This window comes from Neltuma alba, unplaced genomic scaffold (assembly GCF_004799145.2).
Source record: "Neltuma alba isolate B1F8T4 unplaced genomic scaffold, ASM479914v2 tig00011424_pilon, whole genome shotgun sequence".
In the NCBI taxonomy this organism is placed as follows: Eukaryota; Viridiplantae; Streptophyta; class Magnoliopsida; order Fabales; family Fabaceae; genus Neltuma; species Neltuma alba.
In genome coordinates this window covers 334926-394973 of record NW_021636108.1, presented here as the reverse complement: position 1 = coordinate 394973, position 60048 = coordinate 334926, and the positions used below count along the sequence as shown (strand labels likewise).

Here is a 60048-nt window from a genome sequence, read left to right as displayed (position 1 = left end):
TCAAAATTTGAAATGAAATTAAGAAACATGAAATAGTCCCAACTTCCAATGAAGCTTAGAATCAAGTACCATATAAGATCTACATGAGACTCTTTCTAAGCTTGAATTTTCAGTAAAGAAAGAGAATTTTACATGTAATATTCTACACAGCAACAAAAACATCACTTCTATTTTCTGTACAGTGGTTCAGCTCTTGAACAGCTTAGTACCATACCTGTTTGTGTGAAATTACTATAATCTATTTGGCAAAGCTCATGATTACTGGTTGAGCCTGATTAACAAGAAAAGCACCTTCTCAAGAAGACAAAACTTACAGATAACATATATGTTCTTCTTCAAAAACTTGAAATCTCTGATCAGCTGACAGATCGAAGTTGAAGAAGTAGGAGCTCCCTTCAGTCCAAAATCGCAGCAAGAACATCTCACTCACTGTTTTGGGCTGCAAGGAACTCCCATTTCTGCAACTTCCATAATTCTGATGCAGAGCCACAAACTGACGATATATATGAGGAAGAAAGAGATCCAGAAGATCAAGGAGTGCAAGTTCAGAGGGTAAATGAGACTCCTTTATATATATGAACTCTACCTGCTTTGGTTCAATTAATGGAAAAGCAAACTTAGGTTTACTAGACCTCATGCATCTACCCCTAAAAGTTAAACTAATCCTTACTGTGAGTATGTGAGTAGTGAGACCAACAAAGTGCTTCCTTTTTGACAATCTTTGCTTTACTTGTCCCTCAAGAGAGATGTTATAGCCATAAAGGGGAGTCCCTAGGCAGGATATATAAACAGGCATAACTGGAAAATGGTTCATGACTCACAACTACTAAAGTAGGACATAAATGCTGTGAAAGCAACATTTGATGAAATATGGTAGAAAATACAAAGGGAAACTGATATTTTACCAAGAGTGTATGAGCTAACAAGAATTAACAACACTCTTAGAAAGGAATATAAATTACAAAATGCATAGGTTTGGCATTTTGTTTTCTTGTTCTCTTCTTCTGTTTGTGGTAGCAAGTGGTTATGGCTTTGCCCAATTATTAATTCCTGCTGATGCTGTGGTCCCTCTTCTGCAGAAATGATATCTTAATAGTGAGTGAGGCTTTCTAGGATTCTGGAAATCTCTCTGATTTGATCATCAAAGTTAAATGCTCACTTCTGTTTCCCATCAGGGGAATAGAGATGGGATTGAATTCCTACCATGATTCCTTTTTCAAACCCAGTGATAGGGAATGCATGTATCTGTCAAAGAGAATTCAAAGTTCCCAGAAAAGCAGGTAGGTATTCGGCTACAGATAAGTAATAAAACTCTTAAGAAATTCATGTTTGGTATTTGAAAATTGAAATACACATTTATATAGGGGTATCCTATATAATGTGAGAAAGTTTCAATTTTTGAAAAGTGAGTGCTAGCTTCGTGCCTTGGATTTCCATTGGTTGAGGTAATTGCAGATTCAGTGAGTTTGATTCCCATGGAGCACTGTCTTTTTTATGAGTTAGTGAGTGGGATTTATTAGGTGTGGGAAGTTTTAACTTTTTCAAAGAAGGCCTTTCGTTTGTATTCCATGACTGCAAAATTCCGTCACGTACAGAATAACTTGAGAATTTGAATCTGTTTATCTTCATATAGCTTTTTGGCTTTTGAATCTCTGCCTTTCTCTTTGGACTAGGCTCTTGAGCTTAAACTCTATGTTGCCAATACTTGTCCAAGAATTTGCTTTTCAGGATATATGGCTTTTTTTGTTAACATTAGCAAATTAGCTTTACTAATTTTTTTAATTCAAAACTTAGTTATACAGCTATTATATTAAGAATCGGAGATAGTATTATATATAAATTTATGGGATACTATTTAATCATAGAGTAAAAATTACTATATCTAATTCTTAATTTAAAATTTAATTGACTAATTTTAGAAAATTGAGGGAATTAAATAAATTACTTAAAATATTATATTTATTATTTTTCTTCAAACTAATTTGTTTGATTTATAAATTAATATATAATTTAACAATACACATAATTATTTTAAAAAAATTATGTAATATATGCTATAATTAGATAATTCTTTAGCTACTTTAATTTTCTTAAATTTATTAACTAAGTCTTATATTGAGACCTAGAGGCATTACATTAAAATTAAAAATTAGTTCAAAATTGACAGAGGAGTACCAGTTGAACAATGACATTCTCTGATTTTGGTCCAAAAAGTACTGACATTCTCTGTGTTCAGATTGTTTTGTGTTTTTTTTTTTGGCCAGTTTGTATTCAGATTTCTTATGCTTGATCTTAATTACAAATTATATCCTTAATCACGCTCAACCTAAAAAGTATTTGGATAGAATAAAATACATAGTTTTAAAAGTAATTTTACAGTATATAAAGTAAACATGTGGATGAATTTATCTCGATTTACAGAAAAATATTTTTAAAAAACAATTTTCTTGATCTCCAAATACCCCCTTAATTAGCTTCCATTATATCTAAAAAGGTGTTTGATAACATTGAAAATACTTTAAAAAAATGCTTCTATGCAAACCGAGATAAATTTTTTTTTTTCATATACTTAGTTTATTTATCATAAAATCATGATTTCATTTTCATCTCAACACAGGTGAAGAAATCCAAAGCCATGTTAGTTTTTTGTGCTGATCTCTTTTTCATATTCGGATATCCCCATCGCTAATGACTAATTCCATTAATTTATGGAATCTGGAAATATTGGACCTAAAATTAGATATCCCGGCAACTAATTTTCTTGTTCGTACTAATCCATTAATTAAACGTCCCTAATATACGCCACCATCTTTCTTTGCCAAACCCTTTCTTTTTGGATTTTTTTGGGTCAAATCTTCCTTTTTGAATTTGAGGGCCCAGAAATGCTCCAAATCACAATGTGTCGTTTAAAGGTTAGTCTAATTAATTAGTTAATGAGTTCACTCATGCAATTATGAGTTCAAATCTTATTGGCAATATCGTGACTTATTAATGGATGATCTGTAAGTACCTTTTTATCCTAAATTTAGTGAATTTCGGAACTTAACTCACCCAATTTTTAAAAAAAAAATTCAAAAAAGAAAATCAAGAGGACTGGAGAGAAAATTCTCTAGAAGTAGACATGAAAAAAAAAAAACAATACCTGTAAGTTAGGACTACTTCTGGTTCTTAATATAATAGTTAGTTGACTAATTTGAGTAAATTAAAAAAATTACTTAAGTTAATTATTTGTAATAAATATGTGTTGTCTTTCCTAAAATATTCTTACTAATCAAATATATTGGCTAGAACTATTATTATTACAAGGATTATTTTGAAAAGAATAAGTAAATATGAGAGACAATATGAATTGAGGTATTATATTTAAGATTAAAATAAAACTCAAACGAGATCTTATATTAAGGACTGGAGATTATATATTTTATATGAAAATTTGTTTAAATTTCGATGTCAAACCATTAAAAAAAATTAAATGAAAAATTACTCACATTTTGGATTGGCATGACGAACAGTTCCTCATTTATAGTAGTATATCACACAATGTCCCGTTCATCACGCTCAGTTGCTCAATTAGAATAAAACTATAAAGTATAAGCAAAGTGATGGCCTATGAGGCTAATGACAGAAGCAATTAGACAAAAATTAAAGGAAGATATAAAAAATTAATTTGTAGGTAGCTATAATTTATTTCAATTTTGAATTAAGTTCTTATAACTTATTTTGTTCAAATTGGACTATTATAATTTGGTCTGTTATAGTCATTCATCTTTGCGTGTAAAAATCATTAATTTTAATTTATAAAATTTCACGAATGTTACACGATTTAAAATTGAGATAAGTTATAAAGATTTTCAAGTACTTACAGGATAATTTTCCAACGTAAAGATCAGACACATGAAACGAAAAGGTATTGACAACATGCACATATCACCAAGCAATCTAGCAAGACACTTCAAAAGTGAAATTAAAAGGGAAAAAAATTGAACATCACCTACGTTTCTTAGACTTAAAATATACATGCTGGGTAGTAACTACAGGGAAGCAAAAGAATCCGCAGGTTGATAGCTTAGGAGAAGGAGGATCCCTGGACGGTGGCGCAACCTTGACCTTCCGGTAGTATATGGTTTCTCCGGTGGATTGGCTCCGGCGAACCAAATCCGCGGTGGCTCCAACACTTCTGGACTGCCTTAGATTTCTGGGTTCCACCACTTTTTGATGTTCATCATCGCCTCCATGATTAGCATTTGGTTGATGATTAGTGTCTCTAATAAACTCATCAGACACAGATTTGTTATTCCATACCATTCCCGAAGAGCCTGATCTTCTGTAGGATGTCACTGACCTCTTCAGCTCAGCCATTTTTCTGGGTTGAACTTGATATATGGTTGAAGGGTGATTCTAAAAAGGCCTTTTGGATCGTTTGGTTTTGTGAATGAGAAAGCGGCTTCACATAAATATAATTTACAAAAGGAATAAGAAATATAGGAAGGCAATTAATGGGGGAATTTATTGTGGGATTTTGGTGGGATAAATGCTGCAGATTCTTTGCAAATAAAGTGAAATGAAGTTATACTGGGAACTCATTAAATGACTGCTTTTAGGATGTGATGGGATTCAATGTCACTGTATTTAATTAGTTTTGTTTTTTATGAATTGATTCTTCGTATGAATTTTAGTGCTGAAATGTATATACATGAACCAGCCTTATTTGCGTTCAATGCAAATGAGGTACTCCTCGTTGTATTTGATGAATGTTGATCTGATAAGATTTCGACCATTTAACTCTGACTTAAATGGTACTAGGTTTATGATTTTTAAATAATAAATTTATTTGTGGTGAAAAAAATAATGAGAAGATTTTTTACTTTCAATTTTGTACCTATAGAAATAAATTAATTAAATTTAAACCATCGAATCTTAATGTTGAGGGTATATAAAAAATTCTAGGAAGTTCCTTCTTATTTTAAATACAATGCATAGACTAGTTTCCTGTATCTATCTCATTTATTAAAAAATTTTTCCCATGTCCTTCATTAAATATAAATTTATACTATGAGTGTTATCAAATGTTTGATAAAAATTCAAAATTAATTCGGGCATTTTGTAAAAAAGATTACACTTTTTGACATACTTGTGAAAATAATACTAGTTTTAACTAATTTTTTGGTCTTCATAAATCAGATATTTTTTATTATATGAACAAACCGAAATTATACCCAATCTCAAACGTGAGGTGATAATTTCACCAAAAGTTGGAGCAGTTATACCAAGGTTAATATTACCTCTGATACTAATTATAAAATTTTATTTGTACACTATAAATAAGGTTTTATAATTAAAACTGTAGGATTTCAACTGGCTTAAAATGATGTCATTTTTAGGGTCAAGTTAGCAACTTTCACTGTTATTATATTGAAAAGTGGGGCTCAGCCCTCCAAAAAACTTATTAAAAAAAAAAATGAAGTGGGGCAGAATCGCAAAGCAATATTGGAATTGGGAATTAGTAGTCTCATTCTGGTCAATTTACGTTAGGCTTTCTCAGTAGTTTAAGTTTGATTCATTAATTTTTTTTAAAAAAGTATAGTTTTAACCTTTTAATCATAAAATTTTTAGTTTTTTTTTTGTAATAATCTTGAAACTTAAATTTAATGTATAAATATTTAAAAATATTTTATTGACATTTGAGATTTTCATGTCATTATTTTCTTTTTCTTTTTTTTTATCGATTTTAGCCTTACAAGATTAAAAATATACTCTCCTTTCTTTACTTAAAGAATCAAAATGAAACATTATATAAAGTTAAAAAAATCTACAAGTATATTTTTGTTGTTTTTTATTATCTTATTTTCTCGTTGTTTACTTGCTCTTGTATTAAAAAGTAGTCTTTTTTTTTTTGCCAAAAAAATTTGCTGTCAAAGATTACTATTTTGGTCTTATTTATAAGTCACTTTTAACATATTTTACACAGATAAAAAAATAAATGTCATTAATTCTTATTTAAAATTTAACAGCTTTGTAATTTTATCATTATTTAATATACATTATAACTTATATAACTAAAGTCAATACAATAATAAATAAAAGATAAAATTGTACATTCATATAAAAATTTCTCTTAATATCCTATAAATAAGACTAAAAATATCTTCTCTTTGTTTTATAAATAAAACCGGACGAGTATATACTAGTATATAACGGTGCTGCTTATTTGGTGAAATGAAAAATAAAATGAGAATTATTATATCTTATATTCCAATTTTAATAATAGTAATGTTATTAATACTAGTTACTTTACTTTAGTATGAGTAGCAACATACAAAAGGATCCCATGTGATAAATATCATTCCGACGTGGAAAGCACAACAACAAAAAATGAAAAAAAATATTATCCCAGGCCACGTGGAGCGAGCTAGACACTTCCGCCACAGCATGCGAATAGGATAGTCTTGTTAACATTTGTTTTTGTATTTGTAACCGGCTTTGTACTTTATTATTTTAATAAAGCATCCCCTTTTCACTCGAAAAAAAAAAAGAGCACAACAACAAAAAATGAAAAAAAGGAAATGCTACGGGGCCTGCACGCACACAGAGTGTGAATGTGTGATACCGCTTCCACACATCTGGATGTCAATAATAATTTTTGGGCAGCGCCTCTTTGTTCAGCTGATTAGAATAGATTAGAATAGACATCCGAATTTCGAAACTGAGGCTGCTAATCCTTACTATAAATTTCAAATAATTAATTTATCAGTTATAAATAATAAATAATTAGTTAAAAAAATAATGAATATGTTAGAAGTATATTTTTGTTACCAAATATGTTCTTATAATGAATGAGAAAAAAGATTAAAAAATACGATAAGAGAGAAATAATTAAAGATTACATTAAAAAAATACAGGAGAGAGTAATTTTAAGTAAATTAAGTCACTTGTTTTCGATTTGAAAGCCTAATAAAGGTGCACATGTAATTGACCCTCCCTTAATATGACTGCTGGCCATGGCCAATAAAAAGAATTATTCCATAAAAATAATTTAAAACCAAGCTATGAAAAACAGTTTCATGTTTTTATTAAAAATAATTAAGGTATAAATCTACATATGAAGTATTTGTAAATGCAAACCATAATATTCAATTAGGTGCAAAAATGCACAGCCATTTATTTAAGCAAACATACTGTTACGTTTTAATGGTAAAACCCATGTCCGCTTATGCTTTAAGTTAACAAACATTTGCTTAAATTAACAATTATGACATTTTTGCACACTTTTGTAATGCACTTTTGCACCCAGTTGAACATTACAATACCAAGTGCACATTTGCACATATTTCATGAGTAGATTCACATTTTAACTATTAGAAGTATACTAGAAACTGCATCTAAAATTTCTTGAAAAACAGATGTTTCAAGAGTGGGTGGGGAGAGTAAGTTAAGCCCAGGAGGGAATATCTTTTATTGACAGCCACATGCTCAGGCCATGAACAACCGAATGGCCAACTACAAAAATTTTCAGAATTCAAAAAAGCCACTTCAGAACAATCATCATCATCATTTCTCTATCTATGGTATGCAGTTCAGGACTTATTCCATGTTTGAATTCATCCGCAGCCAGCTGTTTTTGTTAAGAAAATCACTTCATTCTACAAATTCTGTACCCACAGGTGCTCAGATCAGATGCTACAATCTCATATTTCTCAAAATTTGTAAACCATTTGCTCAGTGTATCCAAGCTCTTTGAGTATGCCAGAAACCTGCAGACAATCATCCATAAAGAGCACTAACTTAGATCTGGATTTTTGTGCCAATGACAAGCTACCCCAGTGGCACCACCAGTTGCTACGCTTGGATGAAGTCCCAAAAAAACTTAGATCCAGGACAACTAAAACGTGACAGTTTTATACCTCTCCTTGTGTCCAGTCTTTAGCCTTTTCGCCAGATACATGTTGCATCATGCCTGGGGGTCCACACACCTGATACATGCAGGAATAGGTCACATTAGTCGAAAATCTTTGAAACCACAACAATTCTAATGATAGCTTTTCCAAATAACAACAATAAATCAATGCCCGACCAGGAAATAGAATAACTGTAACTCATGTAAGAAAAGCATAACTTAATGATGTCCCAGAAAGATTCAAATAATCTCAAATCGTGTAATAAGTCGACGATTATCCTAAATCTTTAGGTGGCGATCAAGATTAGCTGCATAAGCCTTCTGAAGCTTGGAAAGCAGTATATTTGTCATGGCCCCTCAATTGGCTTTGAAGGGGCTCATAACAGGTCAACCAGAAGTTCCAGACATTCCATAGTAGGGATAGTTAAATATGCTCTAAACAATAAATATAAAAGAAAACATATTTTAATATCCTTGGAGATTCACATTGTTTCAATGTATGAAGAAAGGAACCAAAGCAAGTGCCAGATCTTATTTAGAATCTTTTTATGGATATGTTCATAACAGCTAAACTTACAAGGATAAGAGTATCATCGCCAGGAGCAGGTAAGCCTTTCTCAGCCATGTCCTCTGATATGTAACCTACGCCACCTCTCCAATTCTTCGTTGGATGATCTACAGTGTAGAATACCTGTAAATTTTGTCAACAAGATTACATTAATCCGATGATCAATGAGATTTGACTTTGGAGCATAAATAATTACTAGTTAGGAAATAACATTACCTTTAAGTTAGGATGGCTAGCTGCTAAAACATCAAGCTTTTGTTTGAGGAGGATGTCATCTGGAGAGATATTAGCATACAGCAATGATATCTGTAAAGGTAAAAGGCCACCATAAGTTCTGATTTTCTCACGTTTGTTAGATATAACAAAAGCAAAGAACTTGGCATGAAGAAAATGACCCAAAAGGAATATGGAAAATACGAGTCAATTTTCCAAAAAAGATTCAGAAAACTAAAATCTTTATCATAAAATATTTACTTCGCTAGAGACTACGAATATCGGTTAAATTTGTCTACAGGAGGCCCCAGAATGTGCTTATATTTTGGCTACAGTATCTCATAATTTGCCTTGAAATTTCTGGTCCTTTGACCAACGACCACCTTGCTGATGCCCTAAGACATATGTAACTGATGTACTGATATCGCTTTATAATTTATTTTTTTTAAATGATGTTTAGTTCCCAATCTAACTTCAGAAAATATTTGGGAAAAGCAGGCTGCATATCATATGGAAAGATGGAGTATGCGCAAATAAAGAGACCCATAACCTACCTGAGTTTTGTCGTCAGGATTCTTCAATATAGCTTCAATTACCTGAAGCATTGGAGTAATTCCTGTGCCTCCAGCAATCTGAGTGGCACAATAAAAAGCGGATTAATAAAGACCAAGTATGCATAGCTTGAGAATGTGTCATTGTCACCGGCTAGTATGGTTAAAATTCTATAATCAAATGCCAATCAACAAAAGAATGAGTAAATAGAAACAACAAAGTGCATTTTCGCCCCACAGGAAGGGGGGGGGGAGTGGAGGCCCCAGACATAGATAAGAGAATTGGATTATTGGAACAATAATAATTTTTAATGATGCATGTTGCAACGTTTAGAAAAGGGTTCTGGAAATTTGTGCACTGCAATATTGCAATGCCTTGTTCATATCATTATAAATTCTAAAATATCAAACAGTGCCCAAATAAAACAATAATGAACACCTTAATTCATTTTACCCCGTAATAATCCAAAAAACACAATTGTATCAAGCATTAATATATTACTCCTCACATACCACCCAGTCAAGCTAGTGATTTCATTTCACGTTCTTTCTCTAATTTAGTACGTAGTGAGGACAAGGAACAACAGTGGCAGGCAATTTTCATTGAAGAAACTTTACAAGTAGCATTCTACACCTTAGTTATTTGCATAATGACGAAGAAAATCATATCCTTCTTTAAAGAAAAGGGTTTAAGAAAATAAGAGGTGCAATGATTCGAGCTACAACATAGTGGCCATAGCATGCCATTCGAATTTAGACAGATCATAATTGTTGCATGGCAAGCACTGCACCGCATGCCATGACCTGCCACTAACAAGTACGAGTTGGACCCTCCACCAGATTCACAAACATGAAAAAAAAAAAAAAAACACTGCTGACTAATCTAAATCATGATAATCGATAGTTCAATTCTGAACCCCAGATTTCATCACCGCCAACGAATGCCATAATCAAGAGACTTACCATGCCAATATGCTTCTTCATGTTGGGCGTATATCGGAGCTTTTCAATGGGCCTGGAAAAAGCGATAACATTCACATATAAAGTTAAAGGCAGGAGAAGTATTCAGTCGATCTTTTAAGGCTCTTGCAAATGATATACCCTTTCACTTCAACCACATCGCCTGGTTTCAGGCTTGCAAAATGCTGACTCATTTTTCCTTCAGGGTACACCTGCAACAATTTGAAATATAAAGCATTCAAGCAGCTCTCTTAGTTGCGGACTATAATAAATAATAAGACATGAACTGTAACTCCCCTAATGAGTGACATACCTTGATCAACAAATCAAAGTATCCCTTAGATTCTGGATCTGATATAGGAGTATACCTGGAGTTTGAAACATAAATACCTTCTTAAATCAACCTCTATGAAAGGCCAATGACTAGCAAAGAAATTAAAGTATCTAAAACATGACATCCAAATTAAGAGCAAACTTTAGTACTTTATTCTTCTCAAACTTCTACTTCCATCCTTTCCCTCAACCAAATTAGACTATTACTGATTATGATAAAAAAAAAAAAAAAATTCCCTACATTGACATAGACTAAAATCAATTTTAGATTACATTGGAGCAACTAATTATAACAAGAATATTCCACCTTAGAAGGATACAAAATGAAAGAAAAGTAAAAATAAGTCATGCGTTGACTGTAAATCATAATAGCAAAGCTTCTTGTACTTTCTAGTTTGGTGCTTCCGTATTTGCCGACTGTGCCAGAGTTAACATCATGGAGAACTCTGCTCCTTGCTTTCTTACTTTCAGACGTTTTAACACCATCATATTACCCCCAAGTGCACCAAAAAGAATATAAAGAAAAAAGTGCCAACATACAACTAGCTCTCGTAATAAAAGGATAAAACCTTTACAGTCTACAAGGCAATACGTTACAAAGCATATTTATTGCTGTTCTATTTTCTGGTGCTAGTATAAGGCAAATCTTTGTTACATTCTGACAAGATAGTGTAAGGGGATGTGGTAATGGTGTAAAAATACACAGTTCAAAAATTAATTTTACGCTACAAGATTCAAAGAAGGACAATGAAATAATCACTTAGCAAAAACACTTACGGACGAATGACATATTTTGGTTTTCCTTCAGCATCTGGTCCCAATGGAGCCCTGCAATTTCAGGGATGATTTGAGGGCACAACACAGTGAAACATATTTTAAAATTCTACATTATATCGTAAAACCACATGAATTATAAACAGTAATAAACCGTGTAAGAATGCAAGAGGCAACATCCAAACCCAGCTTCTTATGGGGATCAAATGTAAACCTGAAATACAGAGGGGAGAGATGTTACGCTGAAATGAAAGGCAGGCAGCAGAATCACACGTAGAGAGGCATTTACATACATGAAAGTAATAGAATTATGAAAAAGCTTGCTTTCAATTTGCTATTTATAGCATACAATTCATAATAAAATCCAACATTGATTAATGATAAACAAATTAGTTATCCTCATACGGTCATACAGAATTACTGAGGAGCAACTAAAATAACAAAAATCTACAAAAGAAGTGTGATATGGACCAACGCTTCATGTTAACAGCATGTATAATGCTAAAAAGATTATGCTCAAGTTATATATTTTAGGCCTTTGCGTTTGCAATTTAGATTGAAATATTTTCCCTAATTACTTCTCTCAGGGAAATACTGATTTATATCCAACTTTCTCCAGAAAGACTGAACATCAACTTAAGCTGCATGTCATAAAGGATATGGTGACTCATCTGACCGACTGGATACAAGGAGGCACATTTCATATGGCTTACATCCTTTTAATTGAAAAGTGAGTGACACGAGTCAACAAAATCAGAGGAAATTAAAAAAAAAAAAAAGAGGCATCACCCTGAAAAATCAGATAGTGATCAATACATTTAACATCATTGACAAAAAAAAAATTCATAATTTGTGTTTGTCCTATACAGTATACCTGAATAACTTGGAATTGTGACTAACCCTGGCAGTGTCTTGCAACTTAAATTCGATCCATTTATCAGGAACCAAAGCTGAAATGATTAGAAGAAATCCTCAATCTTCCTAATGAAACACTTGAAATAAAACAAACTCAACTAACATGTGCCATAAACTAAGAACAATCATATAAAAAAGAGAAATATCTTTGTCACCATATTTGATTCAGAAACAAGCAGTTCCCACAATGTTTCTTGAGAATTGACTTTAGGACTCTAACTCCATGAATCATTATAATGATAAGTAATAACAATAAATAGTTCTTGTAGTAAATTTGTACCGATGATGGAAAGTGACAAATAATTATGTTCACCTACGCGGGTGCTTGAATGATACATGTTCACCTACAGAGGAACAGGATACTCACCAATATTTTGACTTTTCTCTTCTTTTATTTCATCCAAGTGAACCTACAGATGGACATGGCTTGAGTATTCTGGTCAGACAAGAACCGATACTAGAACAAAAAATTCAAATAAAATACTGCAAACAAGGGGCAGTTATTTCAGACAAACTACAAATTCAAGATGAAAAAAAAAATTCTGTTGCTGTCATTCAAAATATTTGGACCAAATATTAAGCATACATTTTTCATGACTATTAGACAACATTGTTCCAACTAATTAAATTCATCTCATTACCAGCACAATCCTAATCACATATGACATTACGGTTATCTTCCCGGAGTTTCTTTTTCCGTCATTTCGTTCTTGCCATATATCCCTCGGACATGGGGGACACTTGTTTTCATCCATCGAATGATCGTCCCAAGAGGTACGAGTGCAACAAACTACTTCAGATATGATAAGCTCTCTTCCGAGCCGCCAAGTCGCCAACAATCCGAAAATATACACCAAAAATAAGCAAGCGCAATTTCATCCATAGAAAACAACTCAAACCATGAGAATGACAATTTAAGTCGCATAATATATTTCACATTACACAGCAGCAAATCAGCTAGCAAGCAACTGCTGCACATCGCATTAGCGATCAGATGAGAAAAACAAAAGGGCAGGACATCATAAGAAATTACCAGGTTGGGTGAGGAATAATAGTACAAGTAGGAGAATCCACCGGTGATCGCCGCAACTGCACCAAAAGGAACCCGAAACTCACTATGACTGGATTTGGAATGGCCACCAAGAACATTGGTCAATGAAATCGGAGTGGCTCTTGCCAGCCTTCGGAAGAAAGCCGCCATTTTCAGTTTGCTGAGGCAAGAAACGAATCAGTGGAAAGAGGGCTCTAGCTCAAGACTCCAACTTTAGGGGACGCCAACTGTCTAAACAAGAAGAAGGGCCTCCCTTGTTTGGGGCGTTTGTTTGGGAAATGTCACTGTGCGTTGAATCTATTCGAGAATGTGATGGACGATGGGTCACATGTTTGGGTGATGCGATATTGGGCCAAGTCAAAGTGTATACCATTTCAATGGAGGAACTCTTGCAACCTGTCGCCCCATTGCGTAGTGTGAACGGACATGTCTTGATTTTCAGAATTTAGCCCAACTGGTGTTATTTCAGGATCTTGAACAATGAATAGCTGGTATTTAATGGAATATTTGGTTGGACAAAATTTTAAGTATAATTTTTAATTTTTAATAATAACATGACATGTAAATACTTTTGTAAGTCGTTGGCCAAAAAAAAAAAAGTAAATACTTTTGTAAGTTTAATTGCATCTTGTCCATCATAGAAACTGTGCAGTAAGGCTACACTGTAATGACTTATTTATTTGTTCTATAACTAATTCATTATTATTTAGATTGTATTTAAATCAAGAGGGACGTTTACATTGAAATTGAGACCAACAAGATGGCCAAGAAAAAGAAGAATAATAAATTAAGGAAAGAAACCATAGCAGTATAGTATCTCCATTATAAAATGACGATCTCTAGTTGTTGACTTTGTTGTCTCAGGGCATACCACTCGCCCTTATCACTTATCAGTACTAAATCTCAGGTTCAATCCCATATGTGATCTCTTGTAATTAAAAAAAAAATTACGATCTCTAGCTGAGAAGATGGTAAAGCAGAATGCAGAGTGTAACAAAATCTTTACAACAAATTGAAGAGAAGATATAACTAACGAATTTCAGCCAGTTCCACAAATTTTAGAGGAACCAGTAGGTTGTTGTCAACCGCAAGGAATACCAAAAGGTACATTTGGAAGGCCCAAGAGGAAATCAGACGATGGGCTATTGCATGAGGTCCTGGGACAAACATGGAAGCAAGTTCACCACTTTCTACGTTAAACCCTGCAGTTAAGCTCTGACTTTTTTCCACCCCCTTGCACATTTGTTCAACCTTTGACGCCGCAGTTCTTTGGGCTTTCTTGTACTCTGCCGCTGTCAATGCTTTTCTCACAGCTTCTCTACTGTACCACTGAGCATCTACCCATGCAAGTTGCAGATCCCATAATGGGGACAAAGAAAGAAAGAAAAACACTTGGTAAGATTGATACTGGGTAAGATTTCGACAGAGTTAATTGAAGAACTTAATAATGCACAAGGTACCTTCTAACTCTTTCTTGTCCACATTGATGTCAAGGGATTTTGCATATGCAAAGAATCCAACCATCAGCTGGCATGGCATGCTACTTGGTCCAACTAGGAACAAAGCCAATGCAGAATACATTATTAATTGACAGAAATAGGGAGAAACATATAATTTTAATTTTCTTAAGAAATGTACAAATAAGAGTATGCATAGTCATCCATTGTAACAGATTAAAAAATTGCTACTCTCACAGAGTCTCGGGCATTTTCAAGAAATTATCCAACCAGACAGGCTCCCAGTGACAGAAAGAAGAAAGAGTATCTCCCATCCCCACCCTTCGGCATGACAGAAACATCAAAGTTTGGAGTTAAATTAACTGCAAGACATGCAACTTAAGTAATACCAGGCCATGGCTGAGAGCTGTGATATACAACCTCTCCCACTTCAATGCCTGTTTCTTCCCATGTTTCTCTTCTCACGGCCTCCTCCAAACTTTCTCCAGGCTAAAATGCAACAAGAGGATATAGGCTTACAAATGTTGCCCCAAAAAAACAGGATTAGAACTGAAACAACTAGGAAATTATCCATGCATACAATTGATCCTCAAGCCAATGTAACCTGTTTTTAGTGACATCGCTTTTTCCTTCTTAGGAGAATATTGAACTTTCGACAGTTCAAAACCTAAAGTTTTTTGGTCAATCTGCACCCACAATGCTTACCAATTTAAAAAATGAAAAGAAATCCTAGAATTTCAGACGTTACAGAACAGAACTTCCTTAAATCTCAGACAGGAGACTGTCCTTTTTAATTTTTTGTTTTAATTATGGCCGTTTACAATGCCATTTGCTATTGTTGCACAGAAACTCCAATGATTTTACCTTCTATTTGGTCGGTTTAGATTTATAAATAAGAATAAGATATTGGTTAATCTTATAACATAAGACTTTGAATAATAGTCTGTAAGTTGATGAAGGCATCCACCTCTATGAAACCGGCTAAGCAGCTCCACATTCTTGGAACAAAACTTGATTTTCGACCCAAAAGGATGCAGTCATTCTCTCGGTCAATGACTAACATAATGACCACCTACATAAGATCACATGACCAGTGAAATCAGCAAAACACTCACCTCTATTGATTAATCACCACTTAGAACAATAGCAAACCGGGTCAACTCGTGGATATATTCTCTTTCCGCATGATTCGTTAGAACATTGCTTTCGCCTCCCAGCTTCTATAGTAACTGTTTTCTCTCCACAGTGTCCACAAAATTGAGATATATTATGCCATTCCAGCAGTGCCCTGGCCTGGACAAACCCATTAATTAGGGAGACGCCGACCACTACATGTTTCATGGACTAAAGTATGATAAAAATTGACAACGAAGAAAGCTATATAATTACAAGCCGCCTTTTTACGTGTTTAATATGCAAAACCAAGGAATCAGAGAATTCCACAAAGTGTGCAACTTCTAATCGTTTTTGGACTTAAAAAAAGATTATAATCACGTCTGATTTACTAATTATTGGAAAAGGGATGGAAAGAGCGTAACTTACATGACCAGCAATAGCCAAGTTTCCCATCGCTTGCAAGTCCGACCAATCGGAAGCAACCATGAGTGATCTCAACTCCACGAAACAGAAGTTCTTGCTTCCTAATTCAGCCAACAAGCCCCGCTCAGAAGAAACATCAATTGCCCAGTAAACGACATCGTCCTCTAAACACGAGCCCGCGTATACCAACGAGTCTCCACTCAATTGTCCACCAGAAGTTTCCAAGAGCACCTTGAGATCCCCCAAATTGACCCAACCCACATGCCAAATCTGCTGGGAATCCACGGAGTGAGCCGCCGAAGAAGAGGCTAAGGGTCTCCCATTTCTGAAAGGCAAGACCTTGAAACGTGGGGTGGATGAAGATTGAGTGGACACTGAAAGTTGAAATTTCAGGGATTCAAGAGCTGCGGTGGGTGAAAAGAGGTCGCTACGGTTGGAGGATCTGGATAATGGTGTATTGTCACTGTAGGCAGGAGTGTGCGAGTTGATGGACATGATGCCAAGGGAAGCCTTGTGTGATGAGAAAGCTCTGGATAGAGTAGTAGTATGAAGTGAAGTGGGAATTATGGAAGAGATGGTAGAGGATGAAGGCAATGGAAGAAGCTTTATCATCTTCTTGCATTGAGGCCTGTATTGAAGGAGGAAGAATGGAAGGTAACGGCCAGTGCCAGGGGTCGCTGAAGAATTATGTCATGAGTTAAGAGCGCCGATGACGACTTCATCGCTCACCTTCCTAATTGAGAACCTTGGCATTGGAACCGAAAAATCTTTCTATTGTCTTTTTTTTTTCCTCAAATTAAACCACAATCTCCTTTCAAATTTAAAAATCAAACGGGGATGGAAATAAAATTCGATAATGCCATTGGGTTCAGTTCACTGGACAACCGTTCAGTTTCTTCATATTCAATCATCAACATTTATAGCTCAAAAGGAATAACTGTGTATTTTTTTTATTTTAATATTTTAGAGTTTTTTTTTCCACTATTTTTCACATATTTTTTAAACAAATATAAATTAAATTAAATTATTAATGACTCATAGTAATACAACCTAGTAAATTTTTGAATTATATTTAGAAAAATATGTGCTTCTTATTTTTTACATTTCATAATTCAAGGATAGTATAAATTGTAATTGTTGAAATTTTTACATTTTACAATGATGGATATCAAAGGCTAAGTTGCTCTCTCTTTTTGTCAGAAGAGGTGTTCTCTTAGTTGCACACATATGGATGTGAGGATGTCTCTTTAACGAATTTTGGTATAATTTTTTTCACAGCCTGGATGTTAATTCTAATCTGTAAAACACATTCTCTTAAATTGCAGCTTTGCATTTCAAGTAGTAACACGCAATCAATACAGAAAGCATTTATGTTTGAAAGGAATGCATCTAGAAGTAGAAAAATTAACGACTTTACACCATTTGAATAATCATACGTTGATGTATAAAATAGAAATAGAATAAACATAATTTGATCAGAACCTACCCCGCCCACAAAACTTGGAGAATTATCTCAATGCCATCAAGAATCCAATAGACCCTTTGAACCAAAAAAAAAAAAAACTTTATAAACCACTGTGACAGAAAGAAGAAAACAAATAAACCTATGAAGTGATCACCAAGCATGAGTGACCCCATCTTATCAAAATTTCATGGAAAGCAAACTTTCCAAGACCCAAACTCCAGCTATCCAACTAAGCTACCTTGGCAATGGAAAGTCATCGAGCCAATCACCATAAATTCGATTGACCTTCTTGTTTATTTTCCACTTCAACAAATTCTTCTTTTTCTGCTCCTCCTCCTTTGAATCAAGTATACTTACAGCATTGATAGGAGACACATCATTTACAGGAATTGATGCAGCCCCAATAGCTTCTATTTCACTGCGTACACCAGGCACTTGTAACTCTGAATTGATATTGAGAGAATGCAATATCAGAAGTCAATTGATAGCAAAATAAACAGTATTATTTGGTAAGTTTTCACCTCAAATTCAAAACCAACTATTTACTGAAGTAAAAGAAAAGGCATCTCATATCTGATTATTAAGAGTGATGCTTATAGATGATGTCCTAATCATATCATAAGTATGAAAGCACAAGTTAGAAATCTATGAGAAAATACCGAAGGTCAATCACAAATGCAATTTACCATACTAACAAACCTCACCAAATAAGAAAATTTCAACATCAAATGCAATGGCTTTATGGAGGCAGGGCGGAGAGAGGTAAGATTTGTTACATCAAAAATTGCCGCAAACATCATAAAAGACAACAAGAGAATGCATATTCATGAACATAATTATCTTGTTTTAGCTTTCCCATTGTCCAGGGAACAAACAGAATGGACACTGCACTCACATATCATGTATTGACATATATGAGCTTCAATGCATTCACCAAAAAGTCTAGGATGTATAGACTCAAACACGAACACAAAACATTCCGGTGCAATTTAAAATGTACTGCTAATTATTTAAAGCTTCACAAGTAATTTAAAGACTCAAACCACTAGAATGACAATTTAAAATGTCAAAGGTTCAAAGATGGGTTGACAATGACATTTGAAGATTCACATGTAATTTAAAATATACCACTAATTCTTTAAAGAATCAAATATTTAACAAATGTTAGTATCAAATATCAGATGTAATTTAAGGTATCACTGAAAATTTAAAAGGACAAAGACTATCTTTTTGAAGAGTAAGATATTAATGTTTTACTCAAAAAGTTAAGGGATAGGATCACAGATATGAATGCAGAAAGCCAGGTATAATTCAAAACATCACTGAAAGTCCAATGCGCCAAAGATCCCTTTCTAAAGGATAGATGTCAATACCTTTGCGCAAAAGGAAAGAATATATGGACATAAACATGAACACATTTTTTATTAAAAAAAAAAAGGTGACAATATCAGTAACCTTAATAATGACCAGCAAGACTAGGACATAATCAAACAAACAAGAAAATGGAATTGTATGTATAATTTTAAAGTGCCTCTGCATCAACACTAACCTGCTTGTCCATGGGCAAAATGACATTTATCACCGAAAGGGCACTGTCCTGTTGTCTCCCACTTGCTACATAACTTAGTCTTCCAGAAAGGAGCCTTCCCATTTGTTCTGAAACCATCAGACCCAGTGGTGACAGTCTTATTATTGTCTGGATTACTAGGGCCATTCAAGTGCGACTTTGGAGATCCATTAGCTACAAGGCTTATAGCTGAGCTCTCCCTGCACCTCCCTGCATCATCCCTGAACTTGGACGGGTCTTCATGAAGAAAGTTGCACCTTTCACCATAAGGGCATTCCTCGCCATTGTAGTACTTCTTACACAGCTTCATCTTATGTATGATTTTCTGGTCATCGTCCCAATTTCCTGATGACCGTTCTTCATCGCGTAAACCAATAAGTTCTTGCCAATTTGGAGGTGGCTGCCTCATGTCCTCATTGCCATGAGCGAAATTGCAATTCTCGCCATTCCTACAGGTACCCATTCGGAATTTCGCACACAAGCGAGTCTTAAAAAAAATGTGGCTCGTTCCTCCTCTATTTGTTGGAGGATTTTGTGGGTGGTGCATTCTGGAATTCATGGGCGGCGGGAAGGGCGAGGGATCAAAGTGACTGCTTTCAGATGTCCTGGGCCTCTTGAACGGAGGAAGTTGATCAAATGTGGAATGTGAATCGAATAGTTCGTTGTTGATGGGGAATTGCGGCCACCTTCCATTGGAATCGTCATCCGCCGCAAATGGTAGTGGCGATAGCATGAAGGCAGAGTGGTGATCAGGAAAACTCATAGCAAAATTCTCAGAGATGAGATTGATCCGATGAAATAAAAGATGACAAAATGTACTCAATTCATACAACCCTTCCGAGACTGGATCCCATGGTAGAAGAGCCTGTAATGCTGAGTGGATTCAATAACTATAGCAGCTTCAAGAAATTGATGTGTTTTGAAGGAATGAATGATCAAAAGGACTACTTAATCACAAGACCAAATACGGGCTGACGCCTAATTCTCAGGGATTAAATCATAGAATCAAAAGATTATAAGGAAAACCAAGATTATGTACGGAATCGAACTGGAGATTGAATCAAACAGGTGGCTGGGAAGTTTGGAAATTTTCAGCCTTTAATCACCAATTTAGGATTAGGAGTCCAAAGACTCAAAGCCTGTATTCCCTCCTAGAGAATAAAAAGAATGTTTGGAGGCAAGAGCAAGGTTTTAGAGTTTTATACCAAAAAGAAGTCAAAACCCTAGCCGCCTGTCACAAAACCTAAATGCAAAAGGAACAATGAATCAGCTCACAGAGATGAGTCCCACAAAAAGCCGTTAGGATTCTGGAACCTTTAATCACGCAGGAATCACCCAATAACAAGATAATTACAGTAAAATCATTATCATTAATAAATGTGAATTTCTTCTTTTGGCCAACGATTAAATGGGAAACCAAATTGCCAATATAGTTACTACTTCATCACATTTGGAACGTGTCCAAAGTATATTCATAGTGATATCTAAAAAAAAAAAAATACTTCAATCTATATTTCTCCACCTGTTAGTGATTAAATTTGAGACAATAAATAGAGCATAAGTTGAAATGTTTTTTAATCAATTAATAAAGCGTGCTTTCAAAATTATTAAAAAAATAAAAAAGAATTACAGTGAGTGACGTCTCAAATAAAATTCAATCATATATAAGTTCTAATCACTTGTAAATATTAAAATTTTTATCATATAAATATCATAGAATAAAAAACCTGACTGAATCTGCAAGTTCAACTAAGAAATCGATCAACCAGTCAGTAGTCTAGTTTGATTTAGGCATTAAATCGGTCAAGAGTTGAACTAGTATCAAACCGGTTAAACCAATGTGAATCGATAAAAACTGGTGATGAATCATTTTGACTTATTATATTGTTATTAGTTTTATTTTTTCTCACTCAACTCCTAATATCTTAGTTACTATAGATTTGAATGAATTTTAGTGATGATTTTGGTATCAATAATTATTAACTATAATTATTGATGAATTGTAAAGATCAAAATTCTCAATGTTGTTGTACTTTGTTATTGTCACAATCAAATTATTATTATATTTCCTTATACTTTGTTATTAATGATTATTAATGTTATTGTATTTTATTATTTTCAATTAAATTATGTTATTTTAATATGACTAGTTTGATTCCAAGTTGACTCCAATCCGACCAATTAATCTTGAACCACTACCTCAACTGGTTTAGTATACAGCCGGTTTTTTTTTCCTTAATAAATAGAGAAGTTGACTTATAAATAGAATTTTTTTAAGAAAATATGAATTTTATTATTTGGGATTTGACTTTAATTTCAAAAAAAATAAATGAATTATCAACATCAATTATCTTTTATTAATAAATTAAAATGTGATGTTTATAGTAAATTAATAAACCAGTCAGCTAATTCTTCAATTGAAACGACTAATTCTATTAATGATACAACTGAGTTGGTTATTAAATGCTCTAATGCCTCGTGTTACATTTTGCATCAGTAGTAATAGTAATACTAATCAACCAAATGAAATCTCAAACCGTCTCTTTGATCCTTGCAAAAAAATATAAGCCGTCCTGTACTTTTAATTTGGTGCCTTGGATTTGCATCTGTAGGATTCTCTAAGTTAACTTCTTTATTTGCAGTATTGAGATCAATAACATGTTGGATGTTAGTGATCTACATTATTTTGTGATCTTTCTTCTTGCTTCTAGTTCTGTTAACTTAGTAGGTTATCATTTTAGACATATAATTAAAAAAAAATGAATGAACCATGCAAAATATTCTCTCTTGAGTTTGGACCACATAGTGGAAGTTGTTCAATTATATAGATGTTAGGCATCCATCAACACACTCATGTGCGTGCACTCTCTTTCTTGCACACACCCACATTAGCATGTATTCATAAGCCATTGATTTATTAGAAGACCCAGCAAAAAAAAAAATTACAAAATTGAAAAAAGTTCCTAGTGCCAAAACATAGTTTTGCTTCTAACACCAGGCCAGCGGAGAAACAATTAATCTTGTATTGTTTGCAGGGGTAATATATGTGAACCGTTTGTAATATGGGTCTTCTGAAATTCTTTCAATTTTCACGGCCTGAAATACAAGTCATAAATGTGTCAGGAGATAATTGACATTGAAAAACACTTGCTAGTAAGTAATATCATTTTTAGGACTCAACTTTCTTTTTTCTTTTTGATACCATCAATAGTAAGTGGACTTTTCTTACCATAATCATTTGGTGTTATTGCACCTGAAGCATTCTTCCCTGCAAGCATAGTTATGCGCCCCACAGCTGTTACATTACAGGAAAACAAAGGACAAGAGAACTCACATTAGGCTAAGGTGTAATACAAGTATATATATGCACTTGTAAGCTAGGCTGATGAAGTTGCATCTCCCTGGTCAGTCACTTGATTTATAATCAAATAGTCTAACTTAACCTCTGAGTCACCATGTGGATGAAAAGGAGCAGACATAATTAAAATCAGTTTTCATCTGCTCCAGATGAACTCAGTTAAATGGAACTGTTATGCTTCTATGGAGTTCATTTTCAATGCTGAAGATTATTAGCCAAATGAATGAAAATACTGAAGATAACTCTAATACCACTAAGCTAAACCTCATTGACCATAGATGTGAGTTTCTTCATAATATGAGGTCATTCTGTCAAGATGTAACCAAATTCATGTTCTTTCTTGGCCTTTCATGATGCAACTATGGAATTAATGAAGCCTGGGAAAGTTACACTAAAGCAGTGAAGATGCTATTTTTAGCGCTAAAAGCAGTGCAAAACCTCAGAAAATTGTGAACTGACCTAGAGCACATCCAATCACCAGGCTTCCACCCTGGTGGGGGCAAGCTACTACCAAGTCCATATCCATCAGAGCCAGCATTGTCATCTTTGAAAGCAGCACATCTATAGCATTTTGATCGGCTTGCATAGTTGTGAGCTCCACAGTTCTCAGCACTGCAAAACCAGTCTCCCGGCATTAATGCTTCACTGTTCTTATTGTTCCCACAGCTTGATGCCTCGGTACCTCCAAACTTGGGGTACCCACAACGTTGGCATGCATCTCTCCTCTTAAAATTAACATGCTGGCAAACACCACACAGCCAATCACGTCCGGTGTAGCTCATCTTTGTCAATATGCTCCTTCTAGATCTCTACATCAATAGGGATATATATGAGCTATTAAGCACAGTAATTTCTAGATGAATGAAGAAAAATTGGATATCTATGTTTACCTTAAGAATACTGATGAATAACGGTAGGAGCAACTCAGCAATGTTTTGACAGATGTTTGTAGAGAAGTAGTTCAGAGAAAGCAGGTAAGTTGCTGTGATAAAATTTGCTGCTAGAGTTGGGAGGCTTTATATACTGATTGTAGTTGAGACTTGGGACACGGATGTCTCTTTCTGTTCCCTGGTGGTCTAATTATTCTAGCGAGATCTGTTCCCTGGTCATCTAGAGAGAGTGTCTTCTGAAAATGGGGTTCCAGAAGCAGAAATATCTGAAAGATAGAGATACTGAGAAATGGTGGGATTGGAAGTGGAATCTTCTATTAGGTGGGAAATTATAGTGCATATGTACACGCACTATCTTTCCATCTAAATCCCACCTCTTGTGCCTTTCTTTAAGTGATTCCTGTGCATTATTGCAGAAGAACATATCCAGGGTAAGAGACGCGGTCATTGACTTGAACAATATCAAAAATCCCCTGATGAACCAGAGGCAAATAAACCTTCACTAGGCAGAATTTTGCAGCCCAACTATGTGGTGTATCTGCAGTTGAAGTTTGAGACTTTGAAAGTGAAAAAATTTATGGAGAATCAATTCCACGTCTCATTCTCGTGCATTTTCATATCCAACTTGTATTTTGCCCCCTCGCTTTGTTTGGATCACTTTATAGCAATAATTGAAATGCCATTCGAAGATTCACACCCATTAGCTAGCTAGCAATCTGTTAGCTTCTTTTTACGGCTTGTGGTGAGCGTGTTGAAATTCTAGTGTGACATGAACAAAACTTGTATGAACTCCAACACTGTGACATGTGTGCTTATATTGTTCATAGGATTATGCTCCGTAAGATTCCTCACGTGTATCATGGCCTGCCACATCTTCAGATCATTCTTTAAGACACTCAACAAACTGCATGTAAGCTAAGCAAACTTCCTCTTATTGCTTTACTTTGTGTCTGTTCTCTGTCTCTCTCCATCTCTGTTTTTTCCCCCCTCCTCAAGTAAAGTATTTGGCAGAAAAAATTCTTAGATTTGAGGCGACGCGGCGAGCCAACGCTGAACAGAATGAATGTGAACCTAGTCACTCTATCTTTCAAAAAAGTTATATATACTATGGAATCCAAATCCTTTGGACCTCCAATTGGAATTCATATGAAAGAGTGGGGGAAACTTGTGAATATAAGGCCTTAACCCCTCCCAAAAGATAAGATGCCTCTTTGGTGTCTTCCTTTTGTCCCTAAAGAGATGCTTAACTTCTTAAAGGACATGGTTTAGATAATACTAATGGAGTCATCCTTGAATACTAAGTTCTAAAGAAAATACTTTAACTGGCTCAAGTATGTTATATTAAATTCTGGAAAAAAGAAAACCCATAATGCATTTTGGAATTTTGGATATACCTAGGCTAGCTGTCATGTTTATACCCCTTGGCATGAGCTCAAGTGAGAAAGTAGGAATTGGCACAGTTGCAGATCACATACAGATCGCCCAGAACATACTGACTGCATTACAATGATTCATGAAACTCAGTGAGCCAACGAGAGACCCACCTTTTGCTGACGTGGCGTAGAATAGTCAAATCCCGCATTGACATATCATTGCTTGCGTCTCGACCCTTGGTTTGATAAGAAGGAATCCGGATCATCCATTTTTCTCACCAAACAGACAAGATGAATATTCGGCACATGATAACTAAATAGAGATGAAATAAAAACCTCAGACAGTCCACTACACTATATTCTCTGTTTTTTTTTTATTTGTGATTATTCTTCTCTAAAGGAGGCCTAGCTTCTCACTTTAATAATACTTGGAGAATCCACATCTTGTGGGCTTTCCTAATGGATTTTTGAATATTCAGTTTTCATTGAACAGGCTTCATAACTTCCGTTAGGTTACCTCCAACTCCCAAGATGTTCAATCAAATACAGCTTACTCAGCTCTTCCATTCACATCTCTGCAAAACTGTATTTTGGCTTTGCAATCAAAATAGAAGACTATTTTTTTTTTTTTGACCAAGAAATAGAAGACTATTTTTACTCCCCCCCCCCCTCTCTCTTGAATGAAAAACTGTATACTACTAAGAGTCTGAACAAAAAATTACACAGCCTAGCTACCTCTCTACTTTCATCAACTCCCACCTCCTAGTAAAAAAAAAAAAAAGGCTGTTGATCAAAATATCTTTTTTAATTTATGTAGAATTGTTTGACTTCGTATATTATTATAACCACAAAATTCACTGGAATAAAGGGAAAATGAAATTGCTTCTACTCATATGCCGGCGGACTCATTATCAAATACTCCCTTCACTCTCGCATAATATAGAACGTTACATGATATAGAACCTAGTTGGTCAGTGTAATTTGCATATAGGATCGATCTGCCTTGCCTCCCTCATTTAATATGTTTTCCCCACATACTCATGGATTTCCTCCCTCGTTTAATATGTTTTCCCCACATACTCATGGATTTCGCAGTTTTTCTAACTTTTTTAATCTCCCTATTTAGTACTATCATTAAAAAAAGTGAGTATTTTAAAAAAGATGACACAAATAAACAATATAATTTTTTTTTTTTTTTTGCAAATTAGAATAGTTTATAAAAATGCAATTGCCTTATCGGTTTCCTTTTTCCAAATGCATCTTGTTTAAGGATAATCTGCAGGACTAAGATGGTTCATAAGCGGAAAGTCTTGCTGATGCAATTACTTTCTAACCTTACTTCGACTCTTTAGAGGATTAACATTTGCAGAAAGGAAAATCAAATGGTTTGAGAATTCATTCATTAAAGCTGATCATGCCCACAGCTGGGGTTACATATATATATATATATATATATATATATTATACATACCACTGATCCCGCCGCAACCAGATTCACACATAGTGTATGGGATTTACGTTTGGATTTCTCTAATAGCCCAATGAAGAGCAAGAACCAGATTCAAAAACCCAAGTCACCCACTTGAATTAAATTCATGCTTCGAAGTTGGTGGGTTGCTTGAAGGAGTTCTTTCTCGCAGTTTTCAAAACGGTCTTGTCTGCAACTATGAAATATGCAGCTCCAGCCGCTGCACTCAAACCAATCATATATATATATATATATATATATATATATATATATAGAGTTAGATGACCAAAAAACTAGGTAATTATAATGAGAGTATATATAGTAATCATTTGGGATTGTTAATGAGTTATAATGCTAACCTGTGGAAATTATGAGAGCTTGAGCAGTGTGATTCAGATTGGCTCTAGCCCAAGGCAGCATCCTAACACTAGCCAGCTGCATGTCAAACATGAATGTTTAGATTAGAATTATCAGATTATCTCAGAAACCCAAATCTCTATTGGAACTCATAGATTGATTCAAGAAAACTAAAGTTGCAGAAAATGCTTACAGTTGGAATGGCCGTGGCAACAGTGGCATACACAGCTGCTTTGGCTCCCGCTATCACACCCTCTGTTTACACATTAGACAACAAGATAAGTTCGAGATCGTTTTCCAGAAAATCCGTTTGAATTTCTCAGTGATCGATATTATCGCAGCAGATATGTCTCCGGTCCAAAACTTATCAGAATGAGCCAAAATATGAGCATTGTACAGAAGAAAAAGACGAGGATGGCGGAGAAATGATAGTGCAATGGCTTCTCTGGGTTTAATTAAAGAGTGCAAGGAAGAGATAAGGATGAAGAGAAAGGAAAGATTACCATGAGAACAGCGCTTTGCCATGGCCAGCTTTTGATCAAGCGAAGCCATGCTGGTCCTCTCAAGAGGAGAATTAGCAGAAACATTTGCCTTCGACATGTTCAAGAACACAGATTTTAGGGGCGAGCAACAAATGAGACTGGTAAGACGAGAAGCTTTGGACGCTGAGAAGAGTAGATTTAGGCTAGATATTTATAATGAAAGCCCTTCAAGAAATCTGAGGAGTTGGTAAAAAAAAGAAGAAAAAAGAAAAGGTCCCTTCAATGGGGGTTAGGAGTTGATGGTTTTCTTCCAAATTCCACCGTCTGGGACATTTGTTTTTGCTTATTGTGGTCGCTAGTTTGCATCGTACAGTCCCCAAAAGAAGCACTTTTTTCTCCGGAGGGTTTGATTTGATTTTTGGGCACGCAAATTTTTAATGCATGAAGGGCAATAGAGTACTTTGAGGCTCTGTACCAAGCACCAGGTGTTGGTGTTGCAACGGCGGATTCTGTCATAATAATAGAGGAGGAAGAAAACCAGGGGCAGAACGCAAACATGGGACACCGACGTTATCCCCTCGTATCATTCAAATTCTGACACCATCACAAAACGCCATAGATATTGGGTTTTTTTTAAAAATTATTATATTATATATCAATTTATAAATAAAATAAATTAACTCTAAAAAATTAAAGTAATTTATTAAAATTTTTAATTAATTATAAAAATTAGTATTGGAAAAAGGAGAATCTCATTTAAAAAAGGTTTAAAATGATTAAATCCCAAAGAAGAAAATTTAAAAAAAAAATTATTTGTAAATTTAGTTTTTTCAAAATAAAATAAAGTATTGTAACTAAAGCTGATGTAATGGGATTCTCGCATCGGAAAAAAATATGTTTATTTTTGAAATAGAGGAGAGTGGACTGAGAGAGCGAGTAAAGTGAGGATTAATTAAGAGAAAGGTTGAAAGAACAAGTCAGTGGTTTTGCGAAGAGTGAAAAGGAAGAAACAACATGAATCATAAAACCATGGGATCTGTTTGTCACATCATAACACGTGCACTGCTCCCATTTTTTTAAATTAAAGAAAACATCTTTTTAAGTACCTTTTGCTTTAAAGATTCGTGGAATTTTATTCACTTATCTCATATTACCCGTAATCCCTCCATTTTTCTTAATTTTAAAGATATCAATTACTTTTTCGTGTAAAATAGATAATTTTGTGTTTCAAAAATTATAAAAGTATTTTGTACTATTTATATCAGTACTCATTGACAAATACCAAACTGAGGTGTTTGCACCAAACATGTGCAAATTTTATAATATGTAAGCAAATATTTACTTTCTCCTGTTTTAATTATTAAACTTCATTTATAGTTTATAAGCGAAATCTTATAAATAAAACTGAAAATAATATTAATTAATATCTGGCCTGATAATATGTTCATTTTTTCTTAGACTCATGATACTATAAGCCTCTTCGGCATCCTGGTTGTTCAACATATAAGCGTGAGCGTGTGGGAAAAAAACAAAAAAGAGTTAGAAGAGACATGAGCATGTCAACTTTCCCAAATTATGGTCTGTTTGATAATTTTAACTTACGTCGCATCAATATCAATAAGACAGGAAAAAAAAAACCCGAGAAAAGAAATATGGGCTTTGATAAAATGCCCCTAGTCCTCGCTAACGTCAAAATCCAATATCTTTAAAATTGGCTTGGTTCCTAAATTTCAATTTTAAAATATTTTTAGGTCCTAAAGAAAATCTTTTAAATGACTCAACCATGCAATACTACCTCCGATCCTTAATATAAAATCCTATTTGACTTTTATTTTGATCCTAAATATAAGACCTCAATCCATTTTGTCTCTCATATTTATACATTTTTTTCAAAATAACCCTTCTAACAATGATAGTTCTAATTAATACACTTGATTAGTAAGGATATTTTAGAAAAGACAATGTTTATTTAGGACAAATAACTAACTCAACTTACTTCCTTAATCTCTTCAAATCAGTCAACTGGCTCTTATAATTAGGACCGGAGGTAGTATTAAATAGTGAAAAATATTCATAATGCAATTTGGATATATATATTTAGGGGGTGTTTGGGTAGAAACTAAAAGATAGTTTTAAAAGTATTTGTACGGTATATGAAGTAAATATGTGAAGAAGTTTGCTTTGTTTTATAAAAAAATACTTCTAAAAAATGTTTTTGGGTGCTTCTAAATGTTTAGGTAGAAACAAAATCACGGTTTTAAAAATATTTTTACTGTATAAAATAAATATATAAAAGAGTTTATATTAATTTATGAAAAAAAATTTCTGACAAGTGTTTTTGAATTATCGAACACTTTTTTGGACTCCAACCGTCATATGCCTCTCGGCAAGTTGGCATGAGCTCAGGTGAAAACGTAGGAACTGGCCCACTTGTGGACTCATCAACCTCCGCAGGCCTATATGACTAGGATGGACTTCGGCCAAAAAATTAATAGTCCTTGGGGCTTGGGGGACGCACCTTTTGCTTACTTGGCCGAAAATGGTCAAATTTTAACCACCCTAAACTTTAATAAGGGACCATTCAGATCTTATTTAGATAATTTAGATTTAATTTTTTTATTTATTTAAAATATTTATTTTAATAAGTATAAAATTTAAAATAAAAATAATTTTTTATTATTATTATTTATTTAAAAATAATTAATTAAAAATTTTAAATTTATAACGTTCAAATTAGACTTGAAAGATATTGATTTAATGATTTTAAAATACCCATCAAAGTATCAAATCTAGTTCCAAATTTTTCCTCCAAAAAAGTAGCCTTTTGATTTTCCTTAAGGATTTTTGAATATATTCACTTATCATTGAAACAGGGTTCATCATAACTTCAGTTAAAATACTACTTACACAGCTCCTTCATTTACATTTGATCTGCAAAACTGTATTTTGGCTTTGCAAGCTTACTAAGGGGTGTTTGGATATAACCAAATCATGGTTTGGAAAATAGCTTCTGGAGAATAGATTATGGGGAGACTAGATTTTTTGAAGAATAGATTTTGTGAAAAAGTGATTCTAAAAAGTGAGAGTGTTTGGATAGTTATTACCAGAAGCACTTTTTACATGTATAAATTACTAAAAAAAGACATAAATTAATATGATAATTATAGAAAAAATATATTTTATGATATATTTTAATTTGAAGGAATAAAATTGTTAATAATATATTTTTTATTAACATAATTAATAATACATAAGATAATATAATTAATAAATAATTAATATGTATATATATTTATAAGATATAAGATTAAATATATTTATAAAAATATATATTTATAAAAAAAACAACAAGATACATATCTTATAGGCTCTCACACTCTCCCTTTTTTTTCCAAAAGCAAAACTTTTTTGCTTTTCCCAAAACCATGGTTTTGACTCAAAACCATGGTTTTGGTTTTTTTAAGGGTGTTTGGGTGATTTTTTCCCAAACCATGGTTAGGATCCCCAAACCATGGTTTGGGTTGGAACCCAAACACCCCTAAAAGGCTACTTTTGCCTTTCTCTTTTAAAATAAAGAAAACAGATAGAATTGTGCTTTGATTCCGTGTATTGATATAACCGCAAAATTCATTTCAATGCAGAAAACATGAAATTTACTTCCAGACTCACCTGTGATATTCACAATCACATACCTTAAGTTCATGTTCTAAATACATACGGACAGACACATTATCAATTCTAATTTATAAAAATGCCAGTGGCCTTCAGTTTTTGGTTTTTTTGTAACGTACAGATGGTTCTTAAGCGGCAAATGTTTTATTTAAGGAAGACATGTTGTCTTATTAAGAAGAGGATCTGGCTTGTCATAAAAAGTTCATCCTCTTAATTAAGAGAAGTTTAACTTGTCCATGAGAAACCCCTTTTAATTTTACCATTTTTTGGATAGTTTTTGCTCATGCAATCACTATTTTGGAACCATACTAAATCTCTTTAAAGGATTACAAATAACATCTGCAGAAAGGAAAAGAGAATGATTCGAATTCATTCATATAATTAGCTGATGATAACAACTACTGCTAGCCAGTCTTATAGATAAGATATATATATCTTCGATAGATATGCCGCCATCAAAATGCAGTCCATCTTATTTATAAGTACATACTTGATGGGATTTACATTCACGTTTGAATATTTCTCAGAACAAGAACCCTAGGTTCAAAATAATAATCCAAGCCACCCAGTTCGTTAAATTCATGCTTCGAAGTTGGTGGGTTGCTTGAAGGAGTTCTTCCTCGCAGTTTTCAAAACGGTCTTGTCTGCAACTATGAAATATGCAGCTCCAGCCGCTGCACTCAAAGCACGATAATATACAGAGTTAGATGACCAAGTAATTATAATGAGAGTATATATAGCAATCATTTGGGATGGTTAATGAGTAATAACGCTAACCTGTGGAAATTATGAGAGCTTGAGCAGTGTGATTCAGATTGGCTCTTGCCCAAGGCAGCATCCTTACACTAGCCAGCTGCATATTAAACATCACTATTTAGGTCAGGATTCTGAATATATATATCAGAAACAAATATCTATTTGAACTGATAGATTGATTCCAGAGAAGTGAAGAATAGCAGAAAGTGCTTACAGTTGGTATGGCTGTGGCAACAGCGGCTAACGCAGCTGCCTTGGCTCCGGCTATCACACCCTCTGTTTACACATTTAGACAAGAAGATAAGTTCGGGATCGTTTTCCAGTAAATCTGTTTGATGAGTTTCTATAATGATTGCAATTATCACAGAAGACATGTCTGTGGTCCAAAACTTAATCAGAGAATCAGCCAAACTATGATGAGTAAGGTACAGAAGAAAAGGCCAAGGGATGGCGAAGAAATTTAAGTGATAACTTAGAGACGATGGAGAAAGCAAAGAATACCATGAGAACATCGCTTTGCCATGGCCAGCTTTTGATCAAGCGCGGCCATACTGGTCCTCTCAAGAGGAGAATTAGCAGAGACATTTGTCTTCGACATGTTCAAAACAACACAAGTTTTTGTGAGCGATGAAATGAGACTGGTAATACGAGAGGTTTTGATGATGAGAAGAGGGGATGCAGGCTTGATATTTATAACGAAAGCCCTTCAGAGATCTCTGAGGAATTGGATAACGAAAGAAGTAAAGTCCCCTCATTGGGGTTAGGAGTTGATGGTTTTCTTCCAAATTCCACCGTCTTGAGTCATCTGTTTTTGCTTATTGTGGTCGCTCACTTGCATCGTACGGCCCCCAAAAAAGCAAGCACTTTTTTGGTTCTCCGGAGGTTTTGATTTTTGAGGATGCAAATTTCAATGCACGAAGGGCAAGAGAGTACTTTCAGACTCTGTAGAGAGGCACCAGGTGCTGGCGTTGAAATGGCAGATTCTGTAATAATAATAAAGTAGGAAGGAAACAAGGGGCAAACCAGAGACATAATATTGGATTTTTTGTAGTGGGATTTTGCTGAATCAGGGAAAACCCCCCCCCCGGGGGGCAAGTATAGGAGAGTGGACCGTGGAGTAAAGTGCGGTTTAATTAGTTGAATTAATGAGAGGAAGAAGAGAACGACAGAAAGAAGAGGCCAGTGGTTTCAGTGAGAGAAAGGAAAGTACGAAACAAAGAAGATGATAAAATAAAACCATGGGTTGTGGAGGTCAGACTCAGACGGTGACTGTGCAGGGCGCAGAGTGCAACGCATTACCTAAAACTTTAAGAAATATTATTAAATAAATGAACAGAAGGAAACATTTGGTATCTTCAGGTGCATTGGATCCCGTCGCCCCACACCACATGTGCTCAAATTTTTTTGAGGAGATATTAAATTATAGCCTTCAAATAATTAATTTGTTTTTAATAAAATCAGTTAAAAATAATAAATAATTTAAAAATATTTTTTTGTTTTTCAATATACTCTTATAACAAATAAAAAGTAAAAAAATAGAAAAATATGATGAAAAAGAGAAAGTGCGGCAAGAGATATGAGAATGTGGAGGCTTGGATTTTTTGTGATTATCTCGTATTATTTATAATTTGTTAGTAATATAATTTATCTATAAACTCAGTAAATCTCTAGATATTTTCTAAAAATATTTTTATCCTCTTGTTAAAATTAAAAGTATTATACAAATTTATAATAATAAATGATAATTTTACGCTGCTTAGTGCTTACTATTTCTAGCAGCATTTTACTCAAGGATATATCAAATTGAGGTGTAGAATTTGCATAATATAAGTATATGTAAATATTTATTAATATATTTTTATCATGATATCAATTAGCACTTTTTTTTTTCCCTAGACTGATGAGACTGTAAACCTCTTTGGCATCATTTGGTTAGGGGAAAAATGAGGGGTGGGGAGGTTGTAAGGTGAGACATCCACATCAGCATGGCACCTTCCCCAAAAAAAAAAAAAAACAAGGAGCACTTTTATAATTTTTACTTATGCAGCATCAGCGTGAATAATAAATTTAGACATGTTTGGTTCACCCTTGAGAAGCCAAAATTGTTCCTAAAATTATCTTAATAGATAACAGTTGTTCGGGTAAAATTTTTTTTTTTCCTTTTATGAACTATGAAGTCTACTTGCCATGCCATTTAAAAGCTTATCTGCCAAAAGCTAGCTTAAATTCGTACTTTGGAAAATTTAACATTGACGTTTCAACACCTTTTAGTTACTTTTCACCCTTTAAAGTAGGTTAGTATGTGTAATTAATAATTGGGACAAAACATAAGGATCGTTAGAATATTTTATTCTTGGAAAAAAAATTTTTCCTTTAATCCCTGTGGTGGCGACGTGGGTCGGGTCATGAGCCGTTTGAATTATCCATTCGTTAGGAAAAAACACGATCTATGCTTTGGGTCATTCAGAGATATATTCATTTTGACGGAAGCCCAACCGAATGGCAACGGTTCAGATCTCATCAATGCAAATGTATGGCTGATATCCCTTTTCTATGAAGGCCCAAGGACACGTACCAATTTTAAGTGTATCATCAAACTGCTCCCAACTGTTGGCCCAAAAAAAGGAAAAAAGAAAAATCAAACTGCCCCCAACGCTGCCTCAGTGCTTGAGGTGTTAAATATTGTGATTTTGCCAATATGAACGGAGTTTAGCGAAAGTGATTAATCACTTACAACATGATAAATTAATATTTAAATTTTTATTAAGAGAAATATTTATATTTAGTACTCGATAATAACTTAGTATTACTTCAAAGAGGATTATATATATGTGTAGTAAAAAAAATAGTGATTTTTTAAATAATGATAAATTTAGCAAAGGATTTAATATTTTGACTTCTCATGACAAATAATATTTTCTTCAAAAGTACACCACTCGGAGGAGGATTTTCGTAGTGCTTTTTATAAAGCAACACGTTAATTATTTATTACAATTTTCTCGTTTGATCTCTATTTAATGTTGACATAGAAAAGTAAGTAAGAATTTTTTTCTAAATACTTAATATAGGTAAAAAAATTTTAAAAAACTTATATGAATTAAATATTTTGGGAATTTATATGTTGTAATAAGAGTATGATAGTTGCTGTGAAAATCACACGGATTCTGAGATTTGGATGTGAATGAATAATTACTAATCACAAAACCCCATGTGGTATCTTTGGTAGGCACCAATAGCTTAATCATAGTCCTACTACACTTACTTATCATTTCTGGGATTCAGAGATTTGATACATAAATAAATGCCAATGAACACGCTTCGTCTTTATTCACATGCCCACACATTATGAGTTACTAATCTGCTTTCATTACATCCGATTATTACAATATCTTTGTTAAATCATAAACCTCATAATTATCCACACTTCCTTTCTATTCCTACACATACGTACGTCCCAAGTTATTAAATTAAGATGTCAACTAGGGCAAGAAAAAGCTGTTCAGAATCTCCTAACTTCTGAACCGATTGGATTTAATTAATAAAAAAAGTATGTGGCCTGAAAATTCATAAAACTATTTTTTCTGAGACACACATGTCAGTAACTAACACTCTTTAGTGCTCAATAGTCAATATAAGAACTTGTTAATATGTTTCATAACATAACATGTTCCTGTTTAAAAAATAATCTATGATTAATTATAAAACTTTTTAACTAATTAATCAAATTAATCTAAGTAACCATTTTTATTGAGGGTAATTTTAATATTTTACAACATAACTAATTTGACTAATATATGTAAAGTTGTAATTCAGTATTTATAATAAGAATCGAAAAGAGTGGACATGAGATGTATATCAGGATATGTTAGTTTAACATTGTTACTAACTCAAGATATTGAGACAAGTGGTAGGCGTTCTAGTTTTTTAAACAAGTGGTTGGAGGTTTGATTGGCATTTTTTCCTCAAAAAAAAAAAATCCCATGGTTAAAATAAAAATTTAATTTAACGACTGATACTGATATATAACAAGTTGTATAACTATCAAATCAAACTTTTCTATCTAATAAAATAAATTTTAAATAAGAAACAAGATATAGTTTTCAATTCACTGAGAGCTACCCAGAAATGGACCAACCTTGTTTACTTCAAGTCATTTTCTTGCTGGGCCTTTGGGCCCCACAGAAAACCCATAAAAAATATTTATTTTTGGAAATAACAGGGGGGAAAAAAACCGCAAATTTTGAATTTGCAGGAGAAGGACAAATTGCAATGGAGTAGTATTTATTGGAAAGAGAATATGGGAAAGAATCCACTCGAAGGGAACTCAATGGGGAGAGAGCAAATAATTGGAGATACTGAGAATATGGGTTTTATATGTGAGAAGTGAATGTGGCTTCAAGTCACTCATTCATTCTCAGATATTATTATTATTATTATTATTATTATTATTATTATTATTATTATTATTAACTACACATCCCTGTGAGTGTAATAAATTAATAATAATATGCACGCCCAGGAAAAATAAATTAATATGGTTAATTATTTATTATTATGAGAATAGTTAACGATCCTACCAAACATAGATGAGATGTTTCAACTAACAATGAGAGGGGTGCTCAATTCAATTCATTCATTCGAATAAACAAAACAACAAACAAAAGCCCCAAATCATGTTCCTTTAGTTGCCTTGCAATCATGTGATTCTTTACCTTTCTCCCTCAAAATTCTCAAAGCACATCATCTTCTTCACCTTACCAGCTTCTTTTTGCTTCACCTTGCAATAACAGCAATTCTCTTCAAATAATTCAACGCTTTTTATTCTAATACTACCCTTGGCTCCTAATTATAAAAGTTAGTTGATTAATTTAAGAAGATTAAGAAAATAAGTTAAGTTAGTTATTTATCTTAAATAAGCGTTATATTTCCTAAAATATTCTTACTAATAAAGCATATTGGTTAGAATTACCATTGTTAGGAAAACTATTTTGAAAAAAATGTATAAATATGAGAGACAAAATGGATTGAGGTCTTATATATAGGACCAAAATAAAAATCAAATAATGTCTTATATTAAGGATCAGAGTACTACTTATTTAGGACAAATAATTAATTCAACTTATTTCCTTAATCTCCTCAAACTAGTCAACTAGCTCTTATAATTAGGACCGGAAGTAATATAATGTTTTAAATTCGAGTTTTGTATGTGAAAAAAGATACCGGCGAGAAAACTTGACACCTATATGTAGTCTGATTTGATCTAGATTAGTTTAAGTGTTTGTTTGTAGTGGCGGTATTCAAAAATTGTGATAGTAAAAAACAGCTTTTCAATCATAATTTATTGCATATGAAATACACATGTGAAGAAAGTTTTATCTCAACTTATATAAATATACTTATAAACCACTCTAAACAAGTTTTAAGCTTCGCTTAGTCAGCTTATTAATACCAACGCGCAATATATGAAAAAAATATGTAATGCTTATTATGGTTGTACGGAGCATTATTAATCAACCACAATTTTTTTAATTATTTATCTCTTCAAAAAATATTTTAAAAAATACTTTTTATTGATTAAAAAAAGAGAATCCCACAAAAAATTTTTTGAAGTTACTAAATCTCAATCTTAAATCAAATTTAATCCCAACAATTCAATAGATTTTAACAATACCGAGCTATTTGTACATAATGATATATTTTTGTAAGAATTGCTTATTCACAATTTAGTAATTTCTAGTTTCTTTGTGCAAGATTTTATTGATAAGATTGTAATTTTATTTGATTTGTTTATTTATTTGTTTTTGAATTTGATCATATGGAGGATTTCCAAGTGGGAATGAGCAATCCTTATCCGGGCTGTCCCTTTCGTGATATTGGACGCCCTCGCGTGCTTCTGCAACCTGATATTCTGACCAAACCAATATTCCATCCTTCCCCCATACCAATATCTCCCATTTTAGCTTTTCACCTTATTCAAATTTACTCACAACCAAATATCCAATTTTTGGATTCACTCAGTTGACTTTTGTTAATCTCATTATTCCTCTTCTCTAGGAGTTCAAAATACACTCTATACACTCTTAATCAGTCCATAATCAAATCATCCCCCCTTCATCTCCCAAGTCAATTGCCATGTTTGGTGACATTGCTGAAATCTGAGCAATTTTTTCAGGAATTAATCATCAATTTACTCGTCTCGTAGCTCCCACACAAGACACTAGATTTTCATATATATTCCATCCTATCCTAAATATGAAACTCGTTAAAGGATTTGTTATATTTGCACACATGCACTCTTGAGCCCCACTTTCACGCGCACACAGTCACTTATAAGCCCCACTTTCCCTATGAAACTTCTTCATATGGGACTCATGACAATGAGTGAGGACCCTAGCACCTAGCACCTACACTCTACAAGTCAATGAAAGCACCGATAATCAATACTATTAATATGAGCTAAACTAGTTTATTAGGTAGGAAAACCTCTTAAATTTATAAAACCCATTTCTTAGATGAGATTTTCGTATATGAAACTTATAACAATATTTCTGTAAAGCTAATGGCTTTGTAGCCTAGTAAATGGCATTACGGATTCAATCTTACTTGTAATCGCAAACTGTAAGTAGCCGCCCTTTATTTTTTTTAAAGCAAAAAAAAAACAAAGCAATATCTCTTGAGAAAAAGATTGTTAGCAGTATATGAGAGTGATAACTTCTATTGTTGAGTCTGACTTTTTATTATACTGTTGACTCTAGAACCCTCACAGTCTCAATTAAGTATGAGTGTGACTCACATACTCGCATTGTACGCATATATAGTACATGCACACCTCACTTCATCAGAAGAATCCTCTGTCTTTTATTCTAAACACACTTGAAGATTTTTTAAAGACAAGGGGAAAGAGAGAAAGTGATCTGAGTACTTGACTATTTGGAATACACATGCGTTTTACAGCTCATTTCATGTTTAAAGAACTGAATGAGAGGGCATGATAAAAGCTGGTGGATGGTGCTTTAATTTGCTCACCCCATTAATGCCTCATGAGAGTGAAGATCTAAGTGGTGATCATGCTGTATCTTCCTTTTTAATCTTTTTTTCCCTTCTCTTTTTGGTAACATATGACAAAAAGTTACAATCTTGAGGGACAGATCAGAGAATGAGGTTCAAATTAGAAACCCTCCCCCTTTATTCACAACAAATTCATTAACATCTCAGTTAAAAGATGTTTCTTGTATATACACATTCTCATTCTTTATTCTCTATTGCTCTGATTTGTATAATGACTCTGAGTTTACACTTACTTTCTCCTTTATCAATCATGCAATATAAGTGCAGAAACACTGTTCTTTTGGAAAGAAGAGATTGCCCCTGGTTTTTAAAACTTTTTATTTTTTACTGGGTAAGTTCAAGAGATAAGGATTTTTCAAATACCTAAGGAGTGTTCATTGTTATTCGGGCTGGCATGGAAGGAGGTACCAGAACTATGGGATGTCATATCCTTATGCACAGTACTTGTTTGATTTATTGAATCTATGAAGTAAGAAAATGACTCATCCTTCTCTTTTATTGGTTTTCCTTTGTATTTTTTTGTTAATATCTGAAATGTTTTTACACTTCATTTCAGAATGGCCCACACACACAACCTACACTCTCTCCTTTTGCTCCCTTCTCTTGCCTCATCATTACTGTTTACCAACACAATTCCCGAATCTCTCTCTCCATTTGATTAGTCAACTAATTCCCAGATCACAGTAGAGCTGTTTATGTATATTTCTCACATCCCTATATGAATCTATAGGGGTAAATCATAACCCTCAAATCAGCATTTGGAATCTTTACTCTTTACTACATGAAGCATGAAGATAAGGACCATAATGCACACACTTAACATTTCACCAAAGAGAATTGAAAAAAGGGGAACACAGAAAGCATTTCTTTTGTATCTTTCCTTCGTTCGGTGAAAAGGACATATGAATGCGCAGATATGAAAAGAACCATATGAGAAAAAGTATAAAATACCGTAAAGTATTATTAAAATAAAGCCTCCCCTTTCTTTCTCCTTCCATTCTTTTTTCCTTTCTTCTGCAATTTCCTTATCGATGAGGAGTGTAATTATTGTGATCACATGACTTCATGAACTTTCATGAGAACCACATTAGGACAATTATGGGATACCTCCTCTTTACAACTACAAATGCCACAACTACTAATTGTTTATTGGTAAAGGCATGACAATACAAGAATAATGACTAAATAAACAAAGTAAATTCAATGTATAGTGCCTTGGTCACATATTAATTTTCTAATAATTTCTCTCATTAGTACGGAAAAAAGGGTGCTGAACAGAACCCTTAATTTCTTTCTTCACAAACACTTATTTGCAAACTTTTCTTTTTTTCGGGAAGAGGGCCTAAACTATTTACATTTTACAGTTAGAAGTAGTCAAAATGATGAGAAATCTGATAGGGTTGATCTCTATCTTTCTTGCTTAGTTTTGGTAACAAAACTCTGCTACTTCTAATCTTGTTCATATCAGCAGGAACCTCAGGAGGTTTGATTGATCTAATCAGAGCCCAATTGACACCTTTGAAGAATTCATGCCTCTTGATTTCAACAGAACCCATGCAACTTCCAATTCTCTTCTTGGGATTCTTCACCAATAGTTTGCTTATCAGGTCTTGAACTCTCACCATCTCTTCATACTCCTTGCTGCTGCTAGCTGCAATTCTGGGAAAAGCCAATGGCTGCTTCAGGATGTTTATGAGTGTTTTCCCATTGTTCTCACCTTTGAAAGGTGTTCTTCCGTATAACATCTCATACAAGAACACCCCAAAAGTCCACCAATCCACTGCACTTCCATGGCCTTGCCCTGATATCACTTCTGGTGCTAAGTACTCATGAGTCCCTACAAATGACATAGACTTGGCATTTATAGGCTCTGCCACTAGCTCAGGCTCATCATCATCTTCATCATCAATGTCGTCTTCTTCATCTTGTTTTTGTTCCTGTTGTTTTTGGACTCCAGCATTTTCTCTTATGATTGTTGTGACTCTACTTTCTCTCTTGCTCTTGCTGCGAAACGATGCTGATGAGAAACAAGATTGCATGGGGGTAGCGCAGGCAGGAGACGTTGATGATGATGAAGAGCTCCTTGGAATGCTTTTGAAACTGGATTTACTTCTCAGCAGCTTAGGAACGACGTCGCATTTGAGAGATAGATCAAAATCAGAGAGCATAATATGCCCATCCTCCCTCACCAGCACATTCTCTGGCTTCAAATCTCTATAAACTATGCCCATCATGTGAAGATACTCCAAACCTAACAGTGTCTCAGCCGCATAAAACCTGCGATTTTTTTTTTTTTTTTTGTATAAAAAGCACTTCATCAAACTTTGCATAAACTCAGAGAAAAGCTTATAGAAAAAAGAAGAATATTCACATTTTTGCCTTGAGATATCTGTTAGTCTCTATATCTGTCACTTGGTATATGACTACGTTAGTTAAGCTCAATTTGTATGAGACCAAACTGCAAATTTACTTGGGTAAAAATAGACTTACTTGGTCGATTGAATGCTAAATCTTTTCCCTGGCTGACGCTGGCGAGAAGCATACAAATCGCCGCCAGGACAAAACTCCATGACCAGGCAAGAGTAATGAGAAGCCTCAAACTCAGCATATAAAGTGGGCAAAAACGGGTGATCAAGCATGCCCAGGATCTCCTTCTCCATCATAGCTCTCTGCAACTTGTTTCTCACAGAAAGCGCTTCTCTGTCGACCACTTTCATGGCGTAGAGACTCTGCTTCGACCCCGCAACGAGGGGGTTCCTAATCTGACAGAGGTAGACGTTGCCGATGTCGCCGCCGCCGAGTCGCCGGAGAAGGCGGAAGTGGTGGAGGCCTAGTTGGCCGTTACTGTCGCGGCGAAGGCGGGACATAGCCTCCCATGCTGCTTGGTTAGCCTTGTGAGGCTTCTTGGCGTGGGAACCGTGGAACAGAGAGGAAGTGGTGGTGTCTGTGGTGGTAGTGGAACAAACGGAGACGGAGCTGCTACGGCGGCGGCTGCTGAAGCTGAGGTTGGTCATCCAGCTCCGGCTGGATTCCGGCGGAGTGGTGAGAGAGGAACAGCTACTATCATAATCGCATTCGTCTCTGGCTATGGCCTTGGTGGTGGCCATTGGAGATTGTGGGCTTCGCAGCTGATGTGTATGAGGGCTTCGTCCATATATATGCGTCTGTATATATATTATATACAGTTTAAGGCTTTTGTGGGTGTAGAGACGAAGGGAGCACATGGAGCGTTGAAAGGTATGACGTGGGAGCAAAAATTTAACAATTTTTTTAAAAATTTTTTTACAAGCGGATATTTATTTAAAAGGTTAAGGGTATTTTCGCTTCTTTTTTACCTGGGGGATATTTTTGCTTTGAAACTATTCATGAAGAAGCTCTCAGTATCTTTTCCGATTTTTTGTGTATCAGTGTTGTCTTAAAAAATACTCCATTTCTAAATATAAAATCTTTATACACACTAGTATAAAAATTTTATATTTAGAACCGAAAGAATATTAAAAAATACGTAACGTAATTTTACCCATTCAAAAAATTAATGTTGACGGTTGACATTAGATATAAAATATTTTTGAGACAGAAACATTTTTAACTCTTATTTAGATATAATATATTTGGCTATTTGCATGATCAATGTCACCTAATCACGTAAAGTTGAAATAGTTTGTAATATAAATGGTAAGATATAGTTTGTAATATGAATTGTATTACAAACTATTACTATATTTTATAGTTAGAACTCGAGGTAGTACATAATACTACTTCTGATCCTAATTATAAGAGCTAGTTGACTAATTTGAAGAGATTAAGGAAATAAGTTGAGTTAGTTATTTGTCATAAATAGGTATTATCTTTCGTAAAATGTTCTTATTAATCAAGTGTATTGACTAGAACTATCATTGTTACAAGGGCTATTTTGAAAAAAAAATATATAAAATGAGAGACAAAGTGGATTGGAGTCCTATATTTAGAATCAAAATAAAAGTCAAACAGGATCTTATATTAAGGACCGGAAGTAGTAAGATTTTTTATGCAGGCACATACAAATATATTTTTGATATTTTATGAGTTGTTACTAATACTTACTTCTTGTATCAGAAACTGCATAAAATACTTGTTGGAGGAAAAAAGAAACTGTGTTTTTTGGCCTGGAAAAAAGAAACTGTATAAATCCTTGAAGAAATTTATTTGGTCAAAAGAAAAATAGAAGAAGCGTATGGTCTGTAAATGTTCAATGATTACACGAATACTGAATACGTAATTATAAAAAAGAAAAAAAAGAGAAAAACAATGATGGCAAAGACTAAAGACTCATACTTGAAGGAAGTCGTTGAATTCGAACCTTTACTTATGATAAGGGGGAAAACACTAGGGAAAAAAATGAATGTGAGATTATTAATATTTAATATAATAAATATAACATGATGTCCTTAAAATATTTCTATAATAATGTATTATATATATCAGTTTATAAGTTAAATTAATTGATTTGAAAGAAAAAATATAAGCAAGACAACTAAATGGCAAAACTCAGTTTGTAAATATGAAATTTTGGGGCCTATCTGTGTTTAATTTTTTTCTTTAGTCGAAGCTATGGATAATTTTCTCTAATTTGTATAGACAAGGGAACGTGCCACATCATAGACCAGCGAAGCAGAGCCATTGGTATTGAGGGAGAGGAATTAAAAAAGAGATTAGAGAATAATTAAGGAGAGGATTATGTGGATGGAAGGGAAGAGAGGATAGAAATGAATATATGTATAAGAAATAATAGGGCTGAAGGGAGAACAGAAAGGCATATGAAAACAGGAAGGAATGAATGGAGTGGTGGAAAGAGGGAATAAAAGAATTTTAAGGAATTGGGGGGAAGGGAAGGGAAGGGAGTATAATAAAATGAGACCACAAAAGTGGTCACAGTCCCACAACAAAGTCACTTTTGCTGGTCTTGTTCTCAAGCATGCTCCCCTTGCTGACGAACCCACTATCCCTTGTTCTCCCATTTTTAATCTAAACAAATCTCCCTAATATCATCCCTGTTTTATATACATCTTTTAATTTTATCATTGCAAGATTCTCTCAATTTGCTCCCAATAAATACACACACATGTACTGATATTGTGCGTTAGAAAAATTTTACTCTTGTATAACATATTAAACTCTAATTAATAAATTAGTAAGCCTGTTTATTGAGCAGTTTAATCACTCGTTCAGAATTGCGATAAGATTTTTGAAAAGAAGTTTTTCAATTATGATTTATAAAATTAGATAAGTATGTGTAGAAAATTTTGTCTCGACTTATGTAAAAATGTTTATAAACATTTATCACAAGTAGGTACAAATGGGTTGACTAAATTTTATATTGTAATTGCACAAACAATTGCTGCTACAATTGCAAATTCTTCTAAATGTATTCTTAAACTCCTATATTCGCAAGTATTTTAGATTAATTTTTCAGAGGATCTTCAATTATCATTATCATTATTTTATTTTTCTTACTATTTTGCTCAAGTTTAATTATTATTTTTAGTTGGTTATGAACATGGGACTTTTAATGTATTTCTTATTTTTATCAAAAGTAAAAATACTACTGTACAATTATACTTCTCCGATCCCTAATATAAGACCTATTTAACTAATTTGATTAGATTAAAGAAGTTAGGTAAGTTAATTAATTATACAAAATATGACATATTTTTTCTAAAATACTATAATCATATTTCTTAATATCATTCATCTCTCTTTTGTTTGATTACAGTTGAAAGAGTATCTATAAGAGTAATACAGGAAAAATTAATAAATATGAGAAAAAAGTCTTATATTTAAGATCAAAATTAACTTAAAAATTAGGTTTTATATTAAGTACCGGAAGAATATTTGTGTGTAAGAATCCGTGTGTGTTCACGATAGCAATTGGTTGATGAAAAAGGGCATCACACGTTAATTAAACCAAACTATTGTGGTCTGAATCACATGGGCATCATTCTCTCCACACAAACATTTTTTTCCCAATTTATGCGACAATAACGCCAAATTTATATTCGGAAAAATTGATTAAAATTATATGTTTGAAAATCTTATTAGTCAGAAAAACCTAAAACTTGGCATATGGAACTCATTTCCAGCTCATATAACTCTTCGCCTGCATGCAGTATGTCTTCAAATATATGACTTTTGTTTTGAACACTTCTAAACATAGTTAAAAATAAGTTGCACATCGTTAAAAAGAGCGCTGCACCCTTCGAAGACGAGACACACCAGACCCCATGGCTAAATATTCTTTCGGTTCTAAACGTAAGACATTTTATACATACTAATATAAGAGTTTTATATTTAGGATCGGAGGAGTAAATTTTTTTAAACCGATACTTGTAACCAAATTTTGTTTTATATTTTGTGATCTTGATATAAATAATAGGAAGGAAATTTGAAAACTTGTAGATGGCTAGGTGTGGTCAATTTTGAAGAACAGGGAGTTAATAATTTGAGGAAAAAAAGGTGTGGAATCACGAACAACCCGTGGACTACTTTAATTTCAGCACCTCACAATCGAAATCCAGCCTTTTTGTTGGAGGCTCTGTGTCTCTCATAATGAGAAATCCAGTGGCAGCGGAGTCTTATTTATGATTTTCTCGTTATGCATGTGAACCCAACCCCACTGGGCCGGGTCCGTGGATTGGGCCCATGCTTCCCCCCACCTCTTTCCCGCCTTACGCTTTTTTCTGGAGTAATTTATGCCTTTTTTTTTTTTGGCCAACGGAGTAATTTACGCCTTACACAATTACATCCTCACCCTTCCAATGATTTATCATTTCATTCTAGTTTTTTTTTTTATCAGGAATCTTTTCATTCTAGTTAGAGAGAGGTATTATAGGAGACATAGTTTTTATTTTAAATTATGTAATTATATGCAATTAAAATTGTTGTAATAAAAATTTTGTAGCCTTGACTTTATTACAACTTAAAAGTGGGGCCTATTTAGGGAGTGTGTTTTGATTTTAAGTGTAAGACTTTAATCTATTTTATCTCTTATATTTATGTTTTTTAAAACTAATTTATCCAATTTAAAAATTAATATATAATCTAAAATTACATAGAATTATTTGGAGGAGATTAGGTCTTTTTCTTACTGCCAACGGAAGGAGATAAGATTATTTGGTAGCAAAGGCGAAAACTTTTGCACTCTAAGAAAAGGAAAAATTCTTGATCAGATAAAAAAAAAAATCACTCTTTTACACTAAGGATTAAGGATTGGATGAGTAATTTCCAGTTCAGACTTGAAAATATTATTGAATCAGATCTTGTTTCCCATCAACTTAAGTCCAATCACTCACAGATGAATTAAAATGCATTTCTTATAGATTCGAATTTCTCGGCACCGATAAGCCATCAATTATCAACCAACACTGGCGATGTTCTTGTAATTTGATAGAAAAAGAACCACGTTTTATTGACTGATCTGGGGCTGAAAACAGAAAAGAAAGAACACCGCAAAGACTTCAAAGAAGAAAACTCAAGAATTATACCAGAAGGCTCATAAATCACCATTCACGTGTAAGGTTTAAAATACGCACAGAATCTCCTCTTTATTTTTAGAGACATACAAAAAACACATTGGAGACAGCCACAATCACTGGCATCTCAGTTTTGAAGTTGTACTACCAAGCGGTCCATACCCCATACAAATCTTTAGCTCCTACAGCAATATTAATAATGAATTTGCAGGAGGTGGATGAAATGAGAAGAGCAGATCGAGAGGGCCAAACAAATTCAACATATCGCAGCAGAAATTCCACTGCATCAATAATGTGCAGTGTCGACAGAACAAAACATGGCCAATCTGACAAACCCTGCAGGACAACGTATCAAACAACAAAGGGAACAAAAGTTAAATTGAACAAATTTGTGGAGCTTATATCAAATGAAAAGTTCACTTTATATAAAACTGGGAAGCATAAAATTCAGGGAAAATTGGACAAGTGCAGGAGAGCAGATCATCACGAGCGGCCCCTGTCTACTGGGTCCGAAGACACCTTTTTTGTTTCCATATTCCATATGTTCATGTTGTATGCTGGTTTCCATCACATCAATATCAAAAGAGACGTCACTTGGTAATTTTAGTCCACAGACAATCCAAATTAAAATTTCAGGATAGGCTCGAGATCGAGAAGTTGTGTTTTGTAAGCATATGCTCCATTGCTTCAGTCATTCATATTTATATGTATATAAGACCAAAACGAACTGACCTTAAATTTGCAAGACAACATCCACTTAACGTTTGAAAACAATAATTTAGAAAATCATGTGAGGATTGTCAAAAATTAGTGCAAACTTCTACTGCACGTGACTTTCATGCTTGGGGTTCCTTATTTATTTATTTATCTCATTTGTTTATTTAAGTTTTACTGAGTAAAAAAAAAAACGTGAGGCTTGTTCGCGTAAGTTTCTTATTTTCTAGCTTTATTAGTTTCTTTTTATTTAGCTATATTTTGAATAATGGGGATACTAGATATCTGGTAGTTAGAGAATTATGTGGGAGTGGGCTTGTTATTCATATTATAAAGATCTTGATGTAATCTTTGAAAAAGCAGAAAGTATTCTCCAAGATAATATCCAGTTTTATTATTTTATTTCCTCCTTCGTTTGTTTTAAGGATTTATTTAGTAGCATCCCAAGGAATTTTCTTTGCAGTTTGCAGACCAATTATGATTATAGATAGTTCCGCCTTAGAAAGTCAGAAAGCCTCCAGAGCAGCGAGTCAATGAGCCAAACCAGTCCTTAAAAGGGATTGTCAGTATTCCCTTCGATCAAACTTAAATGGATTACATCGAGGAGGCATACTCAGATTCAACATGTCATTAATATGACAGGGTATCTTAACCTTTAGGGAGGCAGAGAACAACAGATTTAAGAAAAAAAACTCAACAAGCACTGCATTGACCATGTTCAATTAAAGTCGGAGAGAAAGAGATTGGGATAGTGCTTATGAGCCATAATTCGAGGAAATTAATTACATCAATCCTAAACAGAAATACGTTCATTCATGACAGTAAAATAATACTACAGACAATAGTGTGGACATCTTCCTCCTTGAATTTATCTAACGTAAAGTACTTGGTGCATAATAAAGGTTGGGGCTTGGTGCTTCCTTAATCCTCAAACAGAAACATCGAAAATATCAAACCAAAGACTTCCTTGCGTAGGAATGACAGGCAAACAAGCAACTGAGTAGGGATAAACTTGGAAGTTAAAGGCAAGTCACTCACTTAAAGAATCATAGTCCACTGGAACATAAAAAATGCATATGCCTCCACAGATCAATCATAGCCCTTTCCCAGACAGTTTAGACAGCGTTGCACCCTGCAACACCATGTGTAAACATTGGAAAACAAAAGCACTCTAATAAACATAGGATGGGGCTGAATACATTAAACTTACTCTCAAATTCATCGACAGAAAGGACAGAAAGCATAGCTTTCAAGTTAACTATGAGGAAACCCGAAGCATTTTCAGTTTATATCCATAAATCAGTTATTAGAGAAAATGAGTCAAAGTCATGTCCTAAAGGAGTTAGCCAGCCATGAGGTCACTGATAATATTTAGATAAATTTTTATAACTCAGCATCCCACCTTTAAATCTTCCACAAGAAGAGGAAGAAAATTATATCACTCTCTATTGTTCTGATGAATTTGACACCAAATAACTGGATTGCCGAAAGTATTTTCGGTAATGAAATGATCTGTTACTTACCTTAAAGAACTCAGCAAGTATAGTGGGACAAGGAGGTAATTCTTTCCCCCGTATTCAAACATAGGAATAAGAAAATTTGCATATGATGGAGAAGAGCAAAAGAAAAGAGAATCAGGAAAGTAAAGAGCTAACCTATTTCCCTCGCAAGTAGGACAAAGGCAGGGATTAATGGCAATAGGATCATATAAAGGCGACCATTCTATGGTGGAATTTCCTTTGCACAACTTGCATATATAAAACCCCTTCCCTCTACAAGCCATGCATGGCAACGCAACCTTTTTCTGCACAAAACCCACATTAAAGTCTCATTTGTGAAGAGAACCGGAAAAAAAAATTCAAAATTCGAGGGGAAAAAAATAGAAAATCTCCGGAAAGACGAGAATTTTAACTAGTTCTTACCCGCTTTCTCTCAGATACAAGATGAAGGGTCTTGAGAGTAACAGTAGAAGCCAGGTTGAGAGTGAAAATCCCACCCAAGATGACTCCAGTTCCCATAGCCAACGTTAGCAATGACCTCGGATTCATATCGTGGAATATGTGCGCCTTCCAAATTCTTGCGTTCGGGAGCAATAGGGATTGACTTAACTCTCTTCTGATGGGCTAAATTTCAGGTGCCAGCTTAAAAGAAAACATAACTAAATCTAATTCAGCTCAATTTCTATCCTTTGTCACGCTTGTGTCTGGTTTTTGTTGCTCTGCCCAGTCTCTCTTGCCCTCTCTCGTCCTTCTCTTCGTCTGCTCTTGGCCACTCTCGTGCACGCCTTCAGTCTCTCTCCGCCGCAGTTTTGGTCCTGCGCCTCCACTGAGCACAAACGGGTCGTCACATTCAAGCTAAGTGGGTCCTTCTTTTCCCCTCTCCGCCTTCCATGTAAAAAAGCACAGCAGCTCAGACTCGTGAATTCATCCAAGACCTGCAATTCTGCACAACAGCTCCCTTTCTCGTACCTCATCCGCCATCATCATCCACAAGAACAAAACCACGAGAAAATTTTTTTCCCACTATTAAATTTAAATAATTAAATACAATCCAATCCATCCAAAATGCATCAATTTTTTTCATTCATCGGTGAAAAGAAGGACAGGCAAAAAATTGTCATTCCTTTTCTTGGGTTGTTACACAGTGGATTCAATTGGGCTCAGGATCTGGATTTCTCTTGTATTGGATCGGACATATATCCCTTGAGAAACTAAAACAACAAAGTGTTTTCGGGTCCAATAAATATTCATAACATAGGTGTGACGACAACAGGGGCTCAGTGGGTTGTTGGGCCTAAACTTAAGAGATATATTGTAGTCATGCAAGGTGGTCGGATTATATTCGAAATAGAAGCCATGTACCCCAATTGTATTGAGTTTCACGGTATTCGGCAACTCTTCATTGTATTCAGTTGGTTTCATGTTCTGAGTAACACTTCACGGACTTGAAAAGATAATATCATGACAGTACTGTAAAGTCAAATGTGGCTTGCAACGAAACAAAATCCTAGCTAAAGGTCGACTTGGTTGGTTGTTGTTTTTGTTCTGGAAGCTAAGAAAACAAAAAACGCAAAGGAGATGTTCTCTACTTCACAAAAAACGAATGCTGCTGCTTCCAGTGCCTCAAGTTGATTAAGGTATCATTGTCAATAATCCCACTGGCTTGAAGAATATGTACTATATTCAGAAGCCCCCAGGCTTTTCAAGTTTCAGTACTGGACTGAATTCCTTCCTGTACCATCCTTATTTTTTATTCATATATAGGACTCGGAGCTGATAGATATATACAGTCCTGATGTGAATTAGGGATTATGATTAAGTCTAATTGTAACAAAATTAGGATAAAACTATAGTAAGATTTTCATCAGGACTGGATATTATACGGCAGGGCCGGATATACTCGTACAGGAATAGACATAGGACGCCATGGCCAAATGATATAGCAAGCGAAGAATATTGGGTTCAGGGGTTTTTGGCACCAAATATGCCAACCATGAAGCAACATTGGATACAGTGTTTTAAGTGGGTTTTGGCTCGTGAAAATGATAGACAGAAAGCACGAGAGAAAGAAAGGAAAATGGGAAGAATATGAATAAGCCATGACTAATGATGATGATTCTCCAACGTCGTCAATATGCATGGGTTACGATCACTGTCATTCTGAATCCTCGAGGGTACCCACCCCGAGAGGAAGAATCTTCTTTGGCTGTCCACTATATATACATATATTAAGCCACAATTCCTTGAACGATTATTTCTGGCAAAGCTTAACGGGAGTAACGAATAACCAGATGAAGGCACTGGAACCCAAAGAGGAAGACTGGATAAAGGTGGTCGTTGATGGAAAGACCAACAGACCATCTGAACCAGGTTACGTTGTTGAAGCATTTATGCTTCCACTTACCTTGAAGCTGAATTATAGGCATGCCTCCAACGTGCTTGGGGCACTGGTGCTAGTAAATTAAAGTCATATATGCTTCTTAATCAGCCACTCCATGCAAGCTTCCAACCTTATCTCTGTGGATGTTTCGGAAATATGCAGTCCTACACTACAGGCTAGTCTCTTGTCACTGTAATCTTTTTGGCGATTACATGTTCATTCTTTACGATAAGCAAGTAATTAAAAGGAGTTTTTACTAGGAAAGCAGAGGTGCCCAGAGATCGTCTTCTACCCATCAACGGGGTACTTTTTGGGACCAATGCGTCTGAATTGATCGTATTTTGCTTTCATCTCTTATCAGATATATTACCTCCGGTTCTAATTACAGAAGCCAGCTGACTAATTTGAAGAGATTAAAAAAGTAAGTTGAGTTAGTTATTTGTCTTAAATAAGTGTTGTCTTTCTTAAAATATTCTTGTTAATCAAATATATTGATCAGAACTATCATTGTTAGAAGGACTATTTTGAAAAAAAATGTATAAATATGAGAGAAAAAGTTGATTGTGGTCTTATATTTAGAATCAAAATAAAAGTCAATTAGGGTCTTATATTAAGAATCGGAGGTAGTATATGATATAAAATCTAATTATCATATTTATTAATTTTTTTACTTTTATTGATACTCTCTCAATTACAATCAAGTAGGAGGGAAAGGTAGGGTATTAAGAAAGATAATTTTAGTATTTTAGAAAAATATATGTTATATTTTTTACAATTAACTAACTTACCTAACTTTTTAAATATAATTAAATCAGTTAAATAGCAATTCTATTAGGGAGTATATATATACATGGTCTTACACCATATCTAATAACACTTTGAATGTTTTTTTAATAAAAAATTTGAGGGTTACCGTCCGCTGGTGCAAGACGTTCAATATTTTCTACTAAAAGTAGTTTATGGTGAATAGTTAACATCATTAAAAAAAAAGGGAAATAGTTTCGGGAGACCAAGGCTAGCTGGGGCCCAAACAGGAGTCACGTGCGGAGCGAGGGAGGGTGGGGGTCAAATCATGCCTCAGACATAATAAAATCGGCGCCGACGTAAGATGCGATAATTCAAAATTAAAAACAGTTTAAATTTCGGGAAATTAATGAGGAGATGCTTCGAGCGAACCTCTGTCATCCACGTCAGCACACAGCCCTCGCCCATGATTCCTCTATTTCGGTATTTTCTCCTTTCCATTTCCACAAATTCACTTTCCTCCCACCTCTTCCTTTCTCTCTCTTCCCCGCAGAACTGGCTTCTTCAATCTCTTTCTTCTCTCTTCTCCCAGCTAAACCTATTTCCCTTCAGTCGATTCCTTCGCACCTACCAAGCCTCGTCTTCTAGAACCCCGAAGATTTGTCTTTTCAATCGGTGTTCGGTAATTAATCGAATCCCTAATTTTTTTCAATCGCCGATTTTGATCCCCAAGCGCGTTTCTTTTTGGATATTAATCGTTCGTGTTTCTTGTGTGTACGTATCGATCCGGCTTTATTGGGTTTCCGATGCAGTTTAATTCAGGCTCCAAACTCGCTTTCGGGTGAGGAAGTGGGTTCTGAAGATATTTATTTGCATTTTGTACCGGTCTGAGGGGGCTTGGCGTGTTTGTTCTGCTCGAAATGAATTTGTGACTTTGGCGTCGTGGTTGTGATTTTTCATGAGTTCTATTGTGGATATTATACTGGATGGTCGTTGTGGTTGTCGGCGCTCTCTATTTCTTGGACTGTGACAGGAGCCGGGTTGTGGTGGACTCAGCTTGAACTTTTAGTTGAGCACACAGCGTTCTTGCAATTGGATTTTATTTCAGAGCCATCAATTTAGAATGCTTCTCTGATACAAGCTAATTGCCACGCTTATATATTTAGGTCAATCAGTGATAACTTTGTTGGGGGTTCCCTTCTGTTCGGGGTCTCTCCTTTTTCGGGAGGATGGTGTTGCTCTTAGAGTTTAGAAGTAGTATAAGGTTCGAAAATGTTGCTAGTCTATTATTTGAAACTCTATAATGTATGATTACTCAGCCAAGTAGGGTCATTTGATAAAATTTTGCTATAAATTATAATAGTGAAATTTGTAGTTCTTGTTAATTTTGAATCCTGTTATGTCTGCAATCTTAATCGCTGATAATTGCTGTTTTCACTGTCTTTGTTGGTTCTTAGTATCATTCTGAAAGTACTGAATGTGCCATTCTGTTTGTAGTTGCATGATGTGATTTGATTGTTGTGTTTTCTAAACATGAGGACTTATCTGCACGGTTCCCCCTGTTTGTCAAGTATGATCGTTTGAGTGGCAGATTGTCCTTATTTCTTACGCCCTCATTCTTCTTCTTGGGGAGTAAGCTGGGGTCCTGCACACGTTTATCATGCTTGCAAACTAACAGAAACACAGGTGGATGAAATCCTGAAATGAAATTTGCACATTTTCGATGATTTAACATATCTCAAATACAATAATGCAGGATTTAGTGGAGTGCAAATATGAAAGATTGAAAATTGTGGCGCTGATGTATTACAACACCGAATGTAACTTACAATCATGTACGTTGATGATGCATTAATGAGAGCTGTAGGAAGGAGAAGGAAAAATGATATAACGTGTGACTGAGCTTAAGAAATTGTTCAAGCCTTGTAAGAGTTAAGCCTTAGATATCTCCAATTAGAAGAAGACTTTGAATACCTTCTTGTTATTAGTTTTTCTACATTTAGAAAACAATACTTGAAATGATGCGTTAGATATAGAGTCTGATATTTCAGCATGCCTAACTGAGGATGATACTGATAAGCTAAGGACCGTCTCGCAGTTTTGGAACTTTGAATTTTGATCTAGTCATGCCTTGAGACATGTTCAATGTCTTTTGTTTTTCCCCCCCTTCTTTTTAGCGCTTGGACATCTTAATCACCCATTATTTTGATCTAAACAATTCTAGAAATATGTGCCATGTGCTTTACTTCAGTTTTACCCAATTTTTCATGGATTGAATACTACTTTTGCTCAATTTCTCATATTGGTGCTATCTGTATGTAGTTTCAAAATCATTCTTAGCTCCACCTTGGTGTGTTTATTAAAACACTGAATATCCAGTATGGCAAAGGAGAGAAGAGATAGTTCTTTGGCACATGATAGTGGCAGAACATCAACTTATCCAAGCAGTTCTAGTCGTGTCAGAAGATCTACACCAAAAAATCCTATGGAATCTGAAGAAAATGCCAAAGAATGGGAAGAAGCCAGGTGTCCTGTCTGCATGGATCATCCTCACAATGCAATTCTCCTCATTTGCTCATCCCATGAGAAGGGATGCCGCCCTTACATGTGCAACACTAGCTATCGCCATTCAAATTGTCTCGATCAGTTCTGCAAGTCATTTGAAGAAACTTCACCAACAACTCCCCAGGTAGAGGTTCAGATCTCAAACCCTGAGGTGACTCGGACCACTGAAGCAAATCCTGTTGATATACAAGATGAAGGAAGTGAGGGATCTGTTACAATTCACTCTTTATCATGCGAAGATCATTCAAAAGCAAAGTTGGTATGTCCTCTTTGTCGGGGGCAAATAAAAGAAATGAAAGTTGTAGAGGCTGCTCGCCGTTTCATGAATGAAAAATCAAGAAGCTGTTCCTGTGAGACATGCAATTTTAGTGGCACATATGCAGACCTCAGGAAGCATGCAAGGCTTGAACATCCTCTCGTGCGGCCATCGGAGGTAGATCCAGAACGGCAGCGCAACTGGAGACGGTTAGAGAGACAGAGGGATCTTGGGGATCTACTTAGCACACTGCAATCTTCCTTTGGGGAAAATAACAGGGCTGACGATGGTCTCCTACCAATAGATGATGGTGGCTTGCTAGCTGTATTTTTTCTCATTCTTCAACCTTCATCTGTGAGGGGTTCCTCAGGAACCAGACTGCAAATGCGCATAAGAAGGAGATCTAGTAGGCATTGGGGAGAAACCTATGATGAGGGGCAATCTGGATCATCCTCTAGAGATGATGAAAACGAATCTTCAGATGGTGGGTCTGGTACTTGGAGGCGCCGAGTTCGGAGACGGATAACACCTGAGAATGAGCCATGAACTTCCAAATGCATCTAGTTGTTTACCTCGAATGTTCCCAAGTGGGCCTTTTTTTTTCCTTCCCTTTTTTTTCCTGCCTTTGGATAACCTTGTGATTTTTCAAGTGGTGATGAATCAGTAGTGGCTCTCTAAGTTGATTCTGTTTGTTACAGGTGGAACACAAGGAATGAAAGGGGAATTTTCGGATTATATCCTCCATTCTGCTCCATTTCCCGTGGGACAGTTTTTGGAGGTTCTTCTTGTTAAAAGAAATGGGAGAAAGTGTTATTCAACGAGGATTCCTCATACTGTATATTTAATTTAATATTTTTATTCCTCCACAATCAGTGCTGCGATTTCTCGGAGATTTAGAACAATGGATGTTGCAAAACTTGCAATAAAATCTACGCGCTTTATCTCGTTGCATTGGCAGAATTTGATCTGACGATTGAGTTCATTCCTCACGGTTAGCGGCGGAGGATTACTTAAAGCAAATGACTAGAATAAGAAGTAATGAGAGCGTAATTAGTAGTTACAGGTTTATATTTTGGTATATAATGCATTGATTGAACTTGACTCACTCGGGTGGACGGAACAAACGGATTTCTCCCCCCTCGGGGGGTTGGGGATGCGAATTTCGCTCGTACTCCCAAGTGTGTCGCGTGAGCTGTCAACTTGTGAACCGTCAATTTTTTAGCTCTTCCAATTTTTAATATAAATTTAATATGTTGATCTAAATTTTTTTTTTGATAAGACAAAACAAAACTAACTAAAAGTGGCGGCCTCTACGGTGTAATCCTTCAATACTAACTCACGCAACTCCTCAGTCATGAATGAGAACAAATGCAAACCAGGGGCGGTCCTTAGCGCCTTCTTGGCTAGATGGTCGGCTACCTCGTTAGTTGATCTCGGAATGAGACCCAGATCCACCTCCCAAGAGCGATCAACCAGAGAGCGAGCTTCAGAAATCAACTGGAGAAGATGATGGTCCTTATCTGCAGAATGATACAACAAGCGAATCACTTCAGAGGCATCAGTTTCGACGATAACCTTCCTAAAACCCGTCCCACGTCATTTTCAGGCCACACACCAGTGCCCACAGCTCGGCAGCCAGGCTATCACCGTCGTTAGGATGGAACATAAAGCCGCTGATGAAGGAACCCACATGATCCTGCAAAATCCCTCCACAGCCGGCTCCATGCAGCGTGGAGAAGGCACCATCCACATTCAGTTTAACCCAGCCTGGTGGAGGGGGGGAACCATTTAATACCCTGTACCGTGACACGGTGACCATTGAGATTACTGCCTCTGAGTTTAGTTGCAGCCTGTTTCAGGTTTGAGAGGATGTGCCTTGCCTTGGCTATTAGCATTGCATTCGGGGTCCACTTGCCATCGAAAATTCTCTCGTTCCTACGTGACCAAAGGAGCCAGCAAATAGTGGCAAAAAACTCACTCCAACCGTCGCGAAGGAGCCCCCGGGGTTCCGTATATTGAATTGTAGCCAATCCGTTAACTCGAGGGAGAAGAACCTGTCCAACAAGCGGTATTTGACCATGGAAGACCAAAGGCATCTAGTGTCGTCACAGTCCTGAAGAACATGAAGTAAACTCTCGCAATGGGAGCCGCACCACGTGTAGATTGGGGTCGTCACCATACCTCTTTCCGCTTGAGCTTGATTCGTCAAAAGTTTATTGTGGAGGGAAAGCCACATGAATGTCTTGCACCGTTGAAGGACTTGGAGTTTCCAAATTTTACTCCATATCGGGTTCGGAACCTGCTGGTCCTGTGTAATGAGAGAATAAGCTGACTTAATAGAAAAGACACCGTTCCTGTCGTATCGCCATCGTGCTTCAATATTGCCCTGAGTTGTCTGAACCCCCTCCTGAACATATTTCCAAGCGTCTTTAATGCCTTTCCAGATGTTCGAACCAGGTCTTTCGTGATCTATAGTGGGTATCAAATCAGACCCACATCTATATTTGGTTCTAATTACCTTAACCCAAAGAGCATCCCGACGATTGATGAGGTTCCAACCCAGTTTAGCCATGTAGGCTTGGTTCTGGTGGCGTAAATGCTTAAGCCTGAGACCTCCATTCTTCTTCGGAGTGCAAACCTTATCCCAGGCTACCAGATGCGGTTTCCTGTGACCTTTGGAGGACCCCCATATGAAACACCTATTATGTTTCTCCGCCGCTTCGCACGTGGTTATAGGCAGGGAGGCAGTTTGCATCGAGTACTCTGGAATAGCTGACGTTACGGAAGATGCCAGAGTGATCCTGCCTGCTAAAGAAAGAGAGTTAGCCTTCCAGTTGGACAGTCTCTGTTTCACCTTGTCTACCACCTCTTGATAACTGCTTTTAGAGACTCTTCTATGATGGAGTGGGGCTCCCAAATACTTGCCGAGATTTGCCGCAAGTTGAAAACCGAGGATGTTGCTAACTTCGGACCTCCGGGTATGGTTCACATTCCTGGAGAAAGAGACTCGGGTTTTACGCACGTTAACTTTCAGACCTGAGCGGCTACAGAACTCTTCGAGGCAAGAGTGAATGACCGCTGGTTGATGAATGGACACTTCTGAAAACAAGATAATATCATCAGCAAAAAATAGGTGAGAAAGAGGAGGGCCTTGCTTACACAGTGAGATTGGGGTCCATTTGTTCTTATTCACTCTCTCCTGAATCATATGGGCTAGTTTCTCCATGCATATCACAAAGAGATATGGGGAGATAGGATCCCCTTGCCGGAGCCCTCTGGTGGGTTTGAATTCTTCCGTCTTTTCCCCATTCCAAAGAAGTTGCATTTTAGCTGACGATATGCAATGGGATATGATCTGGGTAACATGAGTAGGAATTTGCATCTCATTGAGACAGTTAATGAGGAAATTCCAGTTCACTCTGTCATAAGCTTTCTCAAGGTTGATTTTAATAGCCATGAATCCTTTATATCCCTGTTTGATTCGCATGGAGTGCACCACTTCCTGGGCCACAATAATGTTATCCGAGCTATGACGACTAGGAATGAAACTGCACTGAGTGGGACTAATCATATAAGACAAGCAAGGCTTGAGTCGATTGGCTATGATTTTAGTGATAATTTTAAAGATGACGTTGCACAGCCCAATAGGTCGGAGGTCTCTCAACGTTTCTGGGTGATCAACTTTCGGAATGAGTACGAGATAAGTATCATTAATATCAGCAATACCATCCGGATTTCTCCACACGTGTTTGATAAAAGAACAGATAGAAGCTCCCACATGGTCCCATTGGCTCTGGTAGAATAGAGGATTGAGCCCGTCCGGTCCCAGTGCTTTGAGCGCCCCCATGGAAAATAAAGCTTCCTTGATTTTAATGTCTCCCACTTCTCTTACCATTCTAGTCTGATCCTCCTCCTTCAAGGGTGGATAAGTAATTGAGCAAGCAATAGGCTCTCTAGCGGGTTGGTCTTCCGTGAACAGATGAGAGAAGAAAGCGGTGGCCATTGACTTTATACTTTCAGCATTATAAACCCAATCACCAAGTTCATTCTTGATTGCCCCAATGAAATTACGCTTGCGCCTGTTATTTGCTCGGTTGTGATAGTACTTAGTATTTTTATCTCCATAGATCTGCCAATCACTCCTAGCTTTCTGAGCCCAGATGAGTGATTCTTGTAGAAGTACTTCGTCTAGCTCCTTTCCCAGTTGGCGTTGGAGATCAAGGAGCTTCGGGGAAAGACTGACTCTAGCTTCCACTCTGGAGATACCTTCCAGTCTATGGAGTAAGGTTTTCTTTCGAGAATTTGTATGCCCAAAGACCTCTTTATTCCATGTTGTACAGGCGCTCGTGAATTGATGGATATTCTCAGTCCACGGAACCTGACTCTTCCAGTTACCCCTGACAAATTTTTTAAAATCCTCATGAAGCGCCCAGGATGCAATAAAGCAAAAGGGTCTATTCCCATGCTGTCGAACACCAGCTCTGTGAAGCTTTAAGAGGAGAGGTCGGTGATCAGACTTAAAGAAAGGGAGATGAGTAACCGAGGCATCCCTAAAGACATCTAGCCACTCAGGGTTGCTCAAGACTCTGTCAATCCGAATCTCTGAGGTGTTGCGTTTCCAGGTAAACTGTGGACCTAGAAAACCCATATCACTGAGATTTGAGTCTAAGACAAAAGAGTTAAAATCGCGATCTATAGCCCCAGTGGGAGAGCGCTCCCAGGCTGAAATAGTAGCGTTAAAATCCCCTACAATGCACCAAGGTCCATTTACATGGCGCTGTAGAGCTAGGAGCTCCCTCCATAGCGGCCGACGTTTCGCCACTACTGGGCTCGCGTACACTACCGTAAACCACCATACTTGGTCCGCATAAGTTTCAATTTTCAAATGAATGAATTGAGGACTCTTTGAAACGCACTCCACACACCGAATCTTATAGGACCATAAGCACCAAATTCCGTCGCTGAAACCTTCCACGTCCACAATCTCAGAAAACTGAAAACCCAACTTCTTGCTGATATCAATAGCTTTGGCCCCGCTGCAACGAGTTTCTAGTATGGCCACAAAATCCAAGCTGTAGAAGGAGGTCAATTCCCGAACGAGTTGAGGAAAGGAACGTGAGCATGTCCCTCTAGAGTTCCAGATTAAGCAATTCATGAGGAAACTGGTACAGAGTTTTGGAAGGAGACTCCTGTCGGAGTAATAACCTGGGTATCATTCTCACTGGTCTGTCGTACCTGTTGTTGGACCCCCCCGACGTCAAGTTTAGAAGCTTGGACATGCGAGTTCGCCTCAATGATCATTCCAGCATTGCTGCTGGTATTAGTCTGTCCCTCCTGTGTCCCACCGTCGAGGATGTAGAAAGGATTGGAGAGAATGAGTTTCCCACGTGCTTCACTTTTACCTAGATCACGTTTGCCTTTTGATCGACCCAACAGTTTAACCCCTAGAATATTCTCCTTTCCTTTAAGCTTACGTGAACCAGGTAGTTTCTTTTTTGAACCAGCTGGGACCCAGTCACTCTCATGATTATTATGGACTTGTATGTCATTTCCGAATACACGTACGTCCTTTGCCAAGTTAACTACCGCCTCCCCGTTATCCACACCCTGAATCTCATCAACTTGAATGTCAAGGATCTCGGAATCTTTGGTACGGGCTTCCTTGGCTTGC

At 35.5% G+C, this 60048-nt stretch overlaps 10 protein-coding genes across 19 annotated transcripts; 1 reads left to right on the top strand and 9 right to left on the bottom strand.

Annotated features, from left to right (window-relative positions):
* Nucleotides 1-310: 310 nt before the first annotated feature.
* On the bottom strand, nucleotides 311-4359 carry LOC114713399 (uncharacterized). The gene is made up of 2 exons (XM_028898029.1): nucleotides 4018-4359; nucleotides 311-586 (listed from the first exon to the last, which is right to left on the bottom strand). Exons 1-2 carry the CDS (start codon nucleotides 4357-4359, stop codon nucleotides 311-313), a joined length of 618 nt encoding a protein of 205 aa, XP_028753862.1.
* A 3011-nt stretch (nucleotides 4360-7370) lies between these two features.
* On the bottom strand, nucleotides 7371-13469 carry LOC114713379 (NADH-cytochrome b5 reductase-like protein). Its single transcript, XM_028898010.1, has 13 exons — nucleotides 13242-13469; nucleotides 12576-12618; nucleotides 12168-12243; nucleotides 11448-11507; nucleotides 11297-11347; nucleotides 10500-10554; nucleotides 10328-10398; nucleotides 10190-10241; nucleotides 9230-9307; nucleotides 8679-8768; nucleotides 8472-8585; nucleotides 7902-7970; nucleotides 7371-7751 (listed from the first exon to the last, which is right to left on the bottom strand). The coding sequence occupies exons 1-13, from the start codon at nucleotides 13407-13409 to the stop codon at nucleotides 7695-7697; spliced, it is 984 nt and encodes a 327-aa protein (XP_028753843.1). The 5' UTR covers nucleotides 13410-13469; the 3' UTR covers nucleotides 7371-7694.
* Nucleotides 13470-14020: 551 nt separating this feature from the next.
* Nucleotides 14021-16942, bottom strand: LOC114713371 (nudix hydrolase 19, chloroplastic-like). The gene is made up of 6 exons (XM_028898003.1): nucleotides 16259-16942; nucleotides 15869-16009; nucleotides 15684-15788; nucleotides 15106-15205; nucleotides 14720-14812; nucleotides 14021-14596 (listed from the first exon to the last, which is right to left on the bottom strand). The coding sequence occupies exons 1-6, from the start codon at nucleotides 16865-16867 to the stop codon at nucleotides 14289-14291; spliced, it is 1356 nt and encodes a 451-aa protein (XP_028753836.1). The 5' UTR covers nucleotides 16868-16942; the 3' UTR covers nucleotides 14021-14288.
* A 703-nt stretch (nucleotides 16943-17645) lies between these two features.
* Nucleotides 17646-20433, bottom strand: LOC114713372 (zinc finger CCCH domain-containing protein 39). Its single transcript, XM_028898004.1, has 2 exons — nucleotides 19270-20433; nucleotides 17646-18163 (listed from the first exon to the last, which is right to left on the bottom strand). The coding sequence occupies exons 1-2, from the start codon at nucleotides 20048-20050 to the stop codon at nucleotides 17955-17957; spliced, it is 990 nt and encodes a 329-aa protein (XP_028753837.1). The 5' UTR covers nucleotides 20051-20433; the 3' UTR covers nucleotides 17646-17954.
* Nucleotides 20434-22379: 1946 nt separating this feature from the next.
* LOC114713376 (zinc finger Ran-binding domain-containing protein 2-like) lies at nucleotides 22380-25525 on the bottom strand. Its single transcript, XM_028898007.1, has 3 exons — nucleotides 23536-25525; nucleotides 23105-23454; nucleotides 22380-22582 (listed from the first exon to the last, which is right to left on the bottom strand). Exons 2-3 carry the CDS (start codon nucleotides 23425-23427, stop codon nucleotides 22522-22524), a joined length of 384 nt encoding a protein of 127 aa, XP_028753840.1. The 5' UTR covers nucleotides 23428-23454; nucleotides 23536-25525; the 3' UTR covers nucleotides 22380-22521.
* A 745-nt stretch (nucleotides 25526-26270) lies between these two features.
* On the bottom strand, nucleotides 26271-27392 carry LOC114713377 (early nodulin-93-like). Its single transcript, XM_028898008.1, has 4 exons — nucleotides 27237-27392; nucleotides 26927-26988; nucleotides 26736-26811; nucleotides 26271-26596 (listed from the first exon to the last, which is right to left on the bottom strand). The coding sequence occupies exons 1-4, from the start codon at nucleotides 27331-27333 to the stop codon at nucleotides 26502-26504; spliced, it is 330 nt and encodes a 109-aa protein (XP_028753841.1). The 5' UTR covers nucleotides 27334-27392; the 3' UTR covers nucleotides 26271-26501.
* Nucleotides 27393-31231: 3839 nt separating this feature from the next.
* On the bottom strand, nucleotides 31232-32327 carry LOC114713378 (early nodulin-93-like). Its single transcript, XM_028898009.1, has 4 exons — nucleotides 32145-32327; nucleotides 31858-31919; nucleotides 31665-31740; nucleotides 31232-31561 (listed from the first exon to the last, which is right to left on the bottom strand). Exons 1-4 carry the CDS (start codon nucleotides 32239-32241, stop codon nucleotides 31467-31469), a joined length of 330 nt encoding a protein of 109 aa, XP_028753842.1. The 5' UTR covers nucleotides 32242-32327; the 3' UTR covers nucleotides 31232-31466.
* Nucleotides 32328-39832: 7505 nt separating this feature from the next.
* LOC114713416 (protein kinase PINOID 2) lies at nucleotides 39833-41829 on the bottom strand. Its single transcript, XM_028898058.1, has 2 exons — nucleotides 41202-41829; nucleotides 39833-40988 (listed from the first exon to the last, which is right to left on the bottom strand). The coding sequence occupies exons 1-2, from the start codon at nucleotides 41816-41818 to the stop codon at nucleotides 40076-40078; spliced, it is 1530 nt and encodes a 509-aa protein (XP_028753891.1). The 5' UTR covers nucleotides 41819-41829; the 3' UTR covers nucleotides 39833-40075.
* A 4371-nt stretch (nucleotides 41830-46200) lies between these two features.
* LOC114713368 (uncharacterized) lies at nucleotides 46201-49409 on the bottom strand. 4 transcript variants are annotated; one of them, XR_003737332.1, is made up of 4 exons: nucleotides 48856-49409; nucleotides 48589-48737; nucleotides 47972-48065; nucleotides 46201-46776 (listed from the first exon to the last, which is right to left on the bottom strand). XR_003737332.1 is itself a non-coding variant. In XM_028897999.1 (3 exons), exons 1-3 carry the CDS (start codon nucleotides 48979-48981, stop codon nucleotides 46402-46404), a joined length of 429 nt encoding a protein of 142 aa, XP_028753832.1. In that variant the 5' UTR covers nucleotides 48982-49409; the 3' UTR covers nucleotides 46201-46401. The 4 variants fall into 4 exon arrangements, 2 of the variants coding, with proteins under 2 accessions (XP_028753832.1, XP_028753833.1); XR_003737333.1 differs by having other exon boundaries at nucleotides 46201-46566; XM_028897999.1 differs by lacking the exon at nucleotides 47972-48065 and having other exon boundaries at nucleotides 46201-46555.
* A 2667-nt stretch (nucleotides 49410-52076) lies between these two features.
* On the top strand, nucleotides 52077-55337 carry LOC114713419 (uncharacterized). 7 transcript variants are annotated; one of them, XM_028898064.1, is made up of 3 exons: nucleotides 52077-52238; nucleotides 53313-53481; nucleotides 53879-55328. In XM_028898064.1, the coding sequence occupies exon 3, from the start codon at nucleotides 53937-53939 to the stop codon at nucleotides 54921-54923; it is 987 nt and encodes a 328-aa protein (XP_028753897.1). In that variant the 5' UTR covers nucleotides 52077-52238; nucleotides 53313-53481; nucleotides 53879-53936; the 3' UTR covers nucleotides 54924-55328. The 7 variants fall into 7 exon arrangements, with proteins under 7 accessions (XP_028753897.1, XP_028753896.1, XP_028753899.1 ...); XM_028898061.1 differs by lacking the exon at nucleotides 52077-52238 and having other exon boundaries at nucleotides 53176-53481; nucleotides 53879-54964; nucleotides 55076-55337; XM_028898063.1 differs by lacking the exon at nucleotides 53313-53481.
* Nucleotides 55338-60048: the final 4711 nt, after the last annotated feature.

Excerpts from the sequence above, each read along its gene's own strand:
- LOC114713399 (XM_028898029.1), bottom strand. The coding sequence starts at position 4,359 with ATGGCTGAGCTGAAGAGGTCAGTGACATCCTACAGAAGATCAGGCTCT. Across the intron at positions 587-4,017 it reads CTGTAGTTACTACCCAGCAT|GTAGAGTTCATATATATAAA; the intron begins GTATATTTTAAG and ends GAACCAAAGCAG.
- LOC114713416 (XM_028898058.1), bottom strand. The coding sequence starts at position 41,818 with ATGGCCACCACCAAGGCCATAGCCAGAGACGAATGCGATTATGATAGT. Across the intron at positions 40,989-41,201 it reads TTTAGCATTCAATCGACCAA|GTTTTATGCGGCTGAGACAC; the intron begins GTAAGTCTATTT and ends AAAAAATCGCAG.
- LOC114713377 (XM_028898008.1), bottom strand. The coding sequence starts at position 27,333 with ATGTCGAAGGCAAATGTTTCTGCTAATTCTCCTCTTGAGAGGACCAGC. Across the intron at positions 26,812-26,926 it reads TTGCCACGGCCATTCCAACT|CTGGCTAGTGTTAGGATGCT; the intron begins GTAAGCATTTTC and ends TTTGACATGCAG. Across the intron at positions 26,597-26,735 it reads AGCTCTCATAATTTCCACAG|CGGCTGGAGCTGCATATTTC; the intron begins GTTAGCATTATA and ends GTTTGAGTGCAG.
- LOC114713371 (XM_028898003.1), bottom strand. The coding sequence starts at position 16,867 with ATGATAAAGCTTCTTCCATTGCCTTCATCCTCTACCATCTCTTCCATA. Across the intron at positions 16,010-16,258 it reads ACTTGGCTATTGCTGGTCAT|GCCAGGGCACTGCTGGAATG; the intron begins GTAAGTTACGCT and ends GGGTTTGTCCAG. Across the intron at positions 15,789-15,868 it reads TATATCCACGAGTTGACCCG|GTGGTCATTATGTTAGTCAT; the intron begins GTTTGCTATTGT and ends GATCTTATGTAG.
- LOC114713379 (XM_028898010.1), bottom strand. The coding sequence starts at position 13,409 with ATGGCGGCTTTCTTCCGAAGGCTGGCAAGAGCCACTCCGATTTCATTG. Across the intron at positions 9,308-10,189 it reads TGAAGAAGCATATTGGCATG|ATTGCTGGAGGCACAGGAAT; the intron begins GTAAGTCTCTTG and ends TGTGCCACTCAG. Across the intron at positions 7,971-8,471 it reads GCGATGATACTCTTATCCTT|GTGTGTGGACCCCCAGGCAT; the intron begins GTAAGTTTAGCT and ends TGCATGTATCAG.
- LOC114713378 (XM_028898009.1), bottom strand. The coding sequence starts at position 32,241 with ATGTCGAAGACAAATGTCTCTGCTAATTCTCCTCTTGAGAGGACCAGT. Across the intron at positions 31,920-32,144 it reads GGCAAAGCGATGTTCTCATG|AGGGTGTGATAGCCGGAGCC; the intron begins GTATTCTTTGCT and ends ATGTGTAAACAG. Across the intron at positions 31,741-31,857 it reads TTGCCACAGCCATACCAACT|CTGGCTAGTGTAAGGATGCT; the intron begins GTAAGCACTTTC and ends TTTAATATGCAG.
- LOC114713372 (XM_028898004.1), bottom strand. The coding sequence starts at position 20,050 with ATGAGTTTTCCTGATCACCACTCTGCCTTCATGCTATCGCCACTACCA. Across the intron at positions 18,164-19,269 it reads TTTTGCCCATGGACAAGCAG|AGTTACAAGTGCCTGGTGTA; the intron begins GTTAGTGTTGAT and ends ATATCAATTCAG.
- LOC114713368 (XM_028897999.1), bottom strand. The coding sequence starts at position 48,981 with ATGAATCCGAGGTCATTGCTAACGTTGGCTATGGGAACTGGAGTCATC. Across the intron at positions 48,738-48,855 it reads TTGTATCTGAGAGAAAGCGG|AAAAAGGTTGCGTTGCCATG; the intron begins GTAAGAACTAGT and ends GGTTTTGTGCAG. Across the intron at positions 46,556-48,588 it reads CCTACTTGCGAGGGAAATAG|GGTTTGTCAGATTGGCCATG; the intron begins GTTAGCTCTTTA and ends GTTGTCCTGCAG.
- LOC114713376 (XM_028898007.1), bottom strand. The coding sequence starts at position 23,427 with ATGAGCTACACCGGACGTGATTGGCTGTGTGGTGTTTGCCAGCATGTT. Across the intron at positions 22,583-23,104 it reads GGTGATTGGATGTGCTCTAG|CTGTGGGGCGCATAACTATG; the intron begins GTCAGTTCACAA and ends GTAATGTAACAG.
- LOC114713419 (XM_028898061.1), top strand. The coding sequence starts at position 53,937 with ATGGCAAAGGAGAGAAGAGATAGTTCTTTGGCACATGATAGTGGCAGA.